We start from the raw sequence: 52,914 nt of genomic DNA on the forward strand, positions 1-52,914 counted from the left end.
AAATATGAGTCTATACCTAATTAAATGAAGGGAGCTTGGTAACCAAAACCAACACATTGGAGATTTTGATTGATAAGTCTTTTAATACACTTAGCACATCATCTAAGCACCCACACATTGAAAGAGGGCAAACCCTTTTTGCAAACAGGCGTCTGCAGCGCTCCGGCGATGGGCCGGCCCATATAGGGTTTCTTTTGTGTGTTTAAGAAAAAACAAAAAGAAAAACAAAGTGCGTCGGGGCTGATTTGAACACACAGCCCCCACCCCCCTACCGCAATCAATTGATTCACTGTGCCACCCATTGAATTTATTCCTGAAATGCAATTGTCAGGTTCACTCCATGTGATTACAACAGGAGTCCTGGACTGACTAATAACTGGTCCCATAGATCCTGTATTCTTCAAACTAATTCCCTGGTGTCCCACGGACAAATGACGCTCTAAGGACCCTCTGCTAAGATTATCAACTAAGCAAAAAAATCTGATGTGGCATGTTAATGAAAAAAAAAGGAAAAGTAGTAAGATGATCTCAAGAAGAAACGATGCTAAGCACGTGTACCTAGGTGAGAACACAAATATGAGTCTATACCTAATTAAATGAAGGGAGCTTGGTAACCAAAACCAACACATTGGAGATTTTGATTGATAAGTCTTTTAATACACTTAGCACATCATCTAAGCACCCACACATTGAAAGAGGGCAAACCCTTTTTGCAAACAGGCGTCTGCAGCGCTCCGGCGATGGGCCGGCCCATATAGGGTTTCTTTTGTGTGTTTAAGAAAAAACAAAAAGAAAAACAAAGTGCGTCGGGGCTGATTTGAACACACAGCCCCCACCCCCCTACCGCAATCAATTGATTCACTGTGCCACCCATTGAATTTATTCCTGAAATGCAATTGTCAGGTTCACTCCATGTGATTACAACAGGAGTCCTGGACTGACTAATAACTGGTCCCATAGATCCTGTATTCTTCAAACTAATTCCCTGGTGTCCCACGGACAAATGACGCTCTAAGGACCCTCTGCTAAGATTATCAACTAAGCAAAAAAATCTGATGTGGCATGTTAATGAAAAAAAAGGAAAAGTAGTAAGATGATCTCAAGAAGAAACGATGCTAAGCACGTGTACCTAGGTGAGAACACAAATATGAGTCTATACCTAATTAAATGAAGGGAGCTTGGTAACCAAAACCAACACATTGGAGATTTTGATTGATAAGTCTTTTAATACACTTAGCACATCATCTAAGCACCCACACATTGAAAGAGGGCAAACCCTTTTTGCAAACAGGCGTCTGCAGCGCTCCGGCGATGGGCCGGCCCATATAGGGTTTCTTTTGTGTGTTTAAGAAAAAACAAAAAGAAAAACAAAGTGCGTCGGGGCTGATTTGAACACACAGCCCCCACCCCCCTACCGCAATCAATTGATTCACTGTGCCACCCATTGAATTTATTCCTGAAATGCAATTGTCAGGTTCACTCCATGTGATTACAACAGGAGTCCTGGACTGACTAATAACTGGTCCCATAGATCCTGTATTCTTCAAACTAATTCCCTGGTGTCCCACGGACAAATGACGCTCTAAGGACCCTCTGCTAAGATTATCAACTAAGCAAAAAAATCTGATGTGGCATGTTAATGAAAAAAAAGGAAAAGTAGTAAGATGATCTCAAGAAGAAACGATGCTAAGCACGTGTACCTAGGTGAGAACACAAATATGAGTCTATACCTAATTAAATGAAGGGAGCTTGGTAACCAAAACCAACACATTGGAGATTTTGATTGATAAGTCTTTTAATACACTTAGCACATCATCTAAGCACCCACACATTGAAAGAGGGCAAACCCTTTTTGCAAACAGGCGTCTGCAGCGCTCCGGCGATGGGCCGGCCCATATAGGGTTTCTTTTGTGTGTTTAAGAAAAAACAAAAAGAAAAACAAAGTGCGTCGGGGCTGATTTGAACACACAGCCCCCACCCCCCTACCGCAATCAATTGATTCACTGTGCCACCCATTGAATTTATTGCTGAAATGCAATTGTCAGGTTCACTCCATGTGATTACAACAGGAGTCCTGGACTGACTAATAACTGGTCCCATAGATCCTGTATTCTTCAAACTAATTCCCTGGTGTCCCACGGACAAATGACGCTCTAAGGACCCTCTGCTAAGATTATCAACTAAGCAAAAAAATCTGATGTGGCATGTTAATGAAAAAAAAGGAAAAGTAGTAAGATGATCTCAAGAAGAAACGATGCTAAGCACGTGTACCTAGGTGAGAACACAAATATGAGTCTATACCTAATTAAATGAAGGGAGCTTGGTAACCAAAACCAACACATTGGAGATTTTGATTGATAAGTCTTTTAATACACTTAGCACATCATCTAAGCACCCACACATTGAAAGAGGGCAAACCCTTTTTGCAAACAGGCGTCTGCAGCGCTCCGGCGATGGGCCGGCCCATATAGGGTTTCTTTTGTGTGTTTAAGAAAAAACAAAAAGAAAAACAAAGTGCGTCGGGGCTGATTTGAACACACAGCCCCCACCCCCCTACCGCAATCAATTGATTCACTGTGCCACCCATTGAATTTATTCCTGAAATGCAATTGTCAGGTTCACTCCATGTGATTACAACAGGAGTCCTGGACTGACTAATAACTGGTCCCATAGATCCTGTATTCTTCAAACTAATTCCCTGGTGTCCCACGGACAAATGACGCTCTAAGGACCCTCTGCTAAGATTATCAACTAAGCAAAAAAATCTGATGTGGCATGTTAATGAAAAAAAAGGAAAAGTAGTAAGATGATCTCAAGAAGAAACGATGCTAAGCACGTGTACCTAGGTGAGAACACAAATATGAGTCTATACCTAATTAAATGAAGGGAGCTTGGTAACCAAAACCAACACATTGGAGATTTTGATTGATAAGTCTTTTAATACACTTAGCACATCATCTAAGCACCCACACATTGAAAGAGGGCAAACCCTTTTTGCAAACAGGCGTCTGCAGCGCTCCGGCGATGGGCCGGCCCATATAGGGTTTCTTTTGTGTGTTTAAGAAAAAACAAAAAGAAAAACAAAGTGCGTCGGGGCTGATTTGAACACACAGCCCCCACCCCCCTACCGCAATCAATTGATTCACTGTGCCACCCATTGAATTTATTGCTGAAATGCAATTGTCAGGTTCACTCCATGTGATTACAACAGGAGTCCTGGACTGACTAATAACTGGTCCCATAGATCCTGTATTCTTCAAACTAATTCCCTGGTGTCCCACGGACAAATGACGCTCTAAGGACCCTCTGCTAAGATTATCAACTAAGCAAAAAAATCTGATGTGGCATGTTAATGAAAAAAAAGGAAAAGTAGTAAGATGATCTCAAGAAGAAACGATGCTAAGCACGTGTACCTAGGTGAGAACACAAATATGAGTCTATACCTAATTAAATGAAGGGAGCTTGGTAACCAAAACCAACACATTGGAGATTTTGATTGATAAGTCTTTTAATACACTTAGCACATCATCTAAGCACCCACACATTGAAAGAGGGCAAACCCTTTTTGCAAACAGGCGTCTGCAGCGCTCCGGCGATGGGCCGGCCCATATAGGGTTTCTTTTGTGTGTTTAAGAAAAAACAAAAAGAAAAACAAAGTGCGTCGGGGCTGATTTGAACACACAGCCCCCACCCCCCTACCGCAATCAATTGATTCACTGTGCCACCCATTGAATTTATTCCTGAAATGCAATTGTCAGGTTCACTCCATGTGATTACAACAGGAGTCCTGGACTGACTAATAACTGGTCCCATAGATCCTGTATTCTTCAAACTAATTCCCTGGTGTCCCACGGACAAATGACGCTCTAAGGACCCTCTGCTAAGATTATCAACTAAGCAAAAAAATCTGATGTGGCATGTTAATGAAAAAAAAGGAAAAGTAGTAAGATGATCTCAAGAAGAAACGATGCTAAGCACGTGTACCTAGGTGAGAACACAAATATGAGTCTATACCTAATTAAATGAAGGGAGCTTGGTAACCAAAACCAACACATTGGAGATTTTGATTGATAAGTCTTTTAATACACTTAGCACATCATCTAAGCACCCACACATTGAAAGAGGGCAAACCCTTTTTGCAAACAGGCGTCTGCAGCGCTCCGGCGATGGGCCGGCCCATATAGGGTTTCTTTTGTGTGTTTAAGAAAAAACAAAAAGAAAAACAAAGTGCGTCGGGGCTGATTTGAACACACAGCCCCCACCCCCCTACCGCAATCAATTGATTCACTGTGCCACCCATTGAATTTATTCCTGAAATGCAATTGTCAGGTTCACTCCATGTGATTACAACAGGAGTCCTGGACTGACTAATAACTGGTCCCATAGATCCTGTATTCTTCAAACTAATTCCCTGGTGTCCCACGGACAAATGACGCTCTAAGGACCCTCTGCTAAGATTATCAACTAAGCAAAAAAATCTGATGTGGCATGTTAATGAAAAAAAAGGAAAAGTAGTAAGATGATCTCAAGAAGAAACGATGCTAAGCACGTGTACCTAGGTGAGAACACAAATATGAGTCTATACCTAATTAAATGAAGGGAGCTTGGTAACCAAAACCAACACATTGGAGATTTTGATTGATAAGTCTTTTAATACACTTAGCACATCATCTAACCATATAGGGTTTCTTTTCTGTGTTTAAGAAAAAACAAAAAACAAAAACAAAGTGTGTTGGGGCTGATTCAAACACACGACCCCCGCCCGTCCAAAGCTATGCTGGTGCAACCACCCCGCAACCACAGAGGGATCTGTTAAAAATAAACTTTCTACATATTTTATCTTTCTTTTCGGTTTTCCCTTTTTATTTTTTCTTTTTTTCCTTTTTTCTGTTTTTTAAATCCTGGTTCGTTGAATTGTTTGCAAATCCGATGAATTTTTTTCAAGTTTGCAAACTTTTTTCCAAATTAATGAATTTTCTTTCAAATTCGATGAACTTATTTTTAAATCGGTGAACTTTTTTCAAATTCGATGAATTTTTTTTCCAAATCGGTGAACTTTTTTCCAACCCGATGAATTTGTTTTCAATTTTGGTGAACTTTTTTTCAAAATCGATTACTTTTTAAATTAGATGAACTATTTTTCAAAATTGATGAACTTTTTTCAAATTCGATGGACTTTTCTTCAAAATTGATGAACCTTTTTCAATTTTCTGAACTTTCTACGAATTTGGTGATATTTTATTTATTTTTGCGATTTTTTCTTAAAAAAGAATTTATCAAATAGTCAACTGGCCCGGTCAACCATTGACCACGAGACAGGAAACGAACAACCGCCCTCAAGGCCTGAACGAGCGATCCCACGACACAGGAAACGAAATACATTTTTTGAGGGAAACAAACAACTGCCCTAGACAACTGCCCCGAACTAGCGATTGCCTCCTTTCCCGGGCCAACCCATGGGAGCTGGCGCATGATGCCAACTAAGAGCTCCCTTGGAAGAGGTCTAAGCACCCTTTATAGGGTTAACGGTACAGGGTGCATACCCCCTTCACGGTGGGCCAGCCCATTCTCATTTTTTCCTTTTGCTAAACTGCTGCACAAAACACGAGCTAAGGTGGGATTCGAACCTACACCATGAGAGTTTAGTGTAACACTCGATAAACCCAGCCACTTCACCTTCTGTGATCACGTACATCTTCTTCCCTCTTTTGTTCTTTCCTCCTTTTTTTCTGCTTTCTTCTTCTTTTCTTCAAGCTAGCTAGTTTTTCTTCAAAATCGATTAACTTTTTTTCCAAAATCGATGAACTTTTTCCTCAAAATTGATGTATTTTTTAAAAAAATGGATGAACTTTTTAAATTTTGTGATTTTTTTTTTCAAATTTGATGAACTTTTCAAATCGATGAACTTGTTTTTCAAAACCGATGAACTCTTTTCAAAATTGATGAACTTTTTTCCAAATTCATGAACTTTTTGAAGTTTGTGGACTTTCTTTCAAATTTCATGAACATTTCTAAATTCACCATTTTTCGATTTTTTTTGTCAAAAGTTAACAGTTGACTGGTCAACAGACCAACAGCCGACCGGTCAACCACGATCAGGCGAATGAGGCAATCGAGCGGATGAGGCGATGTGGGACTAGCGAACGAGCCAACATGGGCCGGCCTAGTTTACGGGACGCATAACTGGTAACGGCGCTGAAGGCGCCCGTTAAGAGCTCCCGAGGCCAAAAGGCTTTGGACCTAATTTTTTGTTGGGTCCAATTGATGCTCCTCTACTTGGACCAAGGCCCAATTGGATCGCTGCATCGATCGTTCCCCTCGCTCGGAACTGAGAGCTCCTAATCTGCGTTTGTAGCGCCAGTTTTCCTCCTCGCGCATAGAGCACCACTATAGCAGTTCGAAAATAGTCCGCTCATTTGTAATTTGATCACGAATTTGAAAAAACATCATAAATTTCAAAAATCAAATGAATCTAAGAAATTATTCAAGAATTTGGGAAAATTTCATGCAAATGGAAAAAGTTCGCAAATTCGAAAAACAACATGAACCTGAATTTTTTCTCAGAAAAAGTTCACGAATTTGAAAAGGTTTCATTTAAAAAAATGATCATAATTTTGAAAAAAAACATAAAAAAGGTTAGCAAAAACTGAAAAAGATCGCGGATTGGAAAAAAGTTCAATAAAAAGTTATAGTAGCAAAACTGAAAAAGTTCATGGATTTGGAAAAAGTCTATGAAATTTGAAAAAAAAAGTTCATGAAGTTGATCAAAATTTTATGAATTTTTTTTTGGATTTTTTAAAAATTCACAAATTCAAAGAAAATAAAAGAAAAAAGCTGATTAGAAGCCTCCAAAAGCTTCACAAAACCAGGCTGGGAGAAAACCAGGACGAACTTCCTCACTACCTTGCTTACATGGGCCGGCCCGTTCGCATCGAGGGTGTGCGCTACATACCGTCGAACCTATAACTAACGACTTAAGCGATTTTTGGGCTCGGGAGCCAGGAGAAATTTGGGATCTTCTCTATGGGATCGGCATATAGAATAATTGGCTAGAGGGAACTTCATGAAAGTTTTTTTAGGGGCACTTCACGACAGTTAGACCCACACAAAGCGAGCCCCGTCCCATCCGCCGCGTCGCCCCGCGCAGGCGACATGGGTAAAACCCTAGCCACCGCCTCCAGCAAGCCTCACCCCCGCTTCCCCATGCATATCGCTGATGTACGAAGGTGGCCCGGTGAAGCCGTGCTTAGTCAGGGGATGGTGGTGGCATGGCGGATCTGTTTCTCGTATGGCGCTGCGCATCCCAACTCCACCCCTCCCTCGAGTTTTGTTATCTGCGTGGCTCGGTTGATCTCCCTCCATCGGTTGCTCCTTCTGCCAGTCTGGTGGTGCTGCAGCGCGGCCTGGACACGGCGGCTCCCACGTCGGCGCAACCCAACTCCCCTTGTTGTGTGTGCTGCTAGCTAGTGGCCAGGGGCTTAGGCGCGATTGTCGTCATGCTAGTTGGGGCCTACGGGTTTGTCTCTTTGGAGGGTCTCCTTGTCCCTCGTCGGCATCTCCTTTTGAGTTGTGGCAACGGCTCTGGCATGGCAGCCTATTGAGGCCACTTTTGTCATTTCCCAGCGACGACTAACTTTTGCACCTTCCAACAGGCCTTTTGCCGGTGCCGCTCCTGCTCCCGGCAACCTTGGACCTGTGTCCTCTAGCATCCATAGTTTGTCGGCGTATTTGTTAGCATGGCTCTTACCCTGGCAATCTGGTAGCTTCGTCCATTCCAGCTTCATCGACTTGCCGGGGTCATGGCAGCTCTGAATCCGGTGGCTTGAATCTGTGTCTTTCCTCCTAAGTTGTATGTGCGCTGGGCAAATGTCTATTTATCTTTTTCTTCTCTTACAAATTTGTTTTGTTTGATCAAATTGTCGGATTTCCTAGGTTTCTTTCTTTCCAAGTTCAAAGAAACTTGCTTCTTATATTACCACTTCGGACACTTCCAGTGAACTGCTACTGCCATAATAGAGAGATGGATTATATAAATGCCAGTATGCTACCTGGTGATCTGATTGTGTAAATCCTCTCCCGGCTGCCGCTCAAGTCTTTTTGCCGCTTCAAATGTGTCTGCAAACCCTGGCTTGCCTTCTCCTCTGATCCAAACGACCGCAAGAAGCTGCCCAAAATCCCCACAGGTCTTTTCTGCCAGTACCAAGACTTCAATAAGAAGGCTACCAAGCTTCTTGGTCAGACCCGAAACGTTGAGCAAATTGATGGAGCACTTTGTTTCTTGCCACAAAATCCGCAACTGGAGCTTATGGATTGCTGCAATGGCCTAGTGCTCTGCATGCAGGAGCATGAATTGGAGCATATGTACAATTACTTGCCACTTCATTGTGTGCAACCCGGCAACACGAGAGTGGATGAGGCTACCTGATACTCGTCCTTACCAAGAACACTATGTTTGTGAAGCTCTATTGCCTTTCAACCCATCATGTTCCCCGGAGTTCTTTGGCTTCAAGCCTTCAACTTTAAATGGAATCCTTTATGTTCATCCTTGAGTTGACTTGAGGTGTTTTCTTCTGACCGTGTGCCGTGCACGGCCCGTTTAGCCCGTGCCGGCGTGCGTGCGGGCTGGCCTGGTTAGCCCGGCCCGTTTGGCCACCTATAATTCGGATCTGGAGTCTTGATGTTTCGGCGCCTTACAAGTGGACTGTGAAGTATCGTCTTAGTATGAGCGATGCATTTGGAAGGGATGACCTTGCTCACTATGACTCCACTCAACAGTGTTGCAACTATGTGTATGAGATTGCCGCTCTTGACTTGGAGAGAGAAGTTATCTTCCTCTTTGACTATTAGGCGAACAAGCTCCGTTCATATGCCATCAGCAAGGGGAACTTCCTGAACTCGATGAAATTGAACAAGATCATGAGCATGTCTACCAAAAGTTCTACCACTATGTGGGGTGCTACTCAAAGCTTCCAGCTTATGTGCCTTTACCTCAGCCGCATTTGTTGGAAGCGAAGAGGCCTGGTCGGCGGACGTGGCGGTCGAAATTGCTAGCGATTGTTGGAAAATCAAGCTTGAGATAATCTGTATATCTTCATTTTGGCGAGTAATAATGCTGGAAGGAATCAGGCCTAGTCTAGGAATGATGTTAAAAAGGACTTCCATATTTTCCTTTTGTTCCCATTGTGTTATTTTGTAGGGGTCCGAACTAACACTGTCTGAATGCTGAAAGCTCCCTGGTTTCAGTGTATTATGTCGTCCAATTCCCCGGTGCTTGTTTTCTCAAGGTGCACGTGGCAACTTTGTAAAAATAGAAAAAGCTTGTTATATATGCATGTTTCCAGTTCACCAAGCAAAGGAAGAATGGATACCTTTTATTTCTAGTGTTGTTTCTGCAAGTACGAAATACTTGTACACTTCTACTTCGATACACTCCCCTAAATACATCAACGGAGAAGATATATCTATACCCCTTTATAATAAAGCGTAGGATGATCTTTATTCAAAATACGTCACCCGCATCCTTTTTTTTAGTCGCAGATACGAGACATATCCACAGTAATGGGCCGGCCCATCAGCTAACAATTAATATAAAATAAAATTCAAGAGAAAATGGGTGAAGACAGGAATCGAACATAGGTCTGCTAGTTGCAGAGTTAAACCTCCAACCTAGACAAGAAGGGCGCCGCCAACTTGAGGCAAAAGAACCGGTTATCAGCTAGTTTTCCGTACTTTTTCTGTTTTTGTTTTTTGTTTTTTTCCTGCGCTCGTTTTTTCTATTTTCACTGGCGTTTTTTTATTTCTCTTTTATTTGTTGCTCTACGGTTTTCTTTGTTTCTTTCTAGGTTTTCACCAGAGTTTTTTCGTTTCTTTTTCAGCTTTCTTTGGTTCTTTCTCGTTCTTCAATGGTTTTTTGTTTTCCATCGGTTTTCATTATTTTCTATACACATTTTTGGTATATATCTAATACATTTTTAATAGCCGTCAAACATTATTTAATCAAGATTAACATTTTTTTAATACTCCCTTCGTACCATATATATGAATTCAAGGTTTAAGCAGTTCAATTCGAGACTTACCCTACCGACTTACCCGAACGCTTCAGGTCATACATGGTGTATTTCTTTCCATACATGAAATGACACCAAATTTAGCCAGTAGGTGGGCATGCCCATGGTAGTCCCCCACGCAAAATTTGAACGAATTCAGACACCGAACATTGCGTCATGACCTGTTAGTATTTTAGGGTTTTTTCACCAGAAAACCCCCAAAAATTGTATAAAATGTCAGATTTTAATATTTTTTGCCAAGGATGCTTGCCATTGTGATACGGTTGTGTGGTAATATTTTTAAGTATTCACCCGGACATCCTGCGTTTAACTTGGAGTTATTTTTTGGACGCTCTTGAATTGACCTCAACTTTGGTGAGTAGGTGGATATGCCCATGGTAGACATCCATGTCAGGTATGAAGAACAAAAGTATCTAAGTACATAATTTAAAAAGGTACTTAAAATTATTATGTTAATTTTTAACATAACTAATAAATACAAAAGAATTGAAAACAGTAAATGCTTTTCTAAAAGAATTTATTAAACATTTGAAGGAAAAAAATTAAAATCACAAAATTGGACAGTTACTTAAAACTTTATTTTGGTATTTGAAAAAACATTTTGATTTTTTGAACAAGTTTCAAAAAGATTTTTTTTCGAAAACTAGGAAAATTACTTAACAAAAAAGAGAAGAAAAGGGAAAATAGAAAGAAAAAATGGTTAGGATTTGGCCCAACTAGGTGACGGCATCGCTTTGGTCAGGCGCCTGTTAGCCCGGGCGTAGCGCTCACGGATTTGGAAAAGTTCAACGATTCAGATAATGTTCCTACTTGAAAAATTCGTTCACAAATTCAAAAAATTTACCTATTTTCAATATGTGTACACAAACTGAAAAAATGTTTCCTTTTTTCAAACTTGTTCAAAAACTCAATTTTTTTTGGTATGTTTCAAATAATGTTCGCGCTTTCAGAAATTGTTCCTATTTTCAAAACAATCTACACATAAAAAACTGTTAGGGGATTTTTTAAATATATATATATATATATATATATATATTATTTTTCTGATATTTCGAAATTCCAAATTATTATTTTTTTATAAATATTTGAAATTTAAAAAAATGTTCCTGTGCAAAATTTTGTTTGCTCTTTTTAAAAGTGTTCATATTTTGACATTCTGAGGAATTTTGGAAGACACAATTTTTTTTAAAAAACTGTCCTTATTGTTATAATACTAATATTTTCAAGTTTTCGATTTATTTAAAAAGCAAACATTTTCTGAAATTTTGAACAAATCCATGTGTATGGCATCGTCTATTATCAGACTGTACATTGCCATCATGCTATCCCGTGACCTTTTTCATTCAGTTGTCTCATAATTGTGGACAACATACTGACTTATTCCTAACATGCTCCCTCTCACCCTCTCGTTTTACATGTGAGGTAAGAAGGTAAGAGTTAATCAGAACGCTAATTAACGAGATCAACGGCTCAGATCTATTATATACTCCTACATCTCATGTGAAAAGAGGGGCTAAGAGGGAGCATATTAAAACTGCTCGACACACCGTTAAACCAGTGCGTTTTGCTTGAGTTGAGCTTTACAGGCTTGTCTCACATATATTAACATGCAGGCACCCAGAGAATGGGTGCTGGTCCTAGTCTGGGATATGCAGCCCATAGAGCCTTTACATATGATGAGCTCGTAGGCCATTGTGTCAGTGACTTGTAATGTACGTACATTTGTCGTAGTTTATCTTGTTCTGTCTACAAAAGAAGATAAAAGAAATGGAATACCAGCAGCAGAGATGGTGGATGCCGTGTCATCTTTGTTTTGTAGTCAGTCGGTGGGGTCAGTCGGTGTTGACGACAGTGGACATGCTGGCTGTGGCCGGTTTGCTGCAGGATGATGGCAGCATGAGTCTGTCAAAACATAAAAACAGGAGCTTGGAGAACCACCTCTTCAGATGTGAGTTTTTCACTAGTCGACCTTTTCGACTGAATATCACCTTGACTGAATATCACCTTCTTTGGTTGATCTCCTCTTTCTTTCATGTCAACTTGGTCCACAAAGTAATGCATCTTGCACATGTTGGCAAACATCACATATTTTCTACTCCCTCCGTTTCTTTTTAGTCTGCATACAAGATTTGGTCAAAGTCAAACTTTGTAAAGTTTGACTAACTTTATAGGAAAAAATATCAATATATACAATACTAAAGTTATATGTTATGAAAATTAATTTCATCATGCATCTAATAATATTGGTTTCATAGCTAGTGTGAATGTTGATATCTTTTCCTACAAAGCTAGCCAAACTTTACAAAGTTTCATTTTGGCCGAATCTTATATGCAAACTAAAAAGATACGGAGGGGTATTAAGAACTATATAGTCTGTTGTGATGGCCAACATCGACTAATTAACTTGTCTGAACTTACAGAATCTTTTGCTGCTGCTGCCTTTAATAATCCTTGCCAGGTCAATTTGCAATAGAGTGTCAGAAGTAGGATCTTTAGCTAGCGAACAGGCAAGGGGTTAATCTAAATGTCAGTGTCAATGCCGCAAGAAAAAGTACAAATGAGCTACCGGTTAGTAAAATACCTAGACAAGGGCAGTGAAAAGCTGCAGACCCTCATGTTGTTGTGCATGAACATTGTTAAGAGGAAGAAAGGCATTGACAACTGTCGTCTGCAATGATGTAATTGCTTGCATACAGCAGCAGATAGACTCTGCTGACAGAACCAAAAACGACCACCCAACAAACAGTTATGTTGACAAAGAGACGGCAAAATACCACCTGACCTACTCTGTGATCACTGTTGGCACTGGGTGTCGAATGGATCGCTTCAGAAATTACGGTACCAGGTCACAACCGGTGGCTCCTCCTTATGGTCTTCTTCCCTCGCCGGTCTCCATGCGGCCAGCAGAGCCAACATGATCGACTCAAACACAAACAGATGACCAACCAGCTACAACAAGTATGGCACGACAACAAGTCTGCCCAAACCTCTCTGCTCCACATCTTAGACCCAGGTCAAGCCTCAGCCCTAGTCTTCTCAGGTACCATCTCTTGCTCGAGTAGCTCACCAGTTAGAAGAATATTTCCTGGTTTGAAAATTCTTCCTTTCTCACTTCTCTCAGTCTCCTGGTCAGGGCCAGTTGGCACCTTCAAAAGCTTGATGACATTTGTTTGACAGCACACGCTTTTACTGAACGTTGATCTCTTCACCACCCGCTGGTTCTTCGGGAGGGAATGACGAAAGGTTGTCATGGAATTCAGAACAAAGTTGGGCATACATCTGACGAAATTTGGGTATCTTCTCACATCGGAGAGGCACCAATCTGAGATTTCGAAGAAAACCAGGAGATTCCCAATCCATTTCGTCTTCAACTGCTGGTCCTGGAGGTAGCACCGTGCGTGCTATGCAGTCATGGACCTCATGGCTACCGTCTCAGTGTACTGGTTCTGTGCTTGTCCTTGTGTGTCTATTTGCACATCTGAATCACTACGAACCCTTCTGATCTTCACCGTGAAGATTTGCATCAATTTCTGGCTTAACCCTTAACATTTCTTTGGCTGCATCAGTAATCTCACGTAGCTAGACAAGTTTATCCCTCGAATAACATGTAGGAGTCTCAAAATGTGTGTTACCAACCTGCACCGAAATGCCATCCATGTCAGTATACCAAACATATGCCCACAAATCAAAGAATCTCAAATAGGTAAAATAAAGTTAAGTGAGTTTCCTCCTGTTGATTTTTAAAAGGTAAAAGAAAAGGAACATGCATGAGACAGTCTGATGTACATATACTAATACTGCTATGGTGTTAGTCATTCATGTACTCCCATCTCCAAAATAAAAGGCATACATTTTCGTTCCAAGTCAAAGTTTCTAAATTAGGCCAATTTTGTACTCCCTCTGTCCCATAATATAAGAGCGTTTTTTACACTACACTAGTATAAAAAACGCTCTTATATTATGGGACGGAGGGAATACAAAATATGATCTACATCTACAATACCACATAAATGACAATGGATTCATCTTGAATTATATTTCCATAATGTATTTACTTGAGATTGTAGATATCAATATTGTAATCTAAACATTATCAAACTTAGAAAAGATTGACTTAAGGCAACACTTATGTGCCTTATTTTGGGATCGGTGAGAGTATTATGCTAGGACATCATATAATGCTCACATACCTGGTCTAGTGCCTTAAGCTCCTCAATTATATCCTTTGCATTAGGTCTTTTCTCCATACTAGGGTCCACACATTTTAGGGCTATGGTGACACATTGTTTTACTTGTTGGGTGTATTTTTCCACTGGTTTATAGTTTGGTGTGGTTGAAAATTTGTTCTTCCAACTTCCAAGCACCTGTAAAGTTGCAACGGTGAGCTTGAATAGTTGTATATTGACAAACTCTAGATTAATTCATCTTACTTTCTCCATGAACTGCTGGAAAGATGGATCAGTATGGTGGGGACTATCTTGCTGGAAATATGAATAGTCCCATGGGTAGTTCCTACCACCTGTGATTATCTCTATGACTATGACCCCCAGACTGAAGATATCTGCCTTGTTCGATACTATACCTCGGACTAAGTACTCCGGCGCCATATATCCACTGCAAACATAATATAGAAGTAAGAATCACTACTGTCATAATCAAAGAGATGCAAAGTAGCAGTGGAAAATATAAAACGAAAGAGGCACAAAAGGTGTAGCATACAGTGTTCCCTCTTTATTATTAGTGATAATTCGTGATTGCTGCTCGCCAAAGATCCTTGACAAACCAAAATCGGCTATTTTCGGCATCATAGTAGAGTCCATCAATATATTTTCTGGCTTAAGATCCAGATGAACCATACAACATTCTTCATGAAGGAAATGCAGCCCGTTGCAAATCCCCTTGATTATCTCGTATCTCGTATTCCACTCAAGGCCCGAAGATTCATCTGCCGAAATTGATTAACAGAAAATATTATACCACTATCTTAAGCCAGTGCAAGGAAGAGACCGATCACCTCCTTACGCTAGTGACGCTACATAGTTTTGAGCTCTGTTATATGGAAATACATATAGAGAGAAACAAAGCGGTGCAGATTTTTGGAACCTAGGTGCACGCGCAGCGATTAAGCAAATAAATAAATAATACTCCCTCTGTCCACTTTTGTAAGTCGTTTAGGACAGCTAAAATTGAACTGTTTTTGGTGCTGTCTTAAACGTCTAAAGGTCTTCTAAAAGTGAACGGAGGGACTAGTAAAATTTGAAATATTTCTGAAACTCTTTTTGCAACAAACACTGTCTAGTGTATTATTCATGCATAAAGTTTCACAACATAATGACTTATGTGGACTTGTTGGCAAATAAGACAAAATTGTTACTATGAAAAATGTGAATAATAACCTTTATATAGTATCAATTCTGTTATATGGAAGTCATTTTGTCATGAAACTTTACACGTGAGTAATACATTAGACAATGTTTGTTGCAAACAAGTTCCAGAAGCATTTTTTTACTATTTTTAATTATTATTATTTTGCATTTCAGGTACATGTGCACCCACGTTCACCATGCTATTTTCGGAAACAAAAGTATAGTATGTCAGAACCATACCAGAAATATGTTTGTCGAGGCTTTTGTTGCATACATACTCGAAGCAGATCAACCTTTTCTGTCTTTCAGCGAGGATATAGTTCCCACTACCACTTGGGAACTCCATCGTTTCCCAATTTGATTCTGCACAGTGACCTAGTAACTGTACTACATTTGGGTGCTTAATCCCCATAAGATAACATACTTCATTCTGGAATGCATTCTCTTTTAGATGTATTTCAAAAAGCTTCTTTACAGCAATAATTTTCCCACTTGAAAGAACTCCCTGTGTTATAAATTAAAACTCTCTTCATAGTATGTACATGTATCTTGAATTAATTACTATTTATTTAGTGTTCACATTTGAAACATGGAGCTAAAAGAAATAGTCGTACCTTGTATACTGCTCCAAACCCACCTTCACCAAGGATTGACTCAGTAGAAAAATTACATGTGATGGCGTTCAAAAGGCCTAGTGGAAAAGACATTGGTGTTCCATCTGAATCCTGTAGCTTCTTCTCTAATTCATAATAAGGTCTCTCCACACCTGATTACACAAAAACGACACATAAGCAAAACAAATCTAGTAATCTTTTTTAGACAGATAAAATAAATAAGTTCGAGATGCTATTTTCCAGAACAAAGATGCTTGTCCTGGCACCAGCAAAATTTTCCCTAGCAGAGATTAGAGAGAATTTCTTATTTGGCCCTTTTTAAAAATGTGCTTACCTTTTTTTGAAATTAAAAAATGCTAGAAAATGCTTGTTGAATACTGATTAAGGATGATCTCCTTTTTAGAAGAGAAGAATGACAGCGGTTTGCACTCTATAATAAACCTGGGTGTTCCAAATAACCGGATTAAAATGCTGATAGTGATGTATAATATTTTGATATTTCTGTTCTACCAGCTGAATGACTGTGCTTCTTTGTACATGCAGTCTCCATAAATATGGCGTAAGCAGTGTGTGTGCCTTGGGTGGGGAACGTGGTGCAGGTGTTCAACGATGTGACCACAAGAGGATGAAAAATATTTGAGATCTAGACCAAAGTACATAGGGAAAAGGAAGATCATCGACCTGCTTTTTTGCTGCTACCAGATTTGTCCTTTCCAGAAGCAGACTCGACACTCTTTCTCTTTTCCGCCTTGGAGCATAGAAATCAATTTATCAATAAATAGTCCAGGACAAAGAGACAGAAGACACATAAAACAAATTAAGACGGTTCACAATTGATCACCTCCGGGACTTCCTCAGCTGGCATGTTGGTGTCTTCTCTGCTCCTGCAATATTTTGGGGGATTCTTAGGCCCGTATACAACCATCAAATTCATCTCATCAACAACTTCACCATCCTCTTGATGGAACATGTTTTCTGTGATAACCTCATCTCTAAGACCCTCACTCAGTTTCATGCTCTGCACGATGAACTTGTTGGCATGGTCATGCTCACGAACATCTCGTGCTTGCACTTTTATCTGCACGTGATACTTGGATTCTGGTTGCACAATGCCTTTGTCTGGTTGTGCGATGTATTGTATGCTTGGTAGTCAGATGTTGAAGGCAATGCAATTATGTGTATTATTGGTTAGCTCAATGGAGCATGATATCTCCTTCTTAAGCACAGAAGGAAGACATAGTTCGAGCGGATTAATAAGAAGCATGTCATCTTCATCGAAACAAGGGCTTATCCGCGAGGAAAGGGCTATATGTGTTTAGATGATGATGTATACTCTCTGCATTTTATAAGTTGCATTTGTACGAATGCAAAAAGTTCTACATGTATTTAAACTAAAATAAAGTTCGGCCGAACACACCAAGTGTCCCAAATTTGGGCTTTTTTCTACTGTTTGCCGAACTAGCCAGTAATTCAGGCCAACTAGAATAGTTGTCAAACAAATATTTGGGACTATGCTAACCTAGCAGGGTTAAGATTAGCTAACCTATGTATTTTAAACTAGAACCAAATTAACACAGCTTTACAGTTGAATAACTGACTGTTTCACACTTCATTAGCTCTCTGGTCTCAATAATACTATTCTCTCTTTTGACTTCAGATGATCGATGCATCTCTTTCCACATTTTGATTACAATGTATCTTGAACTAGCTAGCTTACCTGGCTTAGATTTCTGACTATTTCCGATATGGATGGTCTATGTTCCGGTTCTTGTTGCCTGCAGCGTAGTGCTATTTCAAGGCATCTAGTTACTTGCTGGTATTGTAGTAACGTTGGTGGTTTCTTCCATCTGTGTCTCCACCTTCGAAATACCTACATTCAACAAATGTTAATTATTTGTGATAACCCCATAATCTTACAGCGCAAACTCTATGTCCATGTCATGGTGTGTGTATCCACAGTAGCGCATCAAGTTCACGTCAACACTAGGAAAATAAAAACATAGACCCATGTGTGATATATATCCAGAAACATGTGCTTAAATTAGATGTGTCAGTCAGCAGGGTAGTATGCATATTAAAGTGTGAAACTATTGTGCAAAACATCATCATCATTCTAAAAAGTGAGAGAAATCGCCCTTACATTATTCTTATCAGAGACGGACATACACCGAGTTATTTACCCAAAACCACCACACTTGGGGCTAGGGTAACAGGTGAGTACCACATTTGAGCCATGTCACAAGAAACCACCAACTCTGGGACTAATTGGTAACGCGGAGCACTGACGGACCGTTTTAGCCGCGGAAACAGCGAATCCGACAGGTCGGGCCCACCTGTCGGGTCGACGTGGCGCGGGCTGACGGACGACGTTAGACGGGGGTTGACGGCCGTTTCCGCGCACGTGTATTAAGCGTCGCGCGGGTCGCTGGTCCGACCAGACCGCACCAGAGCACTCATCCACATACGACCACTCTGTCTCGACCTCGACGACCGCCGCCGCCGCCGCCACCGTCGTCTCGCCGCCGTCCGCCGATCCGCCATGGTTTCCTGGAGCGAGGGGTCAAGCTCTTCTTCTTCGGACGACGAGTCAGTGACTAGCCAGGTACGTTCATTTGGGGATTCCAGCATTTAGTGTTAGGGTTAGGGTTCTTGAGTTGGGGATTTCTTACCAACTCGCTGATTTGTTCAATCTCCTTGGTTTTAAGCTTCCTAGGACCATCCCATGCTACGAATGGAGTGGCATTGCTCATGAGCTCTCCTCTCGCTGTCTGCATCGCGAGCTTTGCCTCAGGCTAGTAGCATTTGACTCTACGGACACTGGCCGACGCTTTCTTGCTTGTGCTGAGGAGAAGGTATGTTGGTTAGTACTGTCTTTAGTTAATCTTTGTTAGTTTTTGCTCCATTCAAATGCCAGAAGGAAATTTTGCTCTGCTTATTAGTGTGAAGAATTGTCACTGCCCACAGTTGGATATAATTATGCTCTGACAGTGTAATTTGTTCAAAATAATTTAGTAGTGTACAACATTGTTAGTGCCAGTAGGAAATTATGGTATATTAAATAATTTGGTGGAAATTGTTAGTGACAGTAGTAATTTGCTCCAAAAAAATTCTTATTGACAACACATATTAATTTCATAGGCTTTCTTAATTGTTTGTGGATTTCAATGAACACAATTTCTTGTGTAGTATGATTGACAATATTTTTTCTGAATTATAGGCTGAACTAAAGTGCAACTATCTGGAGTGGGTAGACCCTGAGTGGTCACTGGCTTTGCAGTTCTGCCTAACTGAATTGTGGAGCATGTATGACAAAGAAAACAAGGACAGGCTGAGAGACAATGTTCAGCTTGCTGAACACAATTACAAAGTAGTTGGAGAAAAGAGGAAGATGGAAGAAGAGCTGAGATTTTTCAAACTTGATTTTGCAAAAATGGTGGCTGACAAGGAGGATGCTATTACTGAGCTGGGCAATACTAGGTTGGCTCTCAATGATCTGAAAGAGGATATGGAGAAGAAGAAGCTGGCAGACCATGGTTGCACAAACCTACATCAGTTACTCAGGGCAAAGGCAGAGAAGGAGAGGGACAAGCTTGTGGTAGAGAGAGACCAAGTGCTGACTGAGAGAGACCAACTAAAGGAAGAGAAGAAAAAGCTGGAGTACATCATCTCTGATTTGCTGAAACAGAAGCATGGCTACAAGGACAAGATCAAGAAGTTGAAGGAGATCTGTGATGAATTTTAATTATGTAATGTGGTATTGTACTGGTGTAGTTGTGCTCTGTTGCACTGAATAGTCAGACCTAACTACAAGTTTGTAATGTGGTATTGTAATGGTTAAATTTGTACTGAATTATGCAGTTTATATGAAAGTCTAGAATTTGAACTTATGGCATGAATTCGAACTTAATTTGCAGTACTCTATTATATTTACCTCACTCCAGGTGAAACTGGTGTGATAGTCAAATTTTTGTGCACAGAAAAATTTAAAATACTAGTAACTTATGGCATGAGTATACCAGGAACTTATGGCATTATTATTATGCACAGAATGTGATGATCAGGGAGTGCAATCAACATAGCAGGACAAAGTAAATATAGCAGTGCAAGCACAGAATTATAGATAAAGTGCCACACATAGGTTCAACATAGGTTCAACATAGCATTACACAGCAGTAGTTCTTAGTGCCACACATAGGTTCAACATAGCATTACATAAGTTCAAATTTAGTCTTGGCATAGATAAAGTGCTCTAGTGCCTGATGGAGCACAAATGCACTTGGATACATAGTCAAACAAGAACTCTCAGTAGTTCCCACTGGCATAGAAGTACCCCTCCATCCTTTTGCTCATGTATCTTGTCCTTTTGGACCTATTTCCTGTTGGCTGGCTAGTTGAAGCTTCTGCAGTAGTTCTTGGAGGATTGAAGCTTCTTGCACCTGTTTTTTCACCTCTCCTTGCAGCAGCAGTACCAACACCAGAAGGAGAAGAATTTGCAGCTCTAGCAGATGAACCAGCAGCTCTAGTGCCTGTAGCAGCAGCTCTAGCAGATGTAGCAGCAGCTCTACCAGATTTGCCCCTTGAAGCAGCAGCAGAAGAACCCCTTGAAGCAGATGCATAGCTTGCACCCCTAGGAGTTGTTGTACCAGATGTTGAGCTTCCACCTTGCTGCCATGCAGGGGCTGTCCTGTTTTCCTGCAATTATTTTTGTTGGATAAATTTCAGTGATACTTAATGAATGATGAGACAGAGAAGGAAGTCAAAAAGAACATACCATGTGTTTGTTCTTCCTGATTTGCAGATCTGGCCTCAATGGCTTTGCACAGCTTGTGTATTTGTGGCCCTGCAACTTGCAGTTACTACAAGTTATTGTAGCCATCCTTGATGTCTGCTTTGCTTGAGGAGGCTCAAACCTGCCTTTCTTCCTTTTTTCTTCTGCTGGTCCCTTCTTGTCTTCTTTGAACTGAGGTGGGTCAATGTCAGGAGTTGCAGTTTTCACCCAACAATCAGGACCAGGAACTGGGTAAATTATAGGCTTGTATGACTCCAAGTACATAGCCTTTTTGAAGAACACATTTACATGGTCCTCTGGTAGTTGTTTGGACCTGTAGATGGCAGAACAACCATGGTTGCAAGGAATTCCAGAGATGTCCCACTTCTTACAGCCACATGTTTTCAGGTTAGTGTCAACAGAGTAGGTCTTGTCCCCACTACTCACTTGGAAAAGACCTGGTCCAGCTATCAATGATTTGCAGTCCCTTGCAAATCTCTTGTTCATCTCTAATTTCTCAACATAAGTTGGTGCAATTTTCCATCTTGCAACTAGTCCACCCTCTCTCTTTTGTTGATACCTTACCAGAAGTTTGTCCTTGATCCCATTGATCATGGTGACAATTGGCTTGTTCCTTACATCAAGTATGTACTTATTAAAAACTTCACTTAAGTTATTGACCACCAGATCAGTTTTGCAGTTAGTATCCATTGCATGTCTTGACCAAGCTTTTGCAGGAATCCTTGACATCCACTCCCAAGCTTCCTTGCACTCAGCCTTCATGCTCTCCATTGCCAACTGAAAGTCATGTTCAGTGTAAGCATATGCAGCTTCATCCATGCATTTCTTCAAGTCTTCTCCTCTGAATCCTGCTCTCTGAAAGTTGGCATAAATGTGCCTCAAGCAGTACCTATGAGGGCAGCTTGGAAAGACTGCTGTGACTGCATTCAACAGACCCTGCAAAGGAATTTCAATTAACTTAGTGCAACACAAAATAATGAACTAAATTAACTTAATGCACAACAAAATAATGAACTAAATTAACTAAATGCACAACAAAATAATGAAATAAGATAACTAAATGCACAACAAAATAATGAACTAAGATAACTAAGTGCAAAATAAACTCACCTTCTGTCTATCAGACATGAATGTATACTTCCCAAATTTTCCCTCTTCAGTCCCTCCTAGGGCATACTTCAGTTGAGTCAAAAACCAAGACCAGTTTGGTGTGTCTTCAACTCCAACCACTCCAAATGCTATGGGGTACATATTGTTGTTTGCATCCCTTCCAGTAGCAGCTAGTATTTGTGCCCCACTAGTCAACTTAATGAAACAACCATCTAGGCCTATGAATGGCATGCATCCATTCAGAAATCCCTCAACACATGCATTCAAACAGAAAAAAAGACCATGAAACCTTGGTCCTGCAGTAGGATTTTCTCTTGTTTTTCCACTCACAGTAGCAACAATGCATCTTGATCCAGGATTTGTGGCTTTCATAGTCTCCAAATAATCTCTCAGCCTCTTGTATTGCTTCTTGTGATCTCCAAGCACAATCTCCTTTGCTTTCCTCTTTGCTCTCCATGCCATCATCTTGGGCACCTCAACACCAAACTGCCTCTTTACCTTGTCAACTATAGCAGGTACAGTAGTGTTGGGGTCTGATCTGATAGTTTCAAGCATTTTGTTGCCAAGCCACTTTGAGCTGATCCTTGTCTTCTCAGATTGGGTGGGACATGTGTGCTCCAATAACATCTTCTTAATGTAGAAAGTGGGCTCATTACTGATCTTTGCTGCAACCATGTGGAACTGACAACCCTCTCCATCACAGCACACTATCACCCTGTCACTGCAGTTTCTGTGATATTTGTATCTTCTAAGTTGTTTCACATGCAAATTTACAAGAGCCTCTCTAAATTGGTACACATCTCTGAAACAGAGCCTGAGCTGGAATTGCTGCTCTGGATGCAGCCTGTTCTCATCGTACCAGACCCTGGGTGGTCTTTTCTTAGCTCTGCTCATTCTTCCAGAGGGGATTATGAAGGACATTGGTTCATTGCCATCATCATCAGCTTCAAAGCCTGTATCATCCTCTTCTGAAGATGGATACCAGTCCTCAGTCATGCTTCTGTTAGCACTAGAGTGGGACCTACTAGTAGGCCCCCTCTTTATCTTCTTCTCAACAGGCTCAGGAACAGGTATCTCTTGACACTCATCATCCTCTTCCTCCATTTCTATGTCATACAAATCTTCATGGTCTGTGTCCCCTTCACAGTGTGTACTGCTCATGTATTGAGCTCTCTTCCTCTTAATGTCAGCAATTGTGTCTTTCAGATCACTGTCCACTTTCCTCCTCTGTTCTTCTTCTCTAGCTACAATATCTTCTTCTTCATAGTCCATGGAATCTGAATCTGAATCTGCATCTGGAAGGTCTTCATGAGCTACAAAGTCTTCATCAAATACTGAGTCATCATCTTCATCGGATGTGTCCTCATTTCCTGCATGCTCCTCCTCATCTGTATCAAACTGGAAATCTGCATAATTTACACTAACTTGAGTGTTAACCTGCTGCAATGCATTATTTTCCTCATCTGCATCTAGCATCTCTGGCTCAATTGGGTGATCTTGTGTCCCAAGCAGTAACTGGCATGGTGGAGGAACTGATTTTATTGGCATATAGTTCACACTTTCTTGTGTACCAACATAATCATGTGTTGTTTTATGCACAACACCTGACTCATTAACAGCAAATACAACTGGTGGGTCCACTGTTAAATCTTCAATTGTTTCATCTGGGTCCACTTCTTCATCTTCTGCACTTTTGTAAACTGGTGCTTGCTTTATATCTAATTTCCCCTCTTTAACATACAAACACAGTGTCTGACTGCTTTTAAAATGCTTTATCATCTCATCCACTTCAGTGTTGTTTCTGATGAAAGTAATCCCTTGCAGCCCTGTGCCATCCTTCCTCAAGTAGCAAATACTATCATCACTTCCATATCCATTTCTGACCATCACATTAAGCAAACTGCCATAAGTGATGTCTCTCTCATACATCTTCACAAGGGCATATTTTTTGGCAGCATCTTTAGAAGGAAACTGAAAATATAATGACCATGGCTCCTCAGGCCTACAGAACACAAAACATATTAAAACATATTAATGACCATGACATTTGCAGTAACATTTTCAGGCCTACAGAACACAAATCAAATCAGGACCATGACATTTTGAGTGCCACGATAAAAACTATGACATATTCACATATAAAACAAAGTAACAGCAATAAGATCTATGCCACAAGAGCCAACAAATGCAGAATAAACTATGATACATTTAGTAATTCAAAAAAAAAACAAAGAAAAAACTTCATTTTCATCTAGGCATAGGAGCTTCCTCCCCGAACGAAGCAGTATTGCTACAAGTAACCCTAGGTATCCTAACTAAGCGAGTACTCTAACTAAGCAGTATTGCTAGAACCCTAACCCTAGGTTTTTTGCACTGAGATTTACCTGGGTGGAGATGGATGCCCGGGGGGGTACTTCCTCCCCCAACGAATCAGCCGCCGCCGACACCTTCTCTGCGTCCGCAGCAGCCTTCTCTGCCTCCTCCGCATACTGCGACGGCGGCGGCAGGACAACTTTTCCCCAATCCGTCGTCGAGTGCGAATCGCCATCGGGGTTGGAGCCATACTTGCCCAACGGAGTCGCATTGCGGGCGGCGGCCACCGGAAGAACGACCACCGCCGCCGGAGCCGTCGAGACCTTCTCCGCCATCGCCGCCGCCAGAGCTGGTCGCCATGAGCAGAGCGGGAGGAACGCGCGGGAGGGAAACTGAATCGGGGATTGGAGGACGAAACGGCGGGGCGGCGCCTAATACACGTGCGCGGAAACGGCCGTCAACCCCCGTCTAACGTCGTCCGTCAGCCCGCGCCACGTCGACCCGACTTGTCGGATTTGCTGTTTCCGCGGCTAAAACGGCCCGTCAGTGCTCCGCGTTACCAATTAGTCCCAGAGTTGGTGGTTTTTTGTGACATGGCTCAAATGTGGTACTGAACTGTTACCCTAGCCCCAAGTGTGGTGGTTTTGGGTAAATAACTCACATACACCCCGTCACTATTTGAAGAATTATGGCACCCAAACTATATATGTCAGACTTGACTGAAGTTTTAGCACTGTTCTCGTATTCCGGCGCGAGATATCCTCTGCAAAAAATACAACACAAAATAAATGTAGGGATGTATGATAGAAAAAATGTCAATTAACTGGTGGTTCTTGTAATGCATAGCTTACCGTGTTCCAAAACAATGACCCATAGTATACAAACCAAAGTCCGTAATTTTGGGGACCATATGGTCATCTAGTAATATATTGGACGGTTTAAGGTCCATATGAACAATATTTTTTATGTTGTGGAGATAACACAGACCCTTACAAATTCCAGTGATGATCGCATAACGTGTTTCCCACTCAAGTCCCCTTAATTCATCTGTAGAAGAATAAATACATAAAAGGGTAAGGAGATATATTAAGTTACAATATGAAGCAATGATTGGATACTTTTCAATTCAAGTCTGTCACTAACTGTCGATCCTGACATGAAAATTGAGCACTTGTCAAGGCACTAAGGTAAAGAAGTGAAGAGAAGAGCTGCATCAACTGCAAGAGAATCGTACCTGTAATATGCTTATCGAGGCTTCCATTACTGATGTACTCGTAACAGAGCAATCTTTCTCTTATGTTGACAAAGGAAATTTCTGCTGACCCAGCCTCTTTTATGGATGTACGGTATGTATGAGAAGAGAAGCCAAGAAGCCAAGAAACCAATTTTTCTCTCTTGAGAGAAATCATTGGTGATGCTTCGTAACAGCGGAAATGGCAGATGCCGCGGTTGCCTGTCTCCCTTAAGTATCCGCTCCAGCACACTTAGGTCCCTCATTCTAGGCACACGCTGCTATTCAGAACTAGAGCATGGAAAAAATTAGTTTGCTTGGGACAGACAGCCTTGCAGAAATACGTAGCAAATGTACCAAGGAAATTTCGCCCTGTATGTATGCAATATACGAAGCAAAAACTGGATCTGGAACTGCTCGAAGCGATTTTAGCACATTAAACAAGAAGCAAGCAAAGATTTGTTCTTAAGACTGCAACTGCAGACTAGCCCTGTCTGAAGACGGAACACTGGGGTAGCACTGAAAGTCTGAAAGAGTAGTATTTTCTACAATCAAACTTACCACCAGTTACCTCGAGCCCGATGCAGGGCCGGCAGTCGTGGCGGCGGGCGGCGACTTGGGTGAATGCCTGGATCTGAAGGGAGCGACGCCTCTTTTTCTCTTGCTTGCAGAGCTTGACCTGGCTGTAACACGGTTTGTGAGTCAACGACCATTCTCGTAGGAGTGAATTCCACATTTATGAAATATCAGATTTTGAAGACTTTTAACACGGTTTTACCTTGGTTTTGCATTTTACTCCCTCTGTAAACTAATATAAGAGTGTTTAGATCACTATTTTAGTTATCTAAGCACTCTTATATTAGTTTACGGAGGGAGTACTTGTTTATATTAGATAGGATTGGTATTTTGTGTCAATGATTCGTAAAAAAATGCGTTAATAACGGATGGCATCATTGAAGATCATGTCCAGACTTCTTTTGTCCATCTTACACCTGTTCAAACCCCGGCCCGGCCCGAAGCACATGACTAGTGCCATTTTTCAATTAAAATGATTATATTCAGGATATTAAAATAATATAATATGCCTATATTTCAAATAAAATATACATTTATTGCCATTTCGGGCCTTTTTTGGCCTTTCGGGCGGGAAATAGAGCCTGGATGGCGGGCCTTCGGGTCGGGCTGCCCATGCACATATCTAGTCCATCTGTTCTATTCCTGGTCGTCTAGGTATTTTTGACCCTGGGCGTCACCTTACACCTTGCCTAATGGGCACGCATAAAAAATGCAGGTTCCAAAAGTGGTGTTCTAGACGAATTGCCTCTCAATGGGTTAATTAGTGTTATAGATGCATATCTAGCGGGTAAAATGTGGAATTCACTCTTCTTCTATTCTAGCGAAATTACTGCACGGCGTTTTCCTCGTCCGATCCTGGTACGATGCATCATCTGGTGGTGTTCCGCACTTTGATTTTCATTGGGGCTGCAAGAAAAACTTGAGCCTTCTGAGCCGTTCGAGATCGTTTCATTTATTTATTTTTTGCATGACTTGGATATCGATTCAAAAAGAAAACCATAGCTCGGTCAAAAAATGAACTGGTTTTGAACCAACACTAACTTGCTTGATTTTAGCTTGGCAGCTCAGTAGTACTAGTGTAAAAATGCTTTTATATTATGGGGCGAAGGGAGTATAACTTAATTATGTTGAATGATCCCGTCATATATTAAAAGGAAAACGGATTTATCATATACATTGTGTGTGTGATTTTTTTCTTCATTTTATGTACAACCAAACATAAAAAATAATGAACATGAAGCAAATTTAGGCTTTAAAAAGACATGTGCTAAGTACTTCCCTGTTGACCAGTCGACCATTGACTTTTTCTATAAAAAAACTGAAAAATAAAAAATGTGAATACAAAAATAGTTCACGAAATTGAAAATTTCTTTCTATATTTTTTAAAAGGTTTATGAGTCCAAAAAAGTATACAGATTTTGAAAAAAAGTTCATGAATTTTAAAAAAGTTCATTGAATTTGGAAAAATATTCATCTAATTTTATAAAGTTCATCAATTTACAAAAAAGGTTCATGAATTTTTTTTAAACCGTGCATTAAAGAAAAAAAAGGATGAGAAAAGAGAAAAAAAGGATAAACCGAACTGAACAAGGATATAAAAGAAAAAAACGAACTATCTATACACCAACGGGGGTGATGGCCTGATGGTTAGAGCTTAGTGCTCGCAACGAAGGGGTTGCGACTCGCCTCCTACACCTTTAGTGGATTTGGATTGGCCTCTCACGAGGCATACACACATTTATGGTGGGGAGGAGAGAGAAGCGAAGCCACGAGAGAAAGCGTGGATTGGATTCGGTTTGCATTTATAGGGTTTGTTTTTCAAGAGTCCCCGCTCTTGGATCTGACCTGCGGAGGAATTTGGGTTCCTCATATCCGCCGCACACATGGGCCGAGTTTAAGAGGTGTCGGACAACTTGAACGTTTGGCCTGACTTTGAGGGCCTAGTTGAATGGCATTTCTTTTCAATCCGAACATTGTTCGAGCTGTACGTGGTTTGGACGTTTAGGGGGAGAAGTAGGGGTCCGATTGTAGATCCTCTAAGAGATGGGGGGGGGGGGGGGGGGGGTTGACCAAATGGTAAGCATAGGAGGCACTTTTTTTTGATTGGTATTTTTTTTCGATCGAAGGGGCCACACGGCCCCCATTTTTTGAGTGGTATTAACCACTCTTTTTTTAGGCAAATTAACCACTCTTTTGTGAAAATAAAAACTAGGATATGAACTTTTAACGGGGCCCATGGACTCGGCCCACGCAACAACGGGCCGGCCGCTGCGAGCTCGATTCATCTGGTCTCCGGGGGCTGGCGAAAATATATAACGCAGGAGGTTGCGGTGGGGGCGGATAGAGCGAGAGAGAAGATCGGATTCGATTTGGATTTCTAGGGTTTGCTCATCCTCATCCCCATCCCCATCCCCTCCTCGTCGCCGTCCGTCGTCTTCCCCACCTCCGATCAAATTTGTGATTTTCCATCGATTTCCATAAGATATGATCCCCAACTCCTTCGACACCTTCCTCTGATCTGTCCCCCCAGGAAATCCCACATCCAGATTCCACATACTATGGTGCGCCGCCGCCCGTCTTCCTCCTCCGCCTCCTCCTCGTCGCCGATGCTCCACAAGAACCTCCGCGCGCTCGGCCCCGGCCTCAATCCGTTTGCCCCCTTCGGCATGGGCAACTACTCCCGCTAATCCCCCCTCCCCTCCCCTCTCCTCTGCTCTGATTTGCTTTTCTCCCCGGATCCGATTTGCTTCTTCCCCCCTTCTCGTTCTTGATTTGATTGGATTGCTCTTCTCTCTGCTTGCTTGGTTTGTTTTGGATCTGCTTGCAAGGTTAGCCAAGGGGCCATGGTGCAGCTCCGCAGCTCGCTCAGCATGACCCGGGCGCGCGCCCGCGGCGACTCGGACGACGCCGACGACCGCGGCTGGAACCAGCTCCACGTCGCCGCCCGCAAGGGCAACCTCAAGGAGGTATACGCTGCTCCCTCTATCTCCTTATTTTTCCCCCTCACAATAAATTTTCTTGCTGCCACAAAACTACTTAGTCAGCTAGGAACGTTTAGGCAAGGGTATGTTCTGTCACACAAGCGCACGAATGGACTTGTCGCCCTTTTGGGACAGACTGCAACTTGAGTTGTACCACAAACGCGTTGCACATGCGACCGATTAGGAGGGACAAGAGACCAAAACTTCGGTACTATGTTGTCGCCTTGTGTGTAGCCAATTGGAGCAAGTTTGTTTGGCAAGTGCGCTGCCCAATTTAGATGATTGAGCCAAATGAAGAACCACTCTTTTTGTGTCAAATCACAATAAACCAAATCTGGACGAATGGATGAATTATTGATTGTTTAATCTAGACTCAGTTTAGGCGAGGATGTGTTCTGTCACACGAGCGCGCGAGTGGGCTGTAGCCCTTTTGAGGCGGACCGCAACTTGGGGTACCACAACCGTGTTGCACATGTGACCGATCGGGAGGGACAAGAGACCAACAGTGTGGTACCATGGTGTGTCACCTCGAGTGGATAATTGAAGAAGATTGTTTGGCATCTGCCCTGTCCACTTCAGTTATAAGTGCCTACTTTGGCATCCTGTAGATATTAGATAACTGAAGCAAATATTGTTTTGCATCTGCCATACCGGTTTTAGTTGGGAAATCCAAATAAGGTTAGCTCTTAGGTTCCAGCTGCCACAAAACTAGTCAACTATGAGTGTTTAGGTAAGGGTATGTTCTGTCAATCAAGCGCACGAATGGATTTGTCGCCCTTTTAGGAGTTAGGACAGACTGCAACTTGGGTGCACCCAAATGTGTTGCACATGTGACCGATTAGGAGGGACAAGACACCCAAAAGTGTGCTACCATGTTGTGTCACCTTGAGTGGATAATCGAAGCAAGATTGTTTGGCATGTGCCCTGACCAGTTCAGTTATAAGTACCTACTTTGGCATCCTTTGAAACAGATTGCAACTCGAGTACGCATATGTTTTACACACCTGACCATTTAGGAGAAACGACCAAAACTGTGTTATTATGCTGTCACCTTGTGTGGACAGGATTGTTTGGCATCTGCCCTGTCCAATTTAGCCGATTAAGACAAATAAAGAGACCCACTTTGATGTCCTTCAGGTCATGTCGATGTTCAAACTTTGCATCCAGTCCTGCCAAAATGTCCTGGAATTTGGAACATGTATGTCAGGGTAGTAAACTAGATAGATATGCCGATTGTTTCAACTCTTGTGCATGTGACCAATTAGGAGAAACAACCAAACTCTTGTACTATGTTGTTGCTTTTTGCATAGCCAATTGAAGCAAGTTTGTTTGGCAAGTGCTCTGCCCAATTAGCTGATTAAGCCAAATAAAGAAACACTCTCTGATGTTCTTCAGGGCTTGTATATGTTTAAAAATTGCATCCGGCTTTGGACAAATGTCCTGGGATTTGCAACATATATCTGAGGCTAGTAACTAGTTAGATGTGCTGATTACCCTGATTCTCATTTGCAGGTCTCCGATGTTCTTTTCTATGTCTTCATCGACTGGTTATAAGTACCAATCATTCTAAGTTATATTCTGTGTCACATCAATTCTTTTCAGTGGCCTGTTATTCATGGGATCACCTTAAACCAAATCTGCAAGAATGAATGCATGTTTTAGGCTAGATTCTGCTGTATAGCAAAAATGTAGTTTTGTTTATTCTTAACCCATTGGCTTGGTGAATTATTAATCCCATACAACTTCTTAACTAGAGATTGTTATCTTATTTAGTTAGTAATCATCCTCGTGAAAATCTAAAACCGTCGTTTTTTCTGATTCTCCTTAGGTGAGACGTCTCCTGAATGAAGGGATGGATGTCAATGCACCCGCATGGGGACCAAAGTCTCCTGGCGCTACTCCGCTGCACCTTGCTGCTCAGGGCGGGCATGTGAAAATCATGGATGAACTACTGGAGCGCGGTGCAAATATTGATGCCCGAACAAAAGGAGCTTGTGGCTGTAAGTTCACTTGTTTTTTTTAGTCATTGCCTGTATTGCCCGTGTCATTATTTTTATTGTTGATTGTTCTTCCATCAGTTCTACCTTTCTAAATGTTATTGTTTTTAATTAGTTTTGTTATTCTATATGTATTGTCTTGGGATGCCGCTCTTAATTGTCTATACATATATGGCCAAGCTCTGGAAGTTAGTACATCCAGCATAATTTGTTTCCATTCCTTTTCTATGTTACATGACTAGGTATGTAGATGATGTTTACTTATAGTGGACCTGCAGATCTAATCTTGCTTCATGTAGTATTATGTGGACTGAACGCTGTGCAGTACAGTTTTCTGCTATGTAGCTTATATCTAGGTTATATATATTGTTTTGGGTTGCTGGTGTTAATAGCGATGCATCTGCTTAATTGACATCCAAACATAGCTTGTTTCCATTACACGAGATCTACATGTTTAATTACTAGGTATGTATGTGTGGTTTACTTGTAGCTGATGTGTATAGTGTAATCTTGCCCTGTTTTTAAAGTATGTGAACGTTGTGCGTGGCTTCATGTATTAGTATTTGGGTTGAACCTCCTGCAGTGCTGTTTTCCTGCTACCTAGCTTAGCTAGGTTACTAAAATGCGTTTATTACTACTATCTACTCGATGGAACCTACTTGACCTGTGGACTCCTAAACTTAATTTTGTCTTAATCCAGGGACTCCCCTGCACATTGCTGCCAAGGAAAGAAACAAGAGGGTGGTCAGGTTCCTTGTCGAGAACGGCGCATTCCTGCCCCCTGACCTGAACGACCACAGGTTCAACCCACCCCTCCACTACTGCTCTGGGCTGGAGTGGGCGTATGAGATGAAGCGCATGCAGGACGAGAGTGACTCGGGCGGCGAAGCTTCCTTCAGCTCGTCCAACTAGTGAAAAGTTATCTATCCGCAGGGGATTCTGCTGATCTTTGGGTTATGAGTGCTTGTTTTTAATTATGAAATCCACCCTACCTAGCTTATGTGCCGAGCCTGCGAGGAGCTACGTCCAAGTGAAAGCAGGCTGATGCTGGTATTGTATGTGTATACAAGAATAAACACGGTGCCGTCACGAGGTCCTGGAGTTGCTGCTGAGCTGCCCTGTAGTTTACCTGGTATATTCTGGTACATCGGTGACCAGGCTGCAGTGACCTCAGATTGGAATATCCGTCTCTATCAAGGAACATCCTTTGTAAACATACGTTGTCGAACCTTTGCTTTGTTTGCCGTACAAGTATTGTACATCTGATTGGTTTGTTTGGAACACATGTTTTTTTTGTCTGAAGCTATTGTTGTGTTTATTTGGAAACTTGATTTTGTCTTTTCGGCCTAAGTTTCTCTAAACTGGCCTACTGTGTGGCAATTCTCTGATTTCATATCTTGATATGCACATGCTCAACCCATTGTATGCAGCCAAGAAGTTTCATTGTTGTTGCAGAAAACTGGCAGAGTTCAAGATAGATATCTACGCTGGGGTAAAGTTAAGCAACGATCAATTAAATATGTATCGTTGTGGACATATACATACTATACTAACAAGAAAGTGATCGTTTGTGGTCATCCCTAGTATGTATCGTTGTGCACACACACACTATAAACTCCATAAATTTTGTTAACTTTCTCTTGACCACTTAATGTCAAATTTGAGGAAGTTTGTCAACGGAGCCGCGAACTTGAAGGGGCACCTCCAACCACTACAGGTAATACAAACTCATTATTTCCTATGACATTTTTGTTAATTGATCACTTACATATAAGTTTTATTTTCTTGCAGACTTGGTTTTACGAGAAATTCCACATTGATCGTAACATTTCCTATTTTCGACATGACAAACCGCTTAACCTAGATTGTAATGAAGCAAAAGTGGGCAAGGTCAGACAAAATAATCTCAGAGAACTACGTATGGGATTGAGAGGTATATGCTTAGTTTACTTGTTGTAATCTGCTTGGCTTTTACGAAAATGATTCATAATAATATTTTTGCAAATAGTTGAGGACCTCATGCGATCTTGAAAGGCATTGCCCAAGGTTTCTCATTAGCCTTCAAAGTCAACTGTATAATGATACTAGTCAGTAATGCTTTTTAAGGTTGAAACTAATTCTTTCTAAATACCTTTTTTTTAAACTGGTTCTAATTTTTCTTAACTTGTAGCTTGATGGGACACTAGGCTGCCTAGTGGCCCAGATGATAGAGATGAAAGTGATTATATCTTCCCAACATTTGGAGATGTCTTCACAACTAGGATGGAATAGTATGTTGTCAGAAGGAGACCATCTAATTTCTCAATTCAATGTACGCATTTGTTTTTATTATAATTCATTCTTCCAAATAAGTGCATGACTAATATCTTTTTATTAAAAGGACCATCGATTTTGCTTATGACACAACAACTTTGATGCGGCAAAGAGTTGACAAAGAAATCAGGATAGTTATGTCACAAAATTTGTAACTTTTCTCGTCATGTCACAAAACGTATGCTAACCATTTATCTTTTGAATGTACAAATTAGAAAACCTCAAAAAAATGTAGCCGCTTCCCTAGCTAGAATGGTATGAAGTCCCATATTTCTATGTTTTCTTTCCCAACCACTAACTTCATAAAATAAATATCTGTGGACCACCAAAGGGAAAAATTGACCGAGGATGTTGTGTAATTAATTGGGAACCGTGGTAAGTTGTTGTTGTGATCACACGTGAAACGCTTCCCAATTTATTCCACAACGTCGTGTCTGTCCGTTTTTCCTTTCTGGGTTCCATAGATGTTTCATTTGCCTTCTGTGAAGGACACAAGTTAGTTGTATGGTTGAAAAATGAACGTGCTAGCAATATGGAACTTCATACCTCAAATTTAGTTGCAAAGTTTAGACACACTTTGAAACTTCATTTGTAGAAGTGGCTATAATTTTTGAGGTTTTCTAGTTTGCACGTTCAAAAGATAAATGGTCAGCATACATTTTGTGACAAGAACAGGAAAGTTATAAATTTTATGACATGATTATGTTAATTTCTTTGTCAACTCTCTTTCCCGCATCGAAGTCATTGTGTCGTACGCCAAATCGATGATCTTTTTAATAAAATGGTGTTACTCATGCCCTTATTTTGAAGGATGAATTACAAAAAAAAAAACAAATGCGTACGTTGAATTGAGAAATTAGGTCTTTCAAGCGCATGATGGTTTCCTTATAGCGTCGGACTATTCCGTCCAGTTGTGTCGTCAACGAATGTTTCCGAGACATAATTGCTTTCTACAAATGAGGATGAGTTATAACTGTTATTTTTTTTAAATATTTAGAAAGAATTAGTTTCAGCCTAAAAAACATTATTGACTAGCATCATTCTACAAGTTATATAACATGTACCTCCATAGTTGACTTTGAAGGTTGATGAGAAACCTTGGGCAATGCCTGCAAAGGTCACATGAGGTCCTCATCCTTCTACAAAAATATTTGTTATGAATCATTTTTGTAAAAATGGAGCAGATTACAACAAGTAACACTAAGCATATACCTCTCTGACTCCTATGTAGTTATATGAGATTATTTTGTCGACTTTGCCTGCTTTTGCTTCGTTTCAGTATTGGATAAGCGGTTTGTCACGTTGAAGACAGGAAATACGATCAATGTGGTCGACTCGGAATTTCTCGTAGAACCAAGTCTGCAAGAGAATGAAACTTATATGTAAGTGATCAATTAACAAAAATGTCATATGAAATAATGAGTTCGTATTACCTGTAGTAGTGGGAGGTTCACCTCCAAGTTTGCGTCTCCGTTGACAAACTTACTCACACTTGGCATTAAGTGCTCGAGAGAAAGTTTTGCATAATTTATGGAGTTTATAGTATGTATGTCCACAACGATACATATATGTGGATGGCCACAAAGGATCACTTTTCTTAACATTAAGGGAGGGAAGCTCGTGCGTGGTTGGCGGGGCAACCACAAAGGAGGGGAAGGGAGATGCTACCCCGTCTAGTTTTTCTCGTGTGTTCGAACCGGACTTTGTGCATTGCATTTCACCACTTCACAGGGGTAAAACTTGGTTCCTAGACCCTACCTTGTGTGGGAGCTTATATGCACTGGGTCTGTCCTTTTGAGGATTTGGTGATGGGCACAAATAAACATCACCTATGGATGAGCTGCCTTGGCTAAAGCCTTAGCCTAAGCTGAAAGCTACTCTTCCTAATGGATGAGTCCTCCTTTTGTGAAACATGTTCTTGCTGGCCTTTGCTTGTACTAACTAATGCATCTATTCTTTGCCCTCATCAAAGTTTATTGGGTATTACATCCTCTATAACAAAATGTACGATGTTTTTTATGCCCTATGCAACATATAAGTTGATATTGTTCTTCAGGTTGATCAAGTGTAAAATAGATGGACGTAGGGATTAACTAAATGGCCGTATATAGATGAAAGGAAGGAGTGTGATGAAAGCTTAATTAGCATGTGGAAGTCTGAACAAGAATTCTGTCCTTCGTTCTCCTGTTGTAAAACATGTTCTTCCTGGCCTCTACTTGTCCTCCGCTGACAAGCTCATGCTGCAAGCCGCCCTGAGCGTGTCAACGACATTCTGACTACATCTGATGATGGCTACATGAATGCCACGTGTGATAGGATCAAGATCTCTTTATCTATGGCATGACAAGCTAGATAGATTGTTGTCCGTACTAACATCTACACCCTCTGTTCCTAAATATAAGATGTTTGGCCAGTTCAATTTACATTTATAAACAGAGGTAATACATATTTACACTGAATTGTTTTGCCCTCTTTTGGTACATCTTTTCGGTTGTATGAACACTTAATAATTAGTATATGGACTAGCGGATTCTCTTTGCACCTTTGTTCTATGCAGGGAGGGAGATATAAACGTCATTGGTTTATTCATACTTGAGCTAGCATTTTCAAATAGTACGATGAAATAAAATTTTCAAATACTTGGAACAAGCAAATTACAGCCACTTCTGTCGTAACCGCAGCCCAAGCAAACGAGGCCCAAGTATGCTAGAAGCTAACTTAACCTTAGCGAAAGGTAAAGAAGCGTGCTCTTCCCGGTTATCCTTTTGTGTGACATGTTCTTCTGCCTGGCCTTTTGCTTTGTCGTCCTAGCCACTGACAAATGCATCTGTTCTTTGCCCATCACGCAGTTCTGAGAATATATAAAGACCTGCATCGTTCTTGGTCGTGGCAGTGACGCAGCAGCAGGATTCTTTCATGCACCGTACGGTACGGGCGGATGATGTATGCACACCCTCGAACCAGAGAAAAAGCCCATGGTTTATTCCCAGGTGATTCTAATGATCTTTGTGGTCATGTGGTTGTGTTTGTTCTCAATCATGATATAGTTCTAACGTAGTAAACTGTATGATGATGAACCTTCACATTACGCTGGACATGCAATGTCCCTTTGTCTTCCATGAAGTATGTGGTTTTGCATGTTGGCATCATTGAATGATGTTCTTCTCAACCGAAACCTTAGATCTTTGCCATCGTGTCGTGCCGAAAACCTGCATGCACCTATTCATATGGACGAAAAGAGGGGCGACATGTACGAGAAGTCATGTTATTTTAAGGGAACGCGGCGAAGCCCTATAAACCCCAAGGGGAAAGGCCTAGCACCAAACACTTGTTTTGACATCACACATTTTCAGAGCAGCATTTTCTAACTTGTTTTCCAACATACTCTACCTAGCCGCTTTGCTTGTCAATCGTCCAATTCTGAGAATAATTAAAGACTCGGGCCCATTTGAGAAATGCCTAGGAATCCAGCAGGTGCTGCCCAAGGCTTTGTGCACACTGCACACAGGGAGCATCGATCCGTGCCTTGCCTCTTGCCCTGACTGAAATTCTGTCCCACATTGTGGCACACGCATGCCAGAACTAGCAGTATAAATACCACGAACATATCATCATAATGCAAACACATGTGCCAACCACCAGCGTCTTCCTGAGGAGGGGGCGGGGCTATGGTGCTGCTGTCGCCGGTGAGCCGGGCTGCCGGGGCAATGTACAACTCCAGCGCCCGGCGCGACATCATCATCAACAATGTCACGGTGTGCGCCACCCCGGCGGCCACGCTGGTGGCCAGCTTCACGGTGTCCGCCGACATGCGGACCACCGAGCGGCTCATGGTCACCACCACGGTCCTCATGACCTTGCTCGGCACCGCCCTCTTCCTCCTTGGAGTTTCGGGACGCCTCTCGGGCCGGGGCCGCGGCCACTCTACTGCCACCCGCATCTTCTTCCGCGCCTCCTTCGCTCTCTTCCTCCCCTTCATGTCCTACATGTTCTCCCAGGTATGGTTTAAAATTTTGTTGAAGGAAAAAGAATTACCAAACCTTAGTGAAATATACATTTTTTGAGAATTCTTTTGGGTTTTGATCTATCGATGTTCACTCAATTTTAATGGATTTTGACCGAATTTGTATTTGGTTTAAACTTGTTTGAATCTAGGACGGAATTTTGAGGTTGCATATATTTTGGTACTAGTATGAATTATTGAACTGTTGGAAATTTTGTTGAAATTTTAAACCTTGTTCATAGGCCAAGAGCAAGCCACCCGACACCGGCAACCAGCCCCGCGCGCAGCTCATTCTCCTCTGGATGATCCTCGTCGAGCTCCTCCGCAAGAAGGTCTACGCCATGGTTGCCCCCGCCACCGATGCCTTCGCGCGCGGCGTCGGCCGCTACAGCTTCTTTGATGCCGTCGAGGAGGCTGCACGCATGGCGTGGATTGGGTACCTCATCTACACCTACGTGCATGGCTTTGGCGTCAAGTCCTTCTTCATCATCCTCTGGATCTTCAGCGTCGTCAAGATGTGCAAGCGCTCCATGTGCATCTACCTTGCTAAGCGCTCCTTCGACCTCGCGAAGAACGCCGCCCTCATCTCCGGCTACATGGTGCAGCTCGTCAATGAGCATCGGCAATTGCTCCGCGACGACGAACAAGCAGTTGGCGCCGATATCATGAGGGTTTGCAACTACGCGGTCATGGGAGAGAGACGGCTCAAGAGGGAGGTGACGCCCCATGGCTTCAAGATCCAAGAAGAAGAAATGAACAAAATTCTCCTTGGAGATGGAAGTCCAAATGGGAAGGAAGAGGCCAAAAAGTCCGAGCTGGTCCGGGTATGTAACATATGGGACCTCGCCAATAGTGACCCCATCTTCAGGTACAACTTGAGCAGGAAGCACAAGTTGGAGAACATTTGCCTTGCCGTCGCACTCTTCAAGCTGCTCCGACGAAAGATGGAGCACTTCCACATGGCAGAGGCAGACACCCGACAAGCACGCGATCTCGTCCTCCGGGGCCTCCTCGCCCTCGAGGGGCACGAGGACGAGGTTGCCAATGCTGAGAGGGCTTTCGAGGTGGTGGAATTGGAGCTGAGGTTTCTGGACGAGTACTACCAGGCCATCATCCCGTTGGCATTGTCCAAGCCAGGGCTATTCATAGCCAACTTTATCATCTCCATCGTCTTCATCTTTTTATACTGCATCACCGTGCTCCTCGTCACAGGCAATGGCCACATCTTCAAGGTGCTAGGCTCCCTCTTTCGGGGGCTCATCGGCCTGTCCATCGACATGGTGGTGCAGTACAAGTGCTTCGTCCACCAAGTGAACTTCCTCTTCGGCATGGTTTGCTCCTCCTCCGACCTCATCGTCACCTTCCTCCTCACGCTCACCCTTCTCGCCGTCGAGACATATGAATTCTTGCAGTACGTGATCTCCGACTGGTTCATCGTGTCCGTGATGTACAAGTATGCCCAAATGCCCATGCTCCGACGGCAGGGGCATCCCGGGCGGGTCGCCAAGGGCACCCTGTGGGCAAAGCACCGCTCCCATGCCGTCATCAAGGTCTACCAGGTCACCATGCTCAAGCTCCACCATCTCCACCCGCGCTGGGTGTGGATGCTCGTCTCCCGCCTTCTCAAGAGGCGCCTCGTCGGGCTCCCCGATGCCATCGTCACCGGTGACACCAAGGTGGCCATCGTCAAGGCGTTGAAGGACGTCCTCACCCCAAGCTGTGGCAGGCACTTCAGCAACGGCATGGCTACGTTGGAAAGGCAATGCTTCCTCAACCTCAAGTGGGCGTGCGACCCCAAGATGAGCACATCAACGATGATAGTGGTGTGGCACATCGCGACAGCCCTGTTTGAGACGAGGGACAAACAGAAGCACCCTCTCCCACCACACGGCCAGGCCGCCCTGACGTTGTCGAGGTACTGCGCATACTTGGTGGCCTACGAGCCGGGGCTCCTCCCGGACGATGAGGCATGGACGGAGAAGGTGTACAAGGACATCAAGGGGGAGCTCAACAGTTTCTTCCAGAGCTGTTGCAATACTGGTGACCGCCGTGAGCGTCTGGTGAAGTTCGATCAAGGAGAAGAGGACGAGGAGAAGTCGGCCATGGTGAAGGGTGTCAAGCTAGGGAAGCAATTGGAGATCACTACCAGTAGCGGTGGTGACTTGCTTGAGGACGAGAGAGTGTGGGGGATGCTACTCGAGTTCTGGGCGGAACTTCTCGTGTTCGTGGCGCGCAGGCCATCGGCGGGCCCGGAGGCGCACGCCCTGGCGCTGAGCAACGGTGGCGAGTTCATCACCCACATCTGGGCCATGCTCACCCACGCCGGCGTGCATGTCCCCAAGAACCACCAGGATGATCAGGTTCCATCGTGCAACTGCAATCCAGTTTGATCACAGGCTCACGATCGTGCAACTGTTATTTATTTATGTTTTTTGAGTCATTTTTCTCTGATTTATACAAGTATTAGCTGGTTGGCGTAATAATACTGTAATGAGTCAGTTGGCATATAATCATGTAATGTTTTAGCACAAGACGAGTTGAGATGGCATAGTTGTGCTTGCAGATGTTTGTATCATATATCCAAAATATTTGATCTTGATGGAGACATAGTGATTTTAATCTGATGAAATCACAGAGCTACTCTATGTGTAATCACAATGCATCTTGGAACATATCCGAAAACTGAGATCTGGGCAAGGTATCAACCGTACAACACTAGGCTGAGGTACTACCCAGCCCTGGTACTACCTCACTAGGCTGGGTTATCATCTACTCACCCAGCAAGCAAAGATATTCATTTAGGTCCTGTCCGGAATCTCTCCACTCCGCTCCAATATTTCTGACTCCACGAAGCTGTGGAGCTCGGTTTTAGCCGCTCTGTGAAAATGAGCTGCAGCCTGGTCCGCTCCGGGAGCGCAGTCGAGGGAGCGGGGAGGAACCAAACAGGCTCTTAATCTTGATGTAGCAGGTCATATGTAAAGGATGGACGATTTTCAAATCACGGTTTGGGTGCGAGCGGGGCATTGCTTTCAAGTCACGGTCATATGTAAAGGTGGTTACGATCATAGCAGCCGTCCATTGCTCCTGTGGTTCAATAATCACTGGCTAATATAGTGATCAGTGCGCTTGTGTTTCAGTTATGCCAACATTCTTTCTGCCCAACAGCCCAAGGGCGGCCAAACAAGTGGTTATGAAGGCAATGAATACCTTCACGAAGACCCGGTTCAAGGGTTGCCGGACTCGATCGAGGAATTAATCGTCGTCAAGGGTTGCACTTGGCGTGCTAGCTAGACGTTAGGGCAACAACGATCAACCATCTTGGAGGCAACGGCCATGCAGCTAGCGCACCTCATCACGCCATGGTTGCAACTCCACGGAGGCCTTGACACACGAGTAGCTCTCTGCAATGCATGCACACATTTCGCTCATTCCATAGCCATAGGGATGAAGGTGACATGGAGAACATGGGCTCATCTTCCGTCCAACACGTGTTGTGCGCTCAGGTCAGGTGTCCTCCCGCGGGGATGAAGACGAGCTTTGATGTGCGTGGAAGGCTGAGTCATGCCAAGGGCGACCGTGCCGCGCAATGCCCAATCGGAGTCCGTCGTGGTGGTAGATGAGGTCTCGGTGGCCGGCCGGCCGGCCGTCTGCACCACCTGCTCTGTCTCCGTGGACTCTAACTCTACCGTGTACGGGGGACCCCCAGAGGCCTGAATGGGGCGACACAAGACGGCTGCGGAAATGTTGGTGGTGGGATTTCTCGGTAAACCTATTGCGCACAGCTGGGTACTCTTTGAGGGAGTGCCGTATGTAAGAGTCACTTTTGGTGCGCTGAGAATGTATCACTTAGTGCACTCTCAGTTGCTGTCATGTGTCGCATGTTAGATGCTCCCTTGAATTTTTTTTATTTATTTATCCGTATGCGTTCTCAGAGTTTAGATGGTTTTTTCAGGGTTTTTTGGCTTTTCTGTTTTTGCTCAGTTTTCTTAGGTTTCGAAAGAAAAAAGAAAAAATTGCACGAAAAATAAGTTATTTTTCTTCCACGAGACACACAGATTTACTTCTCGTGGGGGCACAGGTTCGCTTCCGCGAGAGGCACAGCTGTGTCTCTCAGAAAAGGAAAAAAATATTATTTTTTCTGTCGTGAGAGGCACAAATGCACGGAAATGTTTCTTTTTCTCCCACGAGAGGCACATATTTGATTCCCGCGGGGCACATGTTTGAGAGTGCCTCTCGAAAAGGGGAAAACACTTTTTTCCTCGCGAGATGCACATACTTTGCTTCTTATGGAGGCACATATTTGTTTCTCGTAGAGGCACATATTTTTTTTCTGCGAGAGGCATGGCAAAGCCTCTCGTACAGGGGGAAAAGTGAGGAAAAAAGTGTTTTGGATCGGTTTTTCTTTCTTTTTTTTTGTGAAATTCTTTTCGTCGAAACCTATTAACATGAGATCTAGCTTAGAAGATCTCGACGCGACAAATCCAACGACGAGGTTCATGATTTGGACGCACGATTTAAGAGATAAAATATTTTGAATAAACGTACAAAAAAACAGTAAACTTCCAGGTTGCAACAAGTGGCGCACATCCAATGTGCCACTTGTCATAACCTGGGAAGGTGGGAGTGACTTTTGCAGGGGTACTCCTTAAATAGTGATTTTGAGATTTAGTACATTCACACACCCAACGAGTATTTCTCGTGACCACGTGAGTGGGCTTCTCATAATCAGATGTACACGAGCTCCCTAAAAAAGTGTACACTAGCTGTTTGGATCGAACTCACGACCTCCTCTCATGTCCCACCTCGCTCCTTTAGATATAATCCAAGCAGTTCATATATGTAAGCTGTTTAGAGGATCAACAAGGGTACCGAAGAGAAGGAAGCAAAGAAGAATTAACCCAGCGCAAGGGAAACGAAGAAGCCCAGATTTACCGAGAATCGAAAGGAGCAACTGACTACACGTCGACGGGCTAACGTGCTTACTCAACCGCGGCGGGCCGCATGCGGTGGGTGGGAGAGGAAAGGAAGGCACACATGGGCGGCGACGCACCGGACTCGCTGGCGGCTAGGCGCTTGGGCGCGACCGCGTTCCCTGACGGAGAACACGAGGCGGCGGGCCATGCGGGGGGTGGGAGAGGAAAGGAAGGCACAGAGGGCGGCGGCGCCGGTGCTCCCTCCGGCGACGCGATGGACTTCGGCGAGACGAGCAGGCTCCTCCCGGTGCACACGCAACATCAGCAAGCCAAGAGCATCCCGCGTCCATGTGTTAATCCATGCACATGATGCATGTGGTCTGATGGATTTTAGCCAGGTTCACGCGCGCACACGACCGGCTCCAAAAGACCACGAGCACACGACCAGATCCCGGCAACTCCGCGACGCGGCAGATCAATCTGCTCCGACTCAAGCAACTCCATGACGCTACACACGACCGATACGGCCGGTACGACGACACACACGCACGGGCTCTGCATCGATCGACCATCCACCCGCCGGACCAGCAATTCCAAGCAGTTCGCTACGTTCACGTTCGGACTCCCTTCCTCGACAACCCTCCATCACCATGTCCGCTCGAGACGGCAAATAGGAGACCGGAGCATCATCTACGCGTCCTGCACGGACGCCGCGCGGGAGCAACGCAGGCCGGTGTGGAAAGCGATGCAATTCTTCACTGACTTCTCCAATGCGACACGGAATCGACACTTGGTTGCCGCGAGGGATGCCTTCAAGCGACACATTGTCGTCGACGCGCCGCTGCGACGCCATCGCCGACACTTCATTGTCAATGTCTTCATCAACGTGGTCTTCATCACCATCATCGTCAACGTACCACCGCCACCTCGTCCACAAGATGGACATCTAGCTTCCTCTGACAGACTTTTCTGCAAGACGTGATCTCGACGACGACAATGACCGCGTCATGACGACGGCAACGACCGCGTCATCCATGATGGCACGACTGCATCGACGCCGCGTCACTATAGCGACGACCCCTACACGGCCACACGGTTCTGGCAAAACCGATGTGTGCTCGATGGGTTTTCCCCGGTCCTAGCAAAACCAGTGGACTCATCGCGGAGGACACCCTCTGACATCTGCAAGGTGCATCGTCCACGACGGTAGCTTCGTCATCAACAACATAGCGCAATTTTTTGCACCTCCGGCGATTGCGGCTACACCAACTACGACGAATTCTACACCGTCCATGACTACTTCGACCACGGCTACATCACCATCGGCAACCTTGACATCCACCACATGACTACGTCTATAACAACATATCGGCAACAACTTCAGTCACCAGCGTCCGCGTCACACCGTCGTCAACGCCATTCCTGCTGTGACTGCAGGAGCTAAAGAATTGAGGAGAGGCAAGGGAGGCACCAGAAGGGGATGCAGTCACCGCTCTAGGTGCCGACCGATCAGGGACACAGTTGATGATGGTGCAATGGACAAGACGACATGAGCACAAGACTTTAAATTTCAGTCGAAATCGTCCGCTTAACTCCCGCTACGACTGAGGGGGAATGTTAGAAATACATACGTGTAGTTAGAGATAAGGAAAAATAAACATAGAATTAGTTTAAACATATTATGTCTTGTCTTGTACTCCAAGTCTCTCCCCTCACGATGTACTCTCTATATATATACCCCTACGAGGATCAGATCAATATAACAACAATATTAGTCATCCTACAATTTCTACACTGACGACAGCGCTTGGGCGCGAGCACGTCCTTCCCTGACGAAGGAATAGGAGGCGGCGGGCCATGCGGGGAGGGAGGGAAGGCACCAGGGCGGCGGCGCTGGTGTTGCTCCTCCAGCGAGATGAGCTGGTGGCGGGGTTGGGTGCGCTCGGGCGCGCGAGCTCGGGCTCCCAGGTACGCACCTAGCCGCGCCGAGGCTGGCGACGAGTGGATAAGCTTTGAAGTGGCAGCCGCTTGACATGGCGATAGATAAATAGAACGCGGCTGCTCGCTTGAACTACACGTGACTGTACGTGGCGTCAACTGGACCCCAACGAGTGGGCATATATTTTTAAATTCTTTTCTTTATCGTGGTTAGCTCTAGAGCATCTACACGATTGTCTAATTTCGATCTCAAACATTTGTGGACACGTCTGTTTTGAGTCTTCATTTGTGCATGCATGCAATCATGTTTCTTACTTTGTTTTCGAATTGTCCGGTCAATTGCATGTGATTGATGGGATGGAGAGAGGGAAAAGAAAGAGAAAAGATGATCTGGTGTGGACTAGCTTACTGAGTTAGGTATGTGTGGTATTTATTTTCTCTCGTTGCAACATACGGATATTTGTGCTAGTATGTATAAAAGAGGCATGTCCCTAGGTATTTTTGAGGTGCTAGCAGCTACTGTGATTGTAGGAAAGGCTCAATTAATCAGAAGAATGGACAACAACCGCGTCACTCCGAAACCCAATTGGCATTCATTGCTTTTGTTGGTTTAATTTTCTGTGGAGTTGGAACGTTTCCACGATATTATAGTGAACTTTTTGTGTTTTGGCGACATGCACTTCTAGGGTATCGTCCCTAGCCCAAGCACGTTCATCGCCACGGCTTTTCATTTTTTTGGATGGGCGACTCAGGGAGCTTTCAGAAACATTTATTATTTATCAATTTTTATGGAGGTGAATGAGTAGCAGTAGCACTACTCCAACACAATTGCACTCTCTTTACTGAAGTGTTGGTGATATTTCATTTTGCAAAGATCGATACCATGGAGAAGATGTCTTCAAAAGATTTTACTGTAATTCTTAGTTGTGTGAGTTACTTTGTATTATCTTGCATCTTGGATCTAAAGCAATGTAGCAATGATGGTTGTGATTATTAGTCAAGTTATACTCCCTCCGTCCCATAATATAAAAGTGTTTTTGATAACGCTCTTATATTATGGGACGCAGGGAGTAGGTGTTTAATAAAAACAAAAAAATATATAGAAAAAAGCATCGGCAAAGAAAAATCGAATGAAACAAACGGCATGCCATCAGCTGGTCAAGAAATAGTTATTTCTCAATCAGCTGGGGGTTGCAGGCGCTCTCTTATTTATTTGATAAGATGCCATTTGCCTTCTTCCAAGCAAAAGCAAGGTTGGTTGCTGGTGGTCGGTCGCTCTCTCGCAACCTTAGTCCGACTCTTGCCTTTCTTCCCTTTTCTTTATATATAATTAAACCCCTTTTTTGCGGGTAATATATAATTAAACCCTTGATTGATTCAACACAATATGCGAGGGAGGCTTGCCTTCCTTAGCCCGATCTCCTCCAAGCTAGGCAGCCAAGTCAAGTGAGGTTGTCCGTCTCTCGCTAGCCCGATCTCTTCCTCCTTCCTTCCCTCTCGTCTGTTTCATTGTTTGATCCGTCGAGTGCCCTTGTTCTTTCTCCCAACCTTGCCACGCAGGCTAATTAAGGCATGGCGAGCAACAAGGATGCCGAGCTCGAGACACCACTTCTCATGCCGGAGGAGGAGGAAGGTCCAACGGCCCCGTTGCTGGGCCAAGGATCACCGGAGCCGACACCACGTCCACGGCTCCCGCCACCCAAGTTTGGGGAGCTCATCACGGTGTTGAGCATCGACGGCGGTGGGATACACGGGCTCATCCCCACGGTCGTCCTCAAATGCCTTGAGGAAAAGCTCCAGGTAAGTCAACCACGGCTCTCTTGAAATGTTATGTTATGTTGTTCGACGAAGTAAGCCGATCCATCTCTGTTGATGTGATTAGGCAATTGACGGGGAAGATGCCCGGATAGCGGACTACTTCGACGTGATCGCGGGCATGAGCGCGGGCGCCATCATCGCGACAATGTTGGCGGCGCCAAACACGAACAACCGGACAAAGTACACCCCTCAGGAAATCCAGGATTTCTATGTCAAGAACGGACCTAATATGTTCCCTTCCAAGAGGTAGGTATTCGAGAAACTAAGTTGTCATCTTCGTCGGTAGACAATGTGTAATTAATTCTCACTGTTTGTTTCACATTCACAGGTGGTGGCGGTGGCCGCTGGACCTGCTAAGCGCGTCGTGGGGGCCCAAGTACGACGGCACGTTCCTGCAGAAAAAGAAGACCAAGGAAGTCACGGGTGAGCACACCCTGAGCAAGCTCGCGGCGCCTACGTTCGACGCCAATATTCTCGAGCCTCTCATCTTCTCCTCGTTCCAGGATGCCGTGCAAAACCTAGTTGAAGAGGCCGGACCAGACCTGCCGGATGTCTGCATTGGCCCGCCGTCGACGGCCACGCCAACCTACTTCCCGGCGCACTACTTTGATATCTGGGTCAGTGACATGGAGCAGTCGAAATACCACCTCATCGACGGCGGCAACAACCCCACAATGGCTGCCATATCCAAGATCACGAGGGAGCAGCTTCTCATGAATCCGGAGTTCCACCCCAGCGGCGTGGATTATATGAAATACCTCGTTATCTCTGTAGGCGCAGGGTGTGCAGTGCACGAAAATGTGCCGGCCAAGCGGGGCGCCTTCAACTGGTTTCACAGCAGGCGCAATAGCCACAGCCCGGTCACCGACACCTTCTCTCACACCAGCGCCGTGTTGGCCGACTGGCAGGTTCGCATGCTCTTACACAATGGCAACTGCGTGCGGAACCAGAACTACCTCTACATCCAGGCTCTGGTACGCACATACATATGTACAAGTGATCAACCACACCTTCTCCTCCATGGCGTTTAAGTAGCTTCTTATGTCCATATATATATGTTGTAGTCCCTACAAACTAAAACATGTGTATGTATGTAGGCACCATTGCTCGGGGAGGCCATTTTGCCAATGGACAATGCGACGTCGAAGAACATGGCTGACCTGCTCGACATTGGCTACAAGTTGCTGGCCGAGAAGGTGGCTATGGTGGACTTGACCACGGGGAAGTACGAGACCGTCGAGGACGAGAATGCACCCACCAATGATGCAGAGCTCCAGCGCTTCTCTGAGCTTCTAGTCGTCGAGCGCCATCTGCGCCTTAAGGAACAACAACGACAACGACAAGAAGAAGAACAAAACGGGGTTCATTTGCTTAACATTATTGAATAATCAATAATATATGGGTGTATGTATCAATCATTGCAACGACTGAGCGTTGATTTCCCTCTTACATTGGCGTCGATCCACCGATTCATGACCCTTATCATGAAATCTAGACCGTTGACCCAACGAACCAAGCAACAGTTTGTTATGACTCGATTAGGAGAAGTAAACTAGGATGAGAAGATCAGAAGGAAACATATTTTTTTGTCCCAACAAGGGGACATGGACGAGGGGTGCGTGAGGAGACCCTATTGCCCTCTCAGCTTCGGTGGCCACCGTGGATGTGGAGTGGACGGCGCAGCTAAGGGCGCCGCTCCTCCTCCGGTGGCCAACCTCCCATATCATGCAACCACAAGTATGATTGGGTGTTGCTAATTGATCTTATCATATGATCATTGTGTTCGCTCGTTTGCAACGCACGGACACATTTGCTAGTTATCAATAATTTATAGTTGCACGTATCGATCATTGCAAAGACCGAGGGTTGGTTTCCCTCTTACATTAACAAGCAGCTTAGCTACTATCCTATTTACAATACTAGCTAGCTCATTGCAGACGTCAGTCAAGATGTATCATTGACCGGCATGCGACGAGGACGTCCGGCCAGCACTGACACGGGGTCAATATCCTTTTTTTGTAAGATTAAGAGTCGGGATGATAGTGAACAATGATGCGAATGGTACCAAAATAGATTGATGAGGACAATTAATATCTCACTTTTCTTAAGACGGTACAACATTGTCTTATTATAGTCGAGGTCCTAGAGTGTTTCGACACGGCATGACACGTTTTGCCTCTGGCGATTCAGGCGGCGACTCACGGTGGCCGGCATGGTACGTGCCGGACCTAAAGGCGGCGGGCGAGCTTTCATACCACCGTGGGATGGTGGTGCCCCCGCTTCCGACGCGAGATGTGTGGTGGACACATGGGCCGGTTGAGGGGAGCAGCTGGTTCAGGTGCTTCGGTCACGTTTCCCTGCCACGTTGCATGTCTCGAGGAAGCGGATGGGTTCGCCATGACAAGCACCTTGAAGGCCGCGCATGGTGGACTCGTCGGGCATCGGGGATTTACTTTGGGTGGTTGGTGGGGTGAGTTAATTCGCTTGCGCTCCATCTTCAACTCCCCCCCCCCCCCCACCTTGGCCAATGCGACCAAGTGCGGCGATGGTGCTGATCGAGGAGTAGTAGCTGAGGAGGTTCGCGGGCGGCGATGCGCGGAGATGCACCCTGGTTCAGCACCAGGGCGGAGATGAGCGCGGAAGTGCAGGCGATTCACGACATCTTGACGAAGGCGGAGGAGGAGGCGTTGTTTGGGCGAGCAAGGTGCAAGCACTCTCTGGAGGTGCTTCTGTGGGCGATGGATCAGGCTGATTCACCGGTGAGGGCGACGACGCAGTGGTGGGCGGCGTACATTTCGTTCGACACCCCCCACCCCCGACCCCTGCGGTGCGGGTGACAGTGCTCAGAATTCATGAGGTGGTCCTCGCCCCCCTTGCGTTTGGATCAGCGCTAGCTCCGATCGTGATTCAAGAAGAGGCGGGGACTACGAGCAGCTGGGGACGTCGCGGCAGCCGCCTCGACAGTCTGCTCGTCTGGCACCTCCGACACTGACTCCCTCAACTCTCTGCTCCGCACGCCTCGCCGGGGACAACGCCCGAATTCTGAGCTAGCCAGCAACTGCTTATGGATGTTGGTGATACGTCTCCAATATCTATAATTGTTTATTGTTTCATGGTATTATATTATCAAACCTGTATACTTTATATGTCATTTTATATCATTTTTTAGAACTAACATGTTAACCCAGTGCCTAGTGCCAGTTGTTGTTTTCTGCATGTTTTTGGTCCACCAGGTCACCATCCTCAAGCTCCACCCGCGTCGGGTGTGGAGGCTCGTCTCCCACCATTTCAAGAGGCACCTCGTCGGGCTCCCCGATGCCATCATCACTAGTCATGCCAAGGAGGCCATCGTCAAGGCGTTGAAGGACGTCCTCACCCCCAAGCTGTGGCAGACACTTCAAAATGTTTCCAATCTCATGACCATTTTAGAATTCATAAACAATTTTCAGTCTCATGACCGTTTACAAATAACCTTTATCAATCTCATGACCATTTTAAAATTCATATCATGAACAATTTTCGGAAGCACGCCCTAAATGGGCCGGCTAATAATCTTGGAGGTCTTGTAAACCAGTTCTTGCCCATGTTTTTTATTTTCAAAAATATTATGTATACATATATTCCAAAAACCAAATGTACTTAATTTTTATAAAAAAATATTCAACAAGAATTAGAAAAATGTTAATGTAGTCTAAATTTTGTTAGTGTATTTAAAAAATAGTGATAGCATAAGAAAATGTCCATGACATTTAAAAAATATTCACGTGATCCAAAACAATTACGTGAAATTTTGGGAAAATGTTTCACAATGTAAATAATGTTCATGTAATTACAAAAATATTTCATGCAAATTAAAAAAAATCTAAGTTGCATTTCAAAATAAGTTCATATGTTTTAAAACTTTGTTTCTGGATTTTTAAATATTTTTACAATGTAAAAATATTTTCATATTTAAATAAATATTTCATATAATTCAAAAAATATATTCGAATAATTATTTGAAAATTTCTGAAATGTATTCGAAAAAATGTCAGAAATCATGTATTTGGAATTGTTAATCGTGAATTTTAAAATGTTAAACATGCATAAAAAATTGTTTATTTTTATTTGACAAATGTATACAATGTGTTTGAAAAAAGTAGACATCAAAACATATATGTGAAAAAATGTTAGTCATGTATTTGAAAAAGGTTAAACAATATATAAAAAATCATTTATGTATAAAACATTATAAAATATGTATGGAAAAAGTAGACACGTATTGAAAAAAATAAGAAAGGAGAAAAGTCCCAAAGTAAAAAATGCCCTGATGAAAACTGAAGAAAGAAACAAAGAAAAACAATGGAACCAGAATAAAAATAAAAATAAAAACTGATTCAAACAGTGAGAACTGAAAAAGAGAAATAGATAGATAAAAAGAATACACATGTAGAGGCAGCTATAGTACGTTTCGTAATAAGCGAGACATTGCTCTCACAACTAAATAGTAGGTCCGGAAATTTTGAAGGGCCTGTTATCCATGCCCAGGAGACCCAGGCCATTGTCCATCGGCCCATACAGTACAGTAGATGTCTTTATGTTAAGAAGCATGGACACAAGCGAGAGGGTGTTGATGACGGGAAATCCTATTTGACGCTCTTTGCGTCAAACTGCCGGCGCTTCGCATACGCGAGCGACCGACCAGTGACGCGATGGGCGGCCCAGTTGAGCGTACAATCGCAACAGCCAGCCCGTTTTGGGAACCTTCTAAAAGGTTCCCCGAATCGGTTTTTTTATTTTTTTACTGGTTTTTCTGTTTTTTTGTTTCTGTTTCTTTTTCCTCTTTTTCTTTTCTTTTATTTTTTTCGTTTTCTGTTACTTATTTCTTTTTTCCTTTTCAAGGTTATTTTATCTTTTTTAAACTAAGTTCATGTCCGAAAGTTGTTCTTAAATTTTGAAAATGTTCTTGCCTTTCAAAAATGTTGAAAATTTAAAAAACGGTCGTTTTAAATTTTTTCATAAATTCGAAAAGTGTTCACGGTTTTCAAAAAATGTTCTTCTTTTAATACTCATGGGCGAAAATGAAACACATGTCCATACCCAACGGGTATTCTATACTCAATAGGTATACAGTGGGTACAATATATATCATTTATATTAAAAAAATAGAGAAATGGGTCTAAAATTCAAGTGATGATGGGCGAGTAGTCTAGCACTGATGTGGCCTCCTTCGATGGGTGGTCTCCTGGAGGCAGCAAGAGAGTTGAGCAATGGTTAGTGGAAGGCCAACATAGTGGGAGGTTGTGGTTGGAACTAGGGATCGCTGGATTGAGAGTTGGACAAGAGTCCGGTGACGCCGTGGCGGCGATTCACGATTTCAACATTTTGATAAGTCATATAGAACGTAGAGCAGTGAAGAGGTTGTGGTTGCTGACCTATGAACTATGGCCAGGGAGAATAATTGGCTAGGGTTGGATAGTAGTTGGATGTTGGCCCCACAAGTCGTAAGAGTTACTTTCATTATTATTATTTTTCTATGTACCCATTGGGTTACCCATGAGTGCAAATTCATACCAATGCTTTACCCATATATTTTGCTGTTATGGATACCTATTGTCGGAGGGAACAAAGTCTCGCCAAATTTTGGCCAAACCTATTGTTTTCAGGCAGGGTACCCATACCCATGGGCAAAACTGTCATCCGTAGCTGCATCTTTGAAACACAGAGCCTACCTAGAAAATAATAAAGAGAGCTGTAAATTTTTGAAGTTGACGAGATCACCATAAACGTCTCCTAGTTGACAAAAACCTCGTTGTTCCAGTTGAACGACACATTACAGAAAAGTCTTCAATAAATACAAAAAAGGAAAGTCTAGGGCTTAAACATGATCTGGTCCGATGGATTGGTTCCGCCACAAGCAATATAATTAATTGGGATCCGCTTCGGTACAACCACCTGCCCACTAAAAACATAGAAATGGCAATATGTACCTTTGGCATATTGCGCCCCCTTTCGTACATATTAGGGTTGGCCGACTGGTCCATGTACGCCGTAAGTTCGGCTGCCACACCCTCCTTGACGCCAGCACGCCGTCGTCGGTGCTCCCCCCCTCCCGCACGTGTCGTCGCCTCTGTTGGAAGGTGCCATCAAGGCACTTCCGCCTCTCCCATGCCGTCGACCAAGCCGAGGACAATGTGGACACCCGGCCTGCGTTGAATCAACAACAGGATTGCGAGTTTGCACTTATTTTGATGCCTCTGTAGTTCGGTACACATTCAGATGGAGTGAAAACTAATTCAGTCCTTATATGAACGGCCAAAACTTTCGGCCGGTCGTGCCCCAGCCGTCGGATATGAGCCGCCTGACCATTGGATCCGGGCAAAAAAAAAAAACGATTCACCCTCCAACTTCTTCTTGGTCAGGTTAGATCTACAACTCCCGCTCGGGGGCCTCGCTGCCGTAGCTCCAGTCCCCTCCGATGGTCGTCCTCGTTGCCATTCCGCACCCTCGTCGCCGCAGCTCGTCGGATGCAGCTCCACTGGGGCGGTCGAAAGAAAGTTGTCCCTAGCACCTCATGCCTTTGCGTCTCGTCGTCTCTCCCACCCCCTTGGTTGCAGCACCGCCGGGTGAGGGTTCCAGCACCATCACCGGCCGCCGTCATAGCTTGCCGCACGCCCATCGCAACACTGCCACACAGCTCCGTCGTCGTCGTTCGCCATTGTTATCTAGCCATTCTTTGTTTGAAGCTTTTATAGAAGCGGTTTGTAGCTTTTCTCAATGCCGTTTGCAGCTTTTTGCAGCTGCGCGGTGGCCGACCTCCAGCTACCCCGTATCCAGTTGAATCTTTTTCAAAGCTGGTTGTAGCTTTCTTTGTTGCCGGTCATAGCAATTTTCAGTATTGGTTGC

General features: G+C 43.6%; 3 protein-coding genes and 1 pseudogene across 3 annotated transcripts; all 4 read left to right on the forward strand.

Moving 5' to 3' along the window:
• Positions 1-8,020: 8,020 nt before the first annotated feature.
• Positions 8,021-8,635, forward strand: LOC109736664 (putative F-box/kelch-repeat protein At3g17280; annotated as a pseudogene).
• Positions 8,636-28,382: 19,747 nt separating this feature from the next.
• On the forward strand, positions 28,383-32,370 carry LOC109736660 (phytochrome-interacting ankyrin-repeat protein 2). Its single transcript, XM_020295870.4, has 3 exons — positions 28,383-29,032; positions 30,876-31,047; positions 31,745-32,370. Exons 1-3 carry the CDS (start codon positions 28,910-28,912, stop codon positions 31,954-31,956), a joined length of 507 nt encoding a protein of 168 aa, XP_020151459.1. The 5' UTR covers positions 28,383-28,909; the 3' UTR covers positions 31,957-32,370.
• A 106-nt stretch (positions 32,371-32,476) lies between these two features.
• LOC141025464 (uncharacterized) lies at positions 32,477-39,959 on the forward strand. The gene is made up of 2 exons (XM_073500757.1): positions 32,477-36,091; positions 36,207-39,959. Exon 2 carries the CDS (start codon positions 37,663-37,665, stop codon positions 39,748-39,750), a length of 2,088 nt encoding a protein of 695 aa, XP_073356858.1. The 5' UTR covers positions 32,477-36,091; positions 36,207-37,662; the 3' UTR covers positions 39,751-39,959.
• A 5,638-nt stretch (positions 39,960-45,597) lies between these two features.
• LOC109736668 (patatin-like protein 2) lies at positions 45,598-47,458 on the forward strand. Its single transcript, XM_045229494.1, has 5 exons — positions 45,598-45,662; positions 45,772-46,011; positions 46,094-46,275; positions 46,358-47,003; positions 47,127-47,458. Exons 2-5 carry the CDS (start codon positions 45,784-45,786, stop codon positions 47,415-47,417), a joined length of 1,347 nt encoding a protein of 448 aa, XP_045085429.1. The 5' UTR covers positions 45,598-45,662; positions 45,772-45,783; the 3' UTR covers positions 47,418-47,458.
• Positions 47,459-52,914: the final 5,456 nt, after the last annotated feature.

Source organism: Aegilops tauschii, chromosome 6 (genome assembly GCF_002575655.3).
Source record: "Aegilops tauschii subsp. strangulata cultivar AL8/78 chromosome 6, Aet v6.0, whole genome shotgun sequence".
Lineage (NCBI taxonomy): Eukaryota > Viridiplantae > Streptophyta > Magnoliopsida > Poales > Poaceae > Aegilops > Aegilops tauschii.

What these genes read in the sequence shown, in the direction of transcription:
- LOC109736660 (XM_020295870.4), top strand. Translation starts at nt 28,910, where the DNA reads ATGGTGCAGCTCCGCAGCTCGCTCAGCATGACCCGGGCGCGCGCCCGC. An exon ending in GCAAGGGCAACCTCAAGGAG is followed by an intron (nt 29,033 to 30,875) that starts GTATACGCTGCT and finishes GATTCTCCTTAG; the next exon opens with GTGAGACGTCTCCTGAATGA. An exon ending in AACAAAAGGAGCTTGTGGCT is followed by an intron (nt 31,048 to 31,744) that starts GTAAGTTCACTT and finishes GTCTTAATCCAG; the next exon opens with GGACTCCCCTGCACATTGCT.
- LOC141025464 (XM_073500757.1), top strand. Translation starts at nt 37,663, where the DNA reads ATGATCCTCGTCGAGCTCCTCCGCAAGAAGGTCTACGCCATGGTTGCC.
- LOC109736668 (XM_045229494.1), top strand. Translation starts at nt 45,784, where the DNA reads ATGGCGAGCAACAAGGATGCCGAGCTCGAGACACCACTTCTCATGCCG. An exon ending in AATATGTTCCCTTCCAAGAG is followed by an intron (nt 46,276 to 46,357) that starts GTAGGTATTCGA and finishes TCACATTCACAG; the next exon opens with GTGGTGGCGGTGGCCGCTGG. An exon ending in ACCTCTACATCCAGGCTCTG is followed by an intron (nt 47,004 to 47,126) that starts GTACGCACATAC and finishes GTATGTATGTAG; the next exon opens with GCACCATTGCTCGGGGAGGC.